Source organism: Megalops cyprinoides, chromosome 13 (genome assembly GCF_013368585.1).
Source record: "Megalops cyprinoides isolate fMegCyp1 chromosome 13, fMegCyp1.pri, whole genome shotgun sequence".
Taxonomy (NCBI): domain Eukaryota; kingdom Metazoa; phylum Chordata; class Actinopteri; order Elopiformes; family Megalopidae; genus Megalops; species Megalops cyprinoides.
This window is the reverse complement of record NC_050595.1, coordinates 2,947,677-3,019,765: the sequence shown is the minus strand read 5'-3', so window position 1 is coordinate 3,019,765 and position 72,089 is coordinate 2,947,677. Positions and strand designations below refer to the sequence as shown.

The 72,089-nt window shown below is 46.5% G+C and overlaps 1 protein-coding gene across 1 annotated transcript; it reads left to right on the top strand.

Moving 5' to 3' along the window:
• Positions 1-30,033: 30,033 nt before the first annotated feature.
• LOC118788422 (teashirt homolog 3-like) lies at positions 30,034-65,671 on the top strand. Its single transcript, XM_036544411.1, has 2 exons — positions 30,034-30,705; positions 61,798-65,671. The coding sequence occupies exons 1-2, from the start codon at positions 30,666-30,668 to the stop codon at positions 65,064-65,066; spliced, it is 3,309 nt and encodes a 1,102-aa protein (XP_036400304.1). The 5' UTR covers positions 30,034-30,665; the 3' UTR covers positions 65,067-65,671.
• The last annotated feature ends 6,418 nt before the right edge of the window (positions 65,672-72,089 follow it).

Below are 72,089 nucleotides of genomic sequence, written 5' to 3'. Positions count from 1 at the left end.
AGATAGAAGTACCAACTTCTAAGACTTCTAAGACCTTACGACCTTTCGAACACACCTCTGGTACCAGAGTATGAGTCATTATGGATAATAAATACATATTCCGTGAAATCAGTTCAGATAGGCAATGTGCTGCTTCAGGAGAGAATAATAACTGCCACAAAATGTAAGTGCACCAGCGCAGTTTGCAAAGTAGGAAGATTTAGGTGGGAAAGGTAGGAAAAAAAATTTACATCACACTTGAATTTATCTCCTCTGAACAAGGTTTTAAGCACTGTGAAGGATTAACCTTAACCTGTCCCTTAAAAACTTTAAAAATGTATTAAATGATCAGTGCCATGTCTGACATTTGAGGATAAACAGACTGTGTTCAGTAACTTGCAAATAACAGAGCTCTTTTCATGGGCTTAATTTGAAACCGCTTCATTGTAATTGTCATTGTTTAAATGCGTGTGTACGCTGATGAGTGTGTGTATGTGTGCGTGTGAGAGAGAGACAGAGAGAGAGCGAGAGAGAGAGAAAGAGATAGAAAGAAAGAGAGAAGGTCAGCTATTGGCTATTAGGCCTTTCCTGTCTAATTATCAGGGGCCTAAAACAGGTGCATTGCTGCCACATCAGTTAATGGAGCAGCTGGTTATGTCTGTGGTTTTACTAATGCTAGTTCCTGTTTTGTTGATTTTTAAATTAAAACGTTTGAGATCTTAACTGCAGCATTTTACAGCCATTGTGTGAGGAAATTATAATTTTCAGATCATTTCCTTCTAAAACAGTAATCTTTGCAAGGAAATGATCCTAATGTACCTGATAGTGAATGAATGAATGAATGAATGAATGAATGAATGAATGAATGAATGATGTGTCTGGGTCATTAAGCTTTTTGACAAAATGCACACATGCACGCACACACACACACACACACACACACACACACACACACACACACACACACAGAAGGAAAAATTGAAGAGGAGGCAGAGAGAGCTCAAACTCAGGTGCGGTGCCTACGAGGCCACTGACCGCAGACCACTCATTCCTTACGGACCCCCGGAAAGCAGCGGCCTCCGCAGGACAAACAAGAGCAAAAAATGAACAGCTGCCACGCTGTGATGTTTTAATTTTCTCACAGTCTCAGCACTCAAACCAATTAGGCATCAGAGGGCAGGGAGAGAGAGGGCCCTGCTGCAGCGGCTAATTAGGCTCCTTCAAGAATAAAGGGATGAAAGGAAAACAAGAAGGACAAGCAGGAAGGATGTCAGAGAAGCCTCATAAAACAGCCCCCCCCAAACCCCTGGCTAGAGATCTGCTTCAAGCAGAATGTTCTTTGTGTGTGTGTGTGTGTGTGTGTGTGTGTGCGCGCGCGTGCGTGTGTGTGCGCGCGCACGCGTGCGTGTGTGCATGTGTGTATCCGTTCAGAACCTTTACATAATGGGGCCCCACCTGCCCGCCCTTCAGAACGACACCCCAAGATCCTGAAAGCATGTTCTCTGAGTGCTGCTGTTCCGCTCCTGAGGCATGATAAAAGTGTTCCAGGGTTAAAGCAACACTTTGAGAGTGCTGTCTGTGATGAGTGAATAAAGTCTATGTGGTAAGAGTTTTTCTGTGAGGCCTGGATACTAAAAATGTGTTGTTTCTGTGTTATTGTAGAGTAATCACCAAGCCAGCATGAGCATTTCTCTGTTTATAAATGCATCATATAATTAGGACTTCTTTAATTGCTTTTTTTTTAGATCAAATGCACCACCCATCTCAAGAGATATCCTTGGATTGTTACTGCGCGCTTTCAATTTTATTGTTTAATTACATATTGAAATAAACAAAGGTTTATTTTAACCACTCTTTAAAGATATGCTAAAGCAGAGGTTTGAAGTGTAAAACTATTTTTATGCTTACGAAAGGCAAAGAAAAAGTAATCTGTTTGAAAAGTTAGATTGTGTTGCACTGATGTAACCCGTCAGCTCACGCTTCTGTTCTCCTCTCAGACGTGTTGTGTAGGTCTGTGTCTGTGCTGACAGTGCTGTAGATGAGTGCCTTTTAAAGCACGCCGGGGAACTGCAAGGTGATACACTGTTCTGCCTCTCGGTTAGATCATCCGTCTTGGCAGACGCAGTGAGGAACTATAAGATTTGGGCTGAAGATCATACCAGCTGGTTGTGCACAGTGCATCTAAGGTACAGGTGAACTTCATGAGGAACAGGAAGTAGTGGTGTTCATGCAAGCCCCTCTCCTTCAGGTTCACCACAGTCCAGAGTACACTGACCCAGTCTGGAATAAATAGATGTTTTTTTCTGTCTGTGGTTCCTCTCAGACTTTATTGCAGCTGCAGGTATGACTAAGGGTGAGATTTGATCCAGATCTCTGTGTTTTGTGTCACAAATGGGAGAAACAGCAGAAGCTAAAGAGGTGGGATGTCTCTAACAAGGTGAGAGGCAACGGGAGTCTGGGTAAACAGCTTCCCTGAAGGAGGCGGTCACTTTATTTGAGTGACTCGTAGCTTGACATCATTTCTGCATTAACATAAATAAATGCCAGTTTTGTCAGAGCAACATTCAAGGAACTAATAAAATTTAAAAAAGGTTGTTTTGTTTTGTGCACTTGTATCAATGCTCCAGGGTTTCCTCAAGAGGCCACGGTGTCCTAGTAACAACTGAATTTCAGCCGGAATTGAGGTTGTCACAACTGATCACAGATAAATTGTGACAATGTGCATGCGTGCTTCCCAAAACTCTTTGAGAACTGTGATCTCCACAAGAGAACATGGATTGCGTCATAAAATGTGAAAAAAAACCAAAGACATAGTTTCCTAAATCCAAAACAAACCATAATTACAAATAAGCCAAGAATGGCAAAATGCTTCAGAATGTGAAATCTCAAAAATTACATGACGCAAATCGTCTGTAAGTAAGGTTCATTCAGCTAACGCCTAAGGGATTTCTAAGGACATGAGCCATCAGAGAGGAAATTAACTGCAGTCTCGACATTTCAGTAACCATCACAAAAAGTAGAAATGATTAATTAATGATGGTTTGCCTCGTATAAATTGAATAACCAAAGAACTCAAAAACTCCCTTTTTGTGCTTTTTTGTGCTTTGTGATTTTTCATTTCTTTCAGTCTGGTCTCAGTTTCTGTAGCAGTCCTGATGTCACAGAATGGAATCCCTGACCTCATGCCAAACGCTTCTCCATTTCTGGGCCCGGGACGAAAAGAGTTCACCCATCAGTCCTCATCCTCCTTCTCGCGTCTTTCTGGCAGTGGATTAAAGCCCCATGCCATGTGAGACCAGACAAGCTTTTGGGTTGTGCACAAAACTGCCCTGGAATGTCAAAGCCCATTCAGTTCCTGCTACTGTATAAGGACAGCCAGCCAGCCAGCCGGCCAGCTTGTGCTAAGCTGGTGGGAACTGTTCACACCCAAGAGACAAAAACGGCGGAGACGTGGAGAGGAACAACAAAGGAAAAACAGAGACGGATATGAAAGAGCGCAACCTGAACAGGAAGTCCACGGACTGGAAGCAGTGGCGACCTCTTGTGGAAGCCCTGCGTGACTCGAGATACAGAGCAGATGGAGGGAGTTGTTTGTTTACTGTACTTGCTTGCTTGTTATTTGCTTAGCTGTGTTGCTGCAGTTGCCTCTCCTTGTCTGGGCTGCCGGAGTGCCACCTCTGGCACTCATCCCGTCAGAACTCGGAATCTTGGAATCTTAGAACATTGGCGCTATAGAATCATAGAAGCCATGGAACTTCACCACAAAGAAAACAGCGGGTTTGTCATGCTGAGAGTCCGGGAAGAAAAACATGGAAGAGAAAGGAGAAGTTCTCCATGGAGCAGTGGGATGCTCATGGTTTGAATTAACTGGAGGAAATAACACAAAACACAGCACCATGGATTTGATCTGATCCACCTCAATCTGAGTGCAAGAGAGAGTTCACGGGCCTCTGAGTAACTTTATGGTTCAGTGTCGTGAGATTTAAAACATTCCTGAACAAATCAAGCTTTGAAAAACAGGTATTGTATTTTTGTTTGACAGAACAACTGCTCTTTGTTTTTTTTTCTTCCCCACTGGCTAAAAGTGTGGAGACACACCCATGTGAGACATCTGCAAATCTCAGAATCTCCCCTCCGGCTTGCATTGAAACTATTAATAACCCACATATTAAACGTCTTCTGACATTTCTCTGTCAATAGTGAGTCACATCTCTAATTAGTCTCTGGGAATTAAAAAAAAAAAAATTAAGCCACACAGTCCTTCTGGAAACGTTTAATGATCAAAGCCTCATACCTTCACGTTGCCATAGAGATGGAAGCTGAGCATGTCCTCCAATTAGAAAATGACGCAGTTATGCCTAATGACTAACAAATAAAAAAAAAAATGCCAATGGGAAGAAAATGTGGGTTCCTGTGGTTATGTCAGAGTCAGAGAACACCTGCATGCCTTGCCTCGCTTCTGCACGCGGCTGTGTGCTTCTATGGGTTGAATGTGTTAGTGGTGCGAGAAGCATCATAGCTGTGCCGTAGCTAAGGCTAAACCCTGAACCTCCTTTCTTCTCAGTCCCTGGAACACAATGCACAACGGAGAGGCCGCGACACCTACAATACGAGCTCATTTTCACAGCGGATCCCATTTCTACCGCACTCTGGAATAACAGAAAAGAGGGAAAATTACATTTTCCTGCTGCAGCACAATGTCGCAGCAAACAGTGAAGCCCTGGGAGCATGTGTGTTTCTCCCTTACTCTCAATTCACTGCCTTTTTTTACTCCGGGCTTTTTTACTCTCCTTTTTCCTTGTCTCTCCCCTTTCCTCTTTTTTTACTTTTTTTTGTTACCAAGAAGCCCACTTTTTTTTTTCTTTTAGAAAAGGAGAGGGAGTGCTAATTAAGACAGCGGCAGCTGTAATTTTCTCTGGAAATTTCCGCATGACGAAAGGTTACAGGGACCTTTTCGCCGTCAGCATTTGCTACAGCTCGTGAATGTCAATGCCTCTAATGAAGACATGTTCCCGGTGTCTGAACTTAACAAAAAAATACCACTGGGGGAAGTGAGAGGGACGGAGGGGAGCAAAGAAAAAAAAAAAAAATTAACTTCATATGACAAACACATCTGGACTCGGCGCCCCATCTCAGGGCTCTGTGCTCAAAATTAGATTCGCATTTTTTTTTTCTTTCTTTCTTTCTTTCTGAGTGGAATGTAGTTGTGATTTTATAAGCCCTGGACTCCAGTAAACACTTTTATATATAGTGCAGGATCACGGCGCTGGAGCTGAGATTGTGTGCTGCATTGTTGCTCATTTGGGGATGACGTAAGATGCAAACACACAGGCAAAAACAGGCACACTAGCCCGGTTTGTTCCAGCAAAGGACCATAAAACCCAGCCGGTCACAGCACCAGATTATCAAGGGGGTAAAAACCATGGGTGTGGATTTAAAAATGAAAGAATTTGTCATGGGGGTGGTGATGGTGGGAGGGGGGGCTGGGAGGGGGTGGTGGGGGTGGCTCCCAAGATAGAGCATCTGAGGCACATAAGCTGCAGCCAAAAGGAGTACGGCTGCACTCTGCAAAAAAATAGCAGCTCTTTAAAAGTGAGCGCAGTGGAGAGGTTATGGGCACACGGCAACACTCCAGCGCTGTCCGCATCAAGGCCGAGCTGAAGAAAAGCCTGGCTGTGTTATTCATTATTCAGATCGGTTAGTTAAACAGGACCATTTAAAATGGACCGTCAAGGCCAGGGACCTCCGCAGGCTGACACCTCACAGTGTGGGCTTCCAATTAACACACCGAGTTTCAAACAATCAGAGCAGACCTGCAGCTCCAACCCACCCACCTTCATTTCAGGGCTCTGGCAGATGCCAAATTCCAATGCTCACCAAAAATCAGATTATTTCTCCTTTTTTTCCATTAGCAGTAGTCTAATTAAAGACACAATCACATTCATTTGCACTCCTGTGTGTATCCTGTATTATGGAAACAGCTTTTTCTCTTTTAAGTGTCAAGGTAACAAGGATAATGAACATGAGCTACATATATCATAAATTCTTGATTAAATGTGACATTAATTATAAAGTAAACTGGTAGTAGTAGTGTAATAAACATGTAATAGGATATCCACGTTGTTTGTTGGTAAACCGGAAAGTGACTGAAATCTCACTCATTTGAGTTATTTAAAATCAGACTGTCATTTGAGGCTTTTGTCGGGCCGAGATGACCGTAGTGACCCCAATATAAGCAAAAATTACCCCCTTCTCTCTGGGACGTGCTGAGCTCCAACAATCAGCGCTAATTGCTATGTGTCCACGACAACGATAAACAAACACCAGCCACACAAAAGCAACCCCCCAGCACACCTCCACTGGTTACTCGCTGTTTCATCGTTAGGTCAGACACCGCATGCCCCTGAGAAAATGCCACCATTCTCACAAGCCCAGGGGGGACACTTTGGACATGAAACCAGTGATATGTGACGAGGAGAAAAGGAAGAGGGGAAAGAGACAGTCTTGCCACTCCATTGAGAATCCAAAGAGATATATGCACAGTACTGAGAGCCTGCATGCTCTCTGTAATGGGTGTGTTGTAACGGGTAGTTTGCAGTGGGTTCTATGTAATGGACCCTTTGTAGCGGGCTGATGTGTAACGGGCCCTTTGTAACGGGCTCAATCTGAGGTGGTTCCCTTTCACCCTCATTCCTCTGTGAGGGGTGGGGAGGGGTTTTTTGTGCTTGTAGTCACCCGGGAAAACCTCTACAGCGATTGCCAAGGCGTCAATAAATCCGAAGTCACAGGGGACATCGTTAGTGTGTTGCAAGCCATCAGATCGAGAGGGAGGTTTGCGGATGACAATTTGTAATAATTAACCAGAGACAGTTGATTAATGCGCTTCTTTGGTCATACTCCTTAACTCTAAACAGTTAGGCAGATTGTACAGGGGCGTCATTTTCGTTATTATTTTTGATTAATATGCCTGGATTCTCTGACCGCAGAAAGTGAGGATGTATCTGCTATGCAAAGTCATAAATAGTGAATGAGGCTGTGTTCATTTAGTCTGGGTTGCGGAGAAGGGATTTCGGGGGAGAAACATGCATATTCAGCGAAATAAACGGCTGCAGGGATTAAAAAAAAACAGCAAACTGGGGGTGTGTGATGAACATCACCTCTCCAGCTCTGCCCTTCCTTGTGATTAATTAGTCTGTTTAGATACTCAATTAGCCCAGCGGAGCGGAGAGAGAGGGGGCGGGCGGGCTCGGACGCCGATAGGGCACCAGGGTCTCTTTATACCTTTCCCGCCTTCTGCCTCTCCCTCCCCCCTTTTTACTCGTACTTTCTCTGTGTCCCCCCCGAGTGTGCTTCTTGGGGGACCCCATTTTCATTTCCGGCCTGCTTCCTGGGGTGCCACCCTTCCGTCCTTTTCCTGAGACACAGAACACATGGAGTGAAGCCCAGTGGGTCACCACAACCCAGGACTCCCACAGGGAGAGACACTCTCTGCGTGCTGAGCTGTGTGCTGTCTTGCACAAGGAAAGGCTTGTTCTGGGTCCTGCCTTAAGGGGGTCTCCTGTCCCGTGTGTGTTTGAAGGAGAGCATCACATGTCTGCCTGGTGGCAGAGGGGGAGGGGCTTCAAATACCACACCCCCCCAGAGGCGGGGCAGAGGTTGATGGGGGTGGGGAAAAGGTAGGAGGAATTGCTGAGTTGGAGCAAATGTGTATAACTGGCCTCTTACAGGGTTACAGTTGTGCTTCCTGGCCGCCGGAGAAAGGCAAAGATTTAGGTGACACAGCAGTCTTCCAGTTTAAATTTCCACTAAAGCATCGGTAACCACTTTATAAAAATGTCACCGTGGTCACTGAGTCCGCAAAGAACTGAGTAGGTCTCCATAGAGGCCATTTCCTCAGAGAAGCAAGAGGTTACAGACTAGTGTGTTTCATTTTGAATACACAATAACCGCATTTTCCCGAAAGGATTAAGCCCCTAAATAATAAAAAAAAAAAACTGACAGATAACATCTGTCCCGCTAATATGCCGCATCAAATTGCCACAAAAATGACCCTCCCCCCACCCAAAACTTTTGCTCACATGCTGTGGGGTGTGATCCTGCCCGTCATCTAGTGTGATCACCAAGAGAAAAAAGAAAAAAAGGTCTAAATCAGATTATCATGTTGTATGTAATGAAAACATCGCTCAGACTCAGACCAACATCCGTTTCCTCTTTATTAGTTAAAGATGTCCAAAAACACATCACGCAAGCCTGTACTGACGCACCCCCCCACCCCCTACTCCCCATTTACCATCTGTCTTGTGTTGTCTCCAGATGTCCCCCCCCTGCCCCCCAGACCCACCCCTTTGGTATGAAAATTACACACTCGAGAGATTAAGAGCAGATACCCCGCTTTCATTTAGGGGTCCTGGAATAGGAAAGGGGTTCTTAACAATGATATCAGAGTGATAAAGGTAGATTTAAGCAAATAATATACCTGATCTCTCAGTCTATGATTACAGCATATCAAGACAGTCTGAGAAAATCACACTAACCCCCCTATTATTATTACTGTTATTATTGTTATTGTTATTAATGATAATAAATTCAGTTACTTCAGTTTGGACTTTCATTCCTTTACTGACCTCTCACACAGGAGTGAAGTATTGATGCCAGCTTCAGATGCGTAGGTTGAGGTATATCTCATAATTCCTAGGGGAGCCGTTAACTTTATTTCTTTAAAGCAGGACCAAAAAAGCCGTGTAGCTAATTTATCAGGTGTCTCTGCTTCTCCAACTGTCTGCCCCACTAAAGCAGCAAACTAAAGTTGCAAAATTGATTACCCATGTAGGTCAGTGTAATTGTGACTCCTCTTTCTTTCTAAATATACACACGTTTTCAGAACCGTAAAGGAGTCTTCCATCCAATTTATGATGTATGGATAATCTTTCGCCATTCCTTTTCATAGAAGTGGGGCTGGCCTTTGGTGTCGCCCTGTTTGAGATAAATGTAAACCAATTCTGTGCGCGACTCTCTGCTCACGGTAATTTGAATGTCTGAAAGTCACACACGGCTGACGTCTTCATATCCATGCATGGATCTGTATTATAAAAATGTTTTTGCGGCAAACGCCATCCAAAGTTGCACTTCCTTGCATGGGAACTGGAAGACTCCAGGCAAATTCTCAGTAATAATGTACATGCAATGGGCTTTTGAGCAGGTATAAATCAGCTCTCAAAGACATCAACTCTGGAAAAAAAAAATCAATCAGTTTATGTGTGCATATGTGTGTATGTGTGAAAGTATGTATGTATGTGTGAATGTATGTATGTACACATGTACTGGTAGAAAATCAAAGACAATGTGAACATACATTGATCAGCACAAACCAGACCACAAACCCACTAGCATTGCAGCAGCATTCTGAGAGCGTTCAGGGAGCATTGGGTGGCTTGTTCCCTCAGACGCGGCGCTTTGGGGGGGGGGGGGGGTGACAGGGCGGGCCCCGCCTCCCTGGGCCCTTCCTCCGCTTGATTTGTGGGGGTTGGAGGCCTAATGAAGCGGAGCGCCGCCCCCCTCCTTTCCCAGATCAATCGGGCGCACGGAGGCGTGTGTAATGAATGATGGAGGCCCCTTCAGGTCATCTGTATACCTGATAAAACGGCTCCCCGCCAGCTCCCTCGGGCCCCCGACGCAGGAACCCAGCAATCTTTCCAGCCTCCAGTCGGAGAAATACATTACAGCTCTGCCTTGGCAATACTGGGACACCGCCGCCAACTGCCAGCACACTCAAGAAATAGTTAATATCTTTGTAATCTCCCATCAAACATAACACGTAATTAATTCCCTCGACTTCATAGCAAGTGTATCAGCAGAGGGTGTGCTATTCTGTAATGCTGTTGCTTTCATTTAGACCTGTATCATAACTCAGAAAAGAAGACAATACCCCACTCTAAAATAATACTTTCTAAGTTTCAGCAGCTTAATGAATCCAAAGTGAACATTTAAGGGTCTGCAGAATACATTTTTAATGAAAATGCACTAAACTAGGGTAGGCGTTCGTTTTGTAACGATTTTTTTTTTTTAGTTTTCCATTGGGTAATGCATTCCTTTATCCGTCTGTGTAATTAGAATAGTTTACCCTGTTTAATGCGGCTTGAGGAAAATAAATTCAAAAAGTTAACGGCGCATTCCTCCCTCTGATTAACTGGCACCCAACTTTTAATGGCACTGCTAAACCTAAGTGTGAAATAATAAATGACCTTCCTCTGGCTCTTCTGAAGAATCTCTCTTCTTAATTACACCTGCTTTTGAAGGAAATGCAAAGCAGGGTGTCTAATGTCTGACGATTTGCACTTTTGGTGTGCAGAGGTGTTTTTTTAGCAGATTGCGTGTCATTAGGAAGGATGTGATACTATTTTTTTTTTTTGGTATTCAGAGATCATAGAGCGTTGCTCATCTGAAGGTTCTGTGGCACTCTGAGAGGAGAATATCATATATAAAGCCAGCAGGAGAGGAATCTCCCACTGAGAATATGAAAGAGTAAAGGGAGCAGGATGAATACTTGCCACGGTTTCTGGGAGCTATGAAATTTTAATGCCTCTTTATTTTAGGTTAGATTAAAAAAAGAGGAAGAGCCTTACCTTTTTAATCAGAACTTTTTGCCTTGATTCATCAATCCAAGCTGTCTTGTGAATTACTTGAGTCTTGACAGCTGACTTCTTCTATGATAATCTCAATGTCAAACACACACAGAATGAGAGACAGGGAGGAACACTGCTGCCAGTCACTGTGTGTGTGTGTGTGCGCGCGCGCGTGTGTGTGTGTATGTGTGTGTGTGTGTGTGTGTGTGTGTGTGTGTGTATATGTGTGTGTGTGTGTGTGTGTGTGTGTGTGTGTGTATATGTGTGTATGCGTGTGTGTGTGTGTGTGTGTGTGTGTGTGTGTGTGTGTGTGTGTATGCGTGTGTGTGTGTGTATATGTGTGTATGCGTGTGTGTGTGTGTGTGTGTGTGTATATGTGTGTATACGTGTGTGTGTGTGTGTGTTTGTGTGTGTGCGTGTGTGTATGCGTGTGTGTGTGTGTGTATATGCATGTGCGTGTGCGTGTGTTGGGGGTGCTGTTGCTGTTGTGCTGGTGGTGGGGATTTGGGGTGGCCATGGAAGGTCCACCCCATATACTGTCACCAACTGACTCCTACCATCAGATCAAAATACTTTGCCCACCATCACAAAACAACATGATTGGTTCAAATCAATGAGTCACTGATACCATGTGACCACTACAACTAGGGTTGTAGGAAGTCCTATTCCCGCCAGCCACCTCTCAGTCCCTGAAAACTAACTACCCTTCCAAATCCACCCACACCATTCATTGCACCCATACCATCCTACTCACCCCCCCCTTCACAAAAGCTCACCCCTCTTGCATCCCAGAAAACCCTGCACGTGATTGACCTTGAATGAAGTCGCCAAATGTCCAGTCTGGTCTCATCCCATGTGTTTCAGATTCAGACTTACTGTATGTATCCCTCAGGTTAAAATAATTAATTCAGGATATTGCATCAAGATGTTGGAAATGGCTCTTAACCTCTTTTCAATGTGCTTGCCATTACAGTTAGGCTGGAGGCTGGTTAAACAGTCTCTTATGTGACATTGTTAAGTCATTGTTAAGCACTTGCTCAGTATCCGTTCAGCTGACAGGACCAGGCTATCAAGTAACCTGCAGTGACCCCTGGTACAGACGTTTAGTTTTTCCCTAGTTTGCCGTGAGCTTCCTGGTTTTTTGATTCACTCTAGAAAACACACTGTATCCACAGTGACAAATGCTTTGTGACAATTCACACATACAAACATACTGAAACAAGTATATGTAGATAGATATTTTGATTACTATTTCAGAGCATCACATATCAAAGTATATTCATGAAAACTGAAGCTGTTGCACAATTGCATTTTTGTAGCAGTATTTAAGTATTTATTTGATCAAAGTATATGAATAAAGAAATTCTGTTGAATTTTACTAGAGTGCTTAAGAATGTCCATCATGCTGATATGGTCCATGTCGCTGTGACAGCCACCACTGCCTCTGTGACTCTGATGGGTGAATGACAGTGCATGGGCCTCTATCAGGAATATTACAATAACCATCTCTGACATTGTACTTGTTCACTTTGACTGGCCATAAGTCAGGTGGATAGCACCAACGTTCATTTAATAGCCTTTGCTGAAATATTTGATTAGATCATAAAGGCCCCGCCGCATTAAAAAAAAAAAATATATAGTCAATATCATAAAAAAGTATAGTCAATGTCATTAAATTTACAGTGAATAATTGCTCTAATTCCACAGCTTTCTGCTCTCTGGTATTGATAGTGCACTCCTGAGTGCCATTTTAAAGATTCCTCTCTAATTTGAGAGTGCCTTCCTGCTTTCCCTTCCAGTGCAGCCAGAAATAGATTGCACTTGTGAATAATTACAGGGTGATGGTTCAAAGAGTGTATGAAATGAAATGCCTGTCCAGCCTGAAAAACCAGCGCAATGCAAATGCATATTTTTGGTTGCATCAGGGCACCAGCTGACGTTGTGACAGTGAGAAAGGGGTAGAGAATGTCTGGATTGGTGCCACACAGGATGCTGAGGGATTCAGTCCCCGGCTCTGACCTGCCAGATTCCCAGATTCTGGGTGTGTCTGGGGTCAGAGACCTTCGGTCTCGGGGCTTTATAAATCGTGGCTATGGCCAAAAAGTCATGGAGAGGACAGGGGAAATGCTGTCACAGGAAATGATGTTGTTATGATGTAGCAGGCCCTCCACATTGACACGTGCATACATAGTTCATGCTTTATGGGTAATAATTAAGGCTAATTGCAGTCTTTATGCTCCAATCAGATAAGACATCCTCTTGGGTTTATTGATATTGAGGTTTTAGTTTTCACCTTTGAGAAAATGGATGCCCACCCCAAATGCCCACCACCGTCAGGATCACTAATCCCCACCCCAACACACACTCACGCACACACACACACACACACACACACGTATATCTACGTCAATCTGCATGCGTGCACTCACAGTTACTTAGAATGCAGGTGTGCATTTTTTCCTTCCTCCCTGGTGTTACAACAGTGCCTCACCTGCGAATCAAACAGGTGACCCTCAGGTGACGAACCCCGTTCCCTACCACTACGCCACACTGTCACTCTCCTGAGGCGACGTTCTCAGTAATGAACAATTAACACACCAGACACTCTTAAAATCATACTGAATAAAGGGAAAGAAATGGCTAGTCGTTAAAAGGGACTTAAAAGACTCGTTACACAGACCTGCATCAATCAGCCAAACTGAAGATGGTGTCACTCCTGACCATCATAAAAATGACGAAAGGAGAAAATGTAAGTGAGACTCCGCCCAGTCTCACACAGCCTGGCATCAGTGGGCACCTCTTTATACATGCGTGGCACACAGGAGATATCCATTCAACATACTCTGCTTTAGGATTTAACCAATTCACACGGCATCCAGCTGTCATACAGGACATACTCAATCAGTACCAGATATTGTACATAAATATGTTTTGTTTTATGTACAGGCCGAGGAGCATCACGTGGTGTTTTGTCTAAATGGTCATAGTTTTGAAACACCTTCTGTATCCTGGGGTCACGTATTTCACCTGAATGGCTGAAAAAAGCTATCCAAGCTATCCACTGTGTAAGCTGTTTTGGAGAGCAAAGAAATGAACTTTTGCTTGCTGCAACATAACAGTACTACAAGTACTACATGCATAGATTACAGCATACATCTGATTTTATGTATCTTGTTTGTATTTAACCCCTGAAATTAGGCAGGTGGGGTTGATCAACCAATTAACTGATTAAATACAATTACAAAGACAATGACAAGAAGCTGTTTGCAATGAAATTGACTGGATACAGGTAACATAAACAGATACATTACACAATCAGTTTTGGGGGCAGGTGAAGGTTTCTCCTTCATAGTATTTATATTGTATCTTAATATCAGTTAAAAAAAACAGGTTGTATAATTCACCCTAAATCATACCTTTAAATGTGCATAAGACTCCACTTTGTCTGTGTTCCTCCGACAGCGCTGCTATTTTTAGTGCAGGATTCTAAAAAGAACTCGGCACGACCCCAAATTACATAAAGGCTGCTCCTTCACTATAAACCTGCCATGCCTAACAATATGGTTCACAGTGGCTTCTGAGGGTTAATGGAAAATGGGATGTCACGTCTGTAATATTCGGGGATAAATGATTATTGATTAGGTAAAGGTTGAAATGATCATTACTCTCCATCTGTTTTACTGACTGAAGCTGACCTCTCGGTCTCTCACAGGGGAGAATGGATCAGAGTATTTCACCATTACATGCATGCGTGTGTGTGTGTGAGTAGCAGGGGGTATACAGAGGCAAGGGCTAGGGTTATATTATCTATAAAATCTGGGAGCTTATAGTAATGGTGTTCCCTTGCTGCCAGCTGTTGTAAAACCTTTTTTTTTTTTTACTGCCGATAGGCTTTGACCAGGAGCAGAAGGGACAGCCGTAGAGCTTTTCTTCCATACTGTTACAGGAACCCGTTTGCACTGCTCTGAGATCTGTATGCGCAGACGCAATAACGGACCGGCACGGTCAGGCCTTCCGTAGAACGACATGCCCTGCCCTCGCAAACACCTGCAGACGATACAGACCCTGCAGTGACATCACCGATCACTCCCAGCATTACATCATCTGTTAGCAATGTGAGATAGGCCGCTAATGTTGTTCTGAATAATGATACAGACTATTTGCTGACATATTGGTCATTCAACACAGGATTTCATCCAGGGTTCAGGTATTTAGCAGGAGGGCAAAACATTTTTTTTCTTAACGGCTGAAACAAAGAACCAAAAGGAGAAGAAAACTGAAACTGAAACGCAACTCACTGAACCACGCTCGATTTCACTCTACATAAACATTTAACAAATCCCCCCAAACTGCAAGCGCCACATCTGTGCGCAATTAGGAGAAGAAATCTGCTCTTTCTGTTGTATTTATTCTGAACCAAACGCTGGAATTGAAATGTTTATTTAAATGGTATCGTGCTAAGAACTACTGTGCGTTAAACAAAACAGAAGTTACACAAACGGTCAACAGTTTTTTAAAAAGTTTTTTTCTTCTTCTTCTCAAACAAGCTTCGCAAATAGTTCATTTCCGAGGCTGACCAATAATTTATCCCAGAGTACAGTCCGGAAAATTTAAAAGTAACTGGCCTTATTCTGCTATTGACTAATTTTACCTGCCACCCACTCGCCAGGGGAGCTCGTAGCTGCACCTCTTCCCTCTAAACCACATAATTCACCATCAGCCGGTGTGTAATGAGAACCCTTCAGCGTGACCACCACTGGGGCGGTGACACTGACGGAGGTCGATTTAGCTGCAGCGTTCGCGGGCCCCATTCTCGGAGCGGAGATCGTTGGCAACCGTTAAATCACATCTCCTCCCGGACCACCTCCGTGTCAGCTCCGGGCGCAGTGGGTTCCGCGTCACGGTAATGGAGGCGGCTGATCCAGGACGCTAACATTTGTTTTACACGCGGACGAGTGATGCGCGAAGCGGACGCAGGCGACAGCTTTGAACTCGCTTCCTAGTGTTTTCGGGCGAGGGAGTAGACGAGTGCTTAGAAGCGGGGGAGGGGTGGGGGAGGGTTCGAGAATAAACTCTGCGATTTCCATTCAAGGTTATTCCAACACGATTTAGTTAACTGATGCAACCAGCATCCAGCCTGAAATGGTTTGAGGCAATGGCTTATGAGTTAGTGATTATTATCAAAACTAATTATTGAACCTGTCCAGAAAAGCGATTACTTGCCATTGCGTGCTTTCCCGCGATGGCTGCCATATTCAGTGGACCTATTAAAGAAGGCGACACGCATGTTGTTTGGTCACGCATGGTGTATGAATATTTATATAGCAATAAATGCATGCATTACAATGTGCACCTGGTAACGTTCGCTGTGAAACATGAAGTCAACATATATCTGCACTCATATGAAGGGAAAAAAACTCACCCACCAACAAAATACTAACTTTTATTTTTTATTGAAATCATGGACACAGATGAAACAATGATTCCACAACAGAGAAGACATGTAGCATTCATAATAAAAATGGATTGTGAAAAACAGATTAATGATTCACCCCACCAAAGCTCGACCCCCATCTTCTCTGCTTCACTTGAGTACAAAAATAAATAATTAAAAAATTAAATCCCCAGACGTTATTTATGATGATGAAAACCATGCGCACGTCAGTTTTACAGTTTGCATAAGTGTTTGTATAACCAACAGGAATGTTTGGCGCATGCGGCTGGCTAAAAAAATAATTACGGTCAACAAACCAGCAAGTACTTCCAAACCTCTTTCATCACATGCGTAAATTTAAATTCTAGAAAAGGCACTGCCCTTTTCATAGAGCTACGGCTTACTCTGCACGCTACGAATGCGCAAAAAGACTAGTGTATGAGGCAGCTTTAAACATTTTTATTACAGTGTTCTAGCACACTTAATCTACCTCCTGACATCTTTTCAATGACGCTAATTGCTGGTGGGTAATTTGTACGTTCGTGACATTCCGCGTAACATACATTAATCAAAACACAGCGCGATGGCTACTTTCAGGTGTGTAAAATTAGAATATGAAAAATAAATATTGATACTGCAACACACACCACACACACACACACACACAGCACAGCACACGCTATTAGCAAACAATACAGAGAAGAAGGGAAACGGTATGAAAAGAGAATAGTTCAAAAGTCACAGAAATCAAACACCAAAAATAATAATAATAATAATAATAATAATAATAATAATAATAATAAATGAAAGCATTAGAGGGGGCTCCTCCAAGGGTACTTCCTGGTCATCTCAATATCTGCTTTCTCCCAACAGCCAATCAGTGACAATGTAAACCTGTGTAAGCCAATTACCTTGACCCCTCTGTTGTTTTAGCAACAGCAGCAGCAGTGTTGTGTAGTGTTAAGGAGCAGGGCTTGTAACCCATGTGTTGTCCATTCATTCACCCAGTACCCATGGGCAAGGTAATTACCCCAAACTGCCTCAGTGAATACGCAGCAGTATAAATGGATAGCGAGTAAAAACTGCAAGACATGTAAGTTGCTCTGGACTGATGTAGTATACCTGACATCAAGGTGGTGATTAAGAAAGATGGACATGTATGTTGTGCAAAAGAAAACAGAAAGACCTTTAGTATCTGCTAAACAAAGGTAATGTAATGGCTGAGAGAGGGAGGGGAGGAACTTCAGAGCCAGGTGTGAGGAGGGGTGAATGAAAGGGGGAGGTGTCTGCTCCTCGCCAAGCTACACCGACCCCCCACCCCCCCATCCCATCTGCACTCCTGCTTGATCATTGACCCTCAACTTGTGTGCTTGACCTGTGTTCTCCACACTTCCCTTTTTCAAAGGAGGTACTCTAACCAACACACTCACATTCACACACACACACACACACACACACACACACACCACACAGAAACATGTGCACACACCACACAGACACACCCGCACAGCCACTACCAAACACACACACACACACACACACACGCACACACCACACAGACACACACCCGCACAGTCATTACCAAACACACTGACACAAACACACACACATACAAATTCTCTCTCCCTCTCTCTCTCTCTCTCCCTCTCTCTCTCACACACACACACACACACACAGCTGTCCTCCACGCCCCCCCCTCCCCGCAGCCAGCTCTCTCCCCACTGATCGGCTCACTTCACTGCGGCCATCAGGGATGGATGAAGGAATCTATCCAGGGATAAAATGCAGATCCAGTCATCCACTTACACCAGCCCTACCTAATCACCAGTCCTTAAGGACTCTCCATCAGCACCGATCTGCTCAGTCTGTCAGTCAGGGCTGTACTGTATTCATTACATCCACAGATATGCAGACAGAGTGGCGAATGGTTAAACTGGAATTTTAATCTCACCAGTATTCATGACTGACAACCGTCTCCCTGGCCGCAACATGGTGTGTGCTTAAACTTACACATTTAAACAAGCATCCAATTTCCCGTCCCATACACATTTTAATGAATTAAATTTGATTCTGCATTCATCATGCTAACAACACTGTATCACAGAAAAGAAAAAGACTACAGTGCTTGCATTTTTTACAGTGTTAAATACACTGCATATGAGCCTCCTTTCATATATCAATTCATTAATCACAGTTTCACGATCATCAATAATAGCAAAAGCAAATCAATAAAGGAGGTGAACCCCAAGAAAAACATCAAAAACAAACAAAGAAAAACATATCACAAAGATTCCATGAAATCCACGTTCAGCTACATTTCGATGGCTATCACCGCGTTCTTCTCTCTGCCCTCCGAAACACATGGAAACTGATTTAAAACGCGGAGTGCCGCAGAGCTCTGGGCGTGCTCAGTGACAGAGGGAGACGGTGGAGCCCCTGTAATGCACGCAGACAGATAACATACAGGCCTCCGTGAAACAGTGTCAGCTCGCATGACATCATCCAGTGGCTGCGTTCAGTGTTTATTCGGTTGTAAAGGATACAGAGGGGCCTGCAGGCCTGCTTATGTGCCTTCACAGAGAGCTGTGCATTTGTCTAAATCTGCCAGGGGTCAAGCTAATGCCAGGCGAAGGGTCCGATCAGCGAGCCCAGCTTCGGCGGATGTTGACATTAACGCATCGTAATAGTTCGCTCGCGCACCTCGGTCAGAGGGTTCCGATTTTTCCTCCGGGGGGTAAGAACCACGCGCTGAATCTCCCCCACCCCACCCCCCCCCGATCTCTGACACTCACTGAGGGGCGGTGTGTAGGCTCAAAATCAATTACAATAGACCCTCCTCATTTGCATGAGATCCCCACAAATGCAGAAATCCGCAGAAACTGCCCTGTACCCATCACAGACTTCAGGGAGATTTGTGTGACACACAAAATTGCCCTCAGTAAAACACACTCATGCAATAAACAAGTAATTAATGCAAATATTTATGTTAAAACCCTATAAGCATGTCTAATACATGTAGGACAGTAGGGGCTGGTGCAGTATTTTGTGGTTGGGAAGAAAGAGTGAGGCGGGAAGTTGTGCCTGACATGAATATCAGAATCAAAAATCAAATGGCAGCTCTCGAACCATTTTATACCAGTGCCTGTGTAATATGGAAGGAATTGATGATGCAACAATAGCCACACGGAATGTCTTCTTGCCCCTCCCACTCTCGACTCACTCCCTTCATCTCCTCATTCTCATAAGCACGTGGAAGTCATTCCGGAACTGCGGGGCACAAAGTAACAGAACAGTCATGGTCGAGACGACCGCAGCTGAAAAAGAGCAGCTTTCCACATCTGACCAGACAGGCCAGCGCCTTACATGATTGGTGTCTGTAATTGTCAGTCTGAGGGAGTGTTTTATCCTGAGGGCAGCTTTTCATAAGTACACATCACGTGTATTTATTTGCCAGCAGATGCACTTACCCACAGTGACCTACATAACTGATGGTTTTTAATAAATTATCGATTTTATTACGGCTTCGGGTTAAGTACCTCCACTGAGGGTAAGACAGCTGCGACAATCAAGGTTAAACCCTGTGGCCTTCAAGTTACAAGGCTAGTTACCGAAGCCTGATCCACAGGCTGTACATTCCTCTCTCTCCCTTCCTTTCTTCTTCTCTCACTCTCTCCCTTACACACACACACACACACACACACACTGCCTATATCCCTCTCTCTCAGCCACTTATCCTCTCAACCGCTCTTCCTCACTCAAATCTCTCTCCCTCCTCCTCACTTAGGAAGCCCCACTGGGAGCAGCTGACCCTGAGGCTAGGTTCAGGTCTAATTGACTTCAAGTTGTGTGCTCGATGGGGTAGGAGGACCAACCGAGGAATGCCGCATCGTTAACACTTGGGGTTTAATTAATAAGGCAGGGTTATGCTAATTAAAATCCATTATTAATTCCAGCACAGCGTCAATGGAGCATACACAATGCATTTTGTTCAGAGATGCACTCCCAAATTTCCAAGGCCGACACAAACGGCCAAGGATCAAGGGAAAACTACAAGTTGTAATGATGGTGTCTCATGCAACACACCAAATCAAATGTGCCTAAAACATACGGCTACCGTATTTTCAACATCGCTTGAGGCACTAACCGTTACACTGAATTTTCACCAGTCTCTTCTCTAAGGAGCCATATGGGCAGAGAGGTATGGGTGTTTGTAACTGATGTTTATTTTTATTGTTTGGAATGATTTTTTTTTAAATCAATTCAATCAGGACTCAGACAGTATACGTGACACACTAGAAATCTGTGGAAACTGTCCGATTGTCAAAGTCTCAAATTCTTTCCCTGCCACTCTCTGGAGTGGATACACGCCTCCAATCCCTTTTAGGAAAGTCCCTCTACAATCCCGAAATGATGACAAACGCATGTAAAACTGGAACTCAATCTTTCTGTGGTTTGGCCTTCTGTTTGTACAGAATTAAAACAGGGACACATTTCAACATCACGCTTTTGTGTCTAAATTACAGCACTGCTTTTTGATGAAGAAGAACTCTCCTTCATGCCTGATCTATACATTTCCAGCAGTATTACAAGTGGATAATGCACACAAGTTATGGACGACACTCTGGAAACATGAATCCAGCTGAGCAGGTGAAGAAATTATGTACTGAAATGTGAGAGGCAATGTAGACGGAAACTGGGAGGAGCTTTCTGGAGCTTCTACCAGCTGCGTGAGAGTTACTGTGCTTCAGTTTTCAGATGTATGCCTGAAGTTTAGTCAGTGCTGTGTCGACACGAGGAACCAGGCGATGTGAGAACCACACGTGTTAGCGTGTGCTGATTCAGTCCGAGATGACATCACAAAGCACGGAACACATGAGGCAGTGTGATGCGTTTCACGCTGTTCTGATTAACACGGCAGATTCCGTGAAACACACAGCCATGTGTCAGGCGGATTTATGAGGTTGTGAGCAACCAGCACAATAAATCTTGCGAGACTGTGTTTTTGCCTCAGTTCACGTATGTTCATAAATGTACAAAAATACGTAATCCCTAATAAATGTGTTTTTCATTATTGATTTTACTGGCTTGGAACCTTGGGAAATTAAGAAAGTGTGATCACATCGATGTAAAGAGTGACTGTAAACTCATAATTCAGCTTCATACTTTGAGAAATGATCACACATATATGCACATTTAAATTGTTTTCTACAAGAGCTGTATTGTGAATACAGTGACAGACGTTTGAGAAAGTATGACATGAACGTGGGCAAGTCTTTCAAGGTAGCTGAACTCTTACTCTGAAACAGGCCTCCGGGGGTCAGGGGTCACCCTGATATGAGAGGTGTGTCATTATTGACGGTTTGTATTACATATCTGCCAAATGGCCAGCCATTTCTCCCTGCCCTGTTCCTGTTTTCCTGTTTCTCTCTGAGGTAAATATTTGCAGTGGCACTCTGAGGCTGTAACATGAATCACTGCTATAGAGCGGAAACCGTGGTGACAGCTGGTGCTCGTTAGCCACGGCATTACAGATACAACTGCCTGCCGGGGGAAGTTCCCCCAAACCAAAAGCGTTCCTCTTTACCGTACATGACCGTGAATCAGGGTGGGCGTGGGGGTGTTTACCTCCCCTCTCCGAAACAGCAGACCCGGTTCACTCCTCCATTTACAGCAGGAAAGAGTGACGAAGTGGATTTTATGGCTTATAAAATCTGTTTGCTTGGTTACGTCAGAGGGTAATGTTGAGAGAACCTTACTTCCCAGGTTGTTCAAGTGCTAAAATGTGTAACATGCGCAACTTCATACATTCTTGTTGCCTTGTTGTATTACACATGCGTGTGTGTGCATGTATTCATGCACACATTCATTCAGGCACAGTCCAGCAGGGATTAATACAGCTGTCACTATCAGCATGTGTTTAGGTACTGTATGTATGCGAATGTATGTATGGCAAGCCAATGAATGCAAGTGTTTTATAGGTGCTTGCATACATCTGCATATGTATGTACTCTATGTAATATATATGATATGATCTGTATACTGCATTTTGTGTTGATCATTCTATTTGTAAACAGTGTATCATATGTCCATACGGGCTGGGAACCATTATGTGTCTGACACTAAAATAAATTAAAAATGATCATCATCAATCATATCTCCCTCACTCTGTCTGCCTAGTACCCCCACTGTTACAACAGCTGGAAAGGGAAAAAACACCTGCAGGATAAGTATGTCTAACGGGGTGTGCTAACAGATTCACTTTGCGGTGCCTGTGATAGCGTAAGTCAGCCACAGCAAACGCCAGCCTTGTGTTTTGCCTGGTCTGATCCCTGATCCTCTTTTACCTCTGCCAATTCTTTTATCCTGTCTTTCCTCACCTCTGTGTATCACGCTTTAATTTTGAAGCAAGTATCCCACACAGTGAAGTGCTGTGCGCATCAGGGACAGCTCTGATCACACACTCCCCTGTGGAGCCGGGACATGAGGTTCGCTGCCCACTCTGCAGGAGAATGTACATGCACACACGTGTGCACACACACACAACCACTCACACACACTCCCATACATGTGCACACACACGCGCACACACAGAGCCTGTACTTGGATGCCCTGGGTTACACCCTGTGTCCTTGGCAGTCAGTGTTAGATTAGATTCCTCGAGCAGCACTTGTTGAATCTTTGAGGGAGCTCATTGTCTCTCTATCAGATTGATTGTGTAGCTGTACACATTCTGTAGCTTCACACATCCCCTTGTTAACACTGTATGTGTGTGTGCATGGTGCAATGCACAGAGCTGGCATTATAAGAATCGTATCTGTCTATCTATCTGCTATTGTTATTTGCTTAGCAGACATCCTTATCCGGTATCCAGGCCAACTTACATAGCGTACATTTTTCCATATCCACTCACACAGCTGACAATTCAGAGGCAATTCAGGTCAAGTACATGGGAACTCCAGCTGGAAATTACACCTACACTTTCAGGGATAGAAGGCCAGTTCCTAAAAAAAAAAAAAAAAAAAAAAAAAAAAAAAAAAACACACACACACACTACACCGGTGCTTTGTAAATATGTATGCTCCTCTGCTCAACAAATAGAGTACGGGCATACTGCTGCAACGCAAGCAATATGTCTAATATTTAGGCCTATTGTGTTTTTTCTGGTAGTGTCTGGTAGCAGTGGTTCAGGCGCAGGCACCTATAAAACGTCTGGCCTTGCATTGAATACATCCGGCCAATATTCACCACCTCTCTCGCTCCCGACCTTTCTTTTTTCCTGAGAAGCACAGCATCACATCTCTTACTCCAAACCGCAGAATGCGTTAGACACTTCCGTAGAAGCTGACTCCGGGTCCCAGGCTGTCGTTATCACAGGACCGGCGCGGCCCTCGCGCGGTGCGCCTGACCCCGTCGCCGGCGCTGGAGTCTATTTCAATTTTCCCCGGGGAGAGACGGCCACAGTAGCGACAGTTACTCAGTTGTTAACGTCTTTTGCACGTAAAGGTTATCTCCAGCAGCGGGAGAAATAAACTTCACGGAAGCATTTCGTGTGTTATATGCAGATACGGTATGTTATGTTGTAGCAAAGACGCCGCAGAGCTGCCTTTCTTCTCTTGCTAATATGTGACTTGCTCGCCAAGCAAGATTTGTATTGAGTGCCTTTTCTTTACAACGCGTGCAGTCGTTCTTGCTTGCAGGATGGAGGGCAAATATAAGTGCTTAATATGTATTTTAATTCCGGCAATGGTCTGAATTTCTTTACCTTGAGCAAACTGACCGATGGCAACAATATACCTGCAAGACTACTGTGTTTTGTATTATATCCTGGCATTTACACTCAATGAACAATGCAACCTAATGAGGCAGGGGTTAGGACCGTCATATATCTCTTTAAGCTACCGTTTTCAAACTGCCGTGTTTTATTAACGTGCTATGCTATTAACACGTCGCTATTGTTTGATTTCGACATTTTAAACAGACCAACACAGTAGGCTACCTAATTGCACGAAGTCGGACGACCTGCAGACTTCACTGAACACATGTTGCGCAAACTGATGACGCACTTGTCTTTTTAAATCTAGTACCTTAAAATGCACAGCAGAAGCAGGGTGCATCTTTTCGTCGAGAAAAAAAATATTCCGTTGAACTTAATTGAGCGAAGGAAATGCGGGAAAAGTAAGGCGGCCTTGAAAACGATACCGAGGGGCCACTGATCCTTTCCTGGGGAGCAGTGTGCTGTCGTCTCCTTAGACGCGCGTGAACCGTGTGCATGTTTGTGATATCGCATTGTCTGAATAACAAAAGAAGGAACCGCTGACAAAAGGGTTGTGCGTTTTTACAAAGGAAAATGAGGTAGCCGGGCAGACAGTGACATCGTGTAGCGTAATTAAGGATTGCTGCCCAGTTAATCGTCTACCGTCCGCGTTACTGTTATCCAGTTAATTAGCAATGCAGTGGCAGTTAGGGCTCCCCGCAAAACAACGTGAAACACATTTCTCGTTCTTGTCCACTTGCGCGTAAAGATTGTGCGGAGCAGGAAGATTATAAAAGACTATTCTATTCTCAACAAAAAGTATTCACGTGAAGTGTCTGTCCTGTCAGTATAAGGCTCAACCAATGAAAGCTACCAAATTATAGTCCAGTAAAATAAACGCTTGTGCATTTGTTCCCAAAAATCAGCCTCGTAAAAAAAAAGAAACTGACTTTTAGCTCTTTCCCTTTTTATTTTGAATACGTGTAGGAACTTTTTGCGCAAAGGTGTCTGAGCGCGTGTAAAGTGCTGCACCTAGACAACGCACAAAGTACTAATCTATCGATCCTGAGCAATTGATTGCATAATCTTTTTACAAAAGTGGACCTAATTATTAACGCACGTGGATGGCTCATTGGCTTTCCGTCCATTACCAGATGTAAACGTTTCATTGGATATCGAGAGTTGTTTCATTGTAAAACTCCCTCGACGGACACTTTGAGGAATTCTGGTATTATAAACGTAAAGCAACTATTGATTAACTAATATCCTACATTGTGACAATGTTCACGAAACCTCACCTAACGAGTTTTTCAAATGCCGTTTCGACATACTGAGGTCTACAGTGAAAGAAACGCTTTCTGTTGGCAAGCGTTTTATACCTAACTCTAAACCGTCACAACAGGTGTACAAGATAATTAGCACCTCTAATTGCAGCAAGACTGTTGGCAAGTTTCTAAATTGTAGCAGAAACGCCTAAAATAAATGGAAATTTTCAACCGCAGTGAATTCCAGTTAATTAAGGATCTAGGTTAAACCTTCAAGTTAATAACGTATGTGTCCTTTCATTCTGGGTCCTGTCGTTGGCAACTGCGGTTTGATTGTCAAATATGTGACTATTGGATGGACCTGTTATTGTTAAATCAAAAGCGAGTGAATTATTTTAGAATAACATTAATTATCAGCAAAGAACGTGCTAACAGAAAATTGTTGTATGAAAGAATTGTGTACAATACAACTAGAGGCTGGCAATGTGATCTAATTTCCTCTGATTTAACGCAGTGATTTTGTTAATATTTTACTGTTGCCGTCTAATCAGCGTGTTACAATTAGTGAATTACCTTCCAATTGCTTCTTGACTAATCGGTATAATACGCACGTGGCATCTGTTGTCGACTTCATTAAATACGTTTTATGCCCCGATATTAATAAGCACACAAAGGAAGACGAAATTCCTGTATGCAGTGTTTCATAAACTTGAAAAGATGAATACTATATTTTATGTTTTCCTTTCAGAACGGCGCGAGAACCGTCCAGTCTTTGTGGAAGCGTGGGACTGACTGGTTGGCTGAGTTTAGAAATTTATTTTTCTGACAATATTAATACTATTCATACATTTTGGTAAAGGTAGCCTATAAATTTACGCTGTTTCTCCCATTTTGTGCGCTGCAACCCCAGATCTATAAGAAACAACCTTACAAAACCCAAGAAGAGAAATACTGAAAAATTCTGTCCTCAGGACTTTTCGTATTGGGATGAATACCTCGCTTAATTGCATATATCATATATTGGTATTATACAGCTCTTATAACTGATAAATGAGCCAGAAATGATCAATTACAAATTTTATGCATGATATTTTCCTCTTGTTTTATTTTTCTCGAACTAAAAACGAAAAACAGAAAGTACTTCTCCATTTAAATGATTGGGTACCACTGTGGCAAGGCGGTAAATGTTCCTAGAATAGAACTATTACAATGCACCACAACAATGTAACTTTAATTTCCGGTAAATACGTAGGTTTAGGAGAGTTAGAGCCAAGTGAAAATCAGCTTCAAGAGTTGGTCGACAAACTGTAAAACTTAAAAGGGTCTTTAAGAGTTCTGCAGCTCTGAACTCACCCCATGTATAATAATAATAATAATAATAATAATAATAATAATAATAATAATAACAACAACAACTTGGTTAAGTATTATATATATCACTATAAATTCACCGGATGACTATAGATTGATGAGTGCATTATCAGAGTCATTTCTTCTGTAGTTAAAATATGGAACAGGTAGGATTGTTCGTTCTCTGAACCTACCAATGGGTTCTACTAGTGAAACTACTGACCTGTATTAACTTTTAAAACTTGGAAAAAGAAAAAAAAAACATGCTACGAGAGCTATGTCGACGACTTGTACAGCATACACCGTGCACCATTTAGCGGGCTGATCTCAATTTCTCAAAACGTGTTAAGGTCAGGAACAACACACATAACACAACACAGAAATACAATTGTATTCGTCTGTATTTCCAGGAAACACAAACTGTCTACGGCAGCTTTTCTAAATGGTCTGGCTGCTACACAGTAGCCTGCATTTATTTCAGAAAACTCATGTAGACTGAGATTGAATGTCAAATCACAAAGAAACTGTACACGGTCACTGAAGTTGCTTTGTATTATTTTACTGCTACGTGCGACCTTCTGCTGTTTTGTAGCGTCTTTGTCTTGTCCACTTAAAAGTTATAACACACCAGAACCTTTACACTTAAAAGTGCACATATTCTCTTCATCTCGGGGTCGTTGTGCATTCATACCCCTATTGCAGAATGAATATCCGAGTGTTGTATTATACTGTAGATGGTTTTGGCTGTCCTTCTCCCTCTTCTTCTTTTTGCTGTGTGATGTTACACAGATTACCCCTAGCATATTGTGCGCATGATTTTTAACCGAAATCCGAGAACCTGCGGTCACATACATTTAATGCAATGCAATCTAAAACTCGCAGAATTCCGTTTTCAGTAACCTTCGAATAAGCGTTAGAATAGTGTGTAAAAAGTAATAGTGTGGTCAAACTTTAAAGAAAAATTTACACGAACGTTTGAGTTGCTGAATCTGCACGAACGCACGCCATCTTAAAAAAAGAGAGCATTTCTTTTTTTTTTCAGTTGGTAGCTGAATGAGCCATAGTATGTTCTCATTGTGTATGATAAGCATACATATACATAAACATATATATCCAACCCTACAAACTCTGTATAAAATCAAAATGTTTTCACACGCAAGTGCAGTCGAAAGAGGAGCAATTGCTTCAGTTGTTTGAAAGCCTCGGATCAAATGTATAATTGGGAGTGTTTATAAGCAAAGTATAAAATGCTCCGATATTAAATATAAACTAAATAATTACTTTTCATACAGATTTGCAATCCATTGACATACTGATGTTCATGTTACCGGTGTCCGTTTGAAAAATGAAACACTGACAACAATTAGAACATATAGCCTAACGGCGAACAGAACACAAGTCAAATTATTTCTGATAAGTATTACTTAATTCTTTCCCATAACGTCCATGGTTAGTCACTGATTAGTGTTAGTTATGCCTTTCTAAATTGGTCTATAAAATGAAAAACAACCGTTCGAGTGTGCCATTGTATTTTATTTCAAGGCTAAACAGAGTGTACATGTTAGCAGGACTCCGAACCGTAAAAGGAACAATACTTCCGAGGGAACGGGTGGCAGGTGGTTACTCAACTTCAAAAAAGGTTCATTTATCAGGTGCAATATTATTTCCAGCTAGCAGGCTACTCTGTGCTAAGCATTTTCTGTGCCCTCTGCAATTTCCCCCCTACTTTCAGAGTGGGTGGATTTCTCCCCCAGTAAACTGCAAATAGACATGCTACTTTTGAAACGTGTATGACTTTACACAATACAACTACCTCACAAGAATAGACTACAATATTGTTAGTCTCTGCTTAGGTTTGTACAACGACAAATCGAACTGACAGAGCAAATAATAAAATAATAACCGTACAACACACGCTTTTTGTTTTCTGTTTCTAGGTATGAACTAATCCAAACGGTGAGAATTTATACGAGGAAAAAACATTTCCTTAAAATATTGACCATTACTGAGTTGTATTCATTGAATGCGATTCCGAGGAAAACAGCAAATTTAGGAAACATGTTTTACTTTCCAGATAAGCAAAGGCGGTAAAGAAATTCTGTAACTTGGTAAAGATTTGGGGTCTCATTCGATTCGTGAATGTCCACCATAACCTGTCCGTCAAGGAAACCCTTTATGTAATAATTGTGTGAAATCTGTGTCGTCTAATGCCGTTTGTTTTTATATCTTAGAAGTGAAAGTCCCTTGTCGATTGTGCGCCCCAATTCCGTTTTCTGCATCGGTCTGCCACGCTTTCAGAGAAGTTAAGGATTCGAGCAATTTCGCGCGGTGCCCCGGCTGTCTGTGATGTCGGAGGTATTCTCGCAATATGCAGCGAGTGCGACACTGATGGATTCGCCAATGATGAGACAGACAGACGTTAAGGGCGGATCTAACGGTATGCGCTGCCGTTAGGTCCGCAGCGCGAACAGAACGAGAGGCGAAACACGGCAAAACCGAAAGCGCTGAAGTGAGTTCTCTCTCGTCACCGAACAGGCTTGGCACGGATCGGACTGGCTATTCTCCGTTTTTACCCCCTGAACGGATCCGCTTCGTCATCCAGGATTTGTTTCCTTCTGTGACCGGGTATATGTTACCACCGAAGGAAAAGGCCACCGACATGGCAATGACATGGAACTGAACACATTTTGTCAGCAGAGGGGGAATATGACAACTTACCCTTTTTCCTGTTTGCGAGAAATTATTCGCGTTTTCTGTTCTTACGGTTGCATTTCCAGAAGCGAACAATAGACGGCTACTGCTTCCCACCCTGCAAAGGCGCTCTAAAACAACTTATCCGCCTTTCCTCGGAAAGTATTTATGTTTTCCTGTAACTTGATATGGAAGGGAAAAATGAAAAACAGAAGATAATTATCTGTTAGCTTTGATTAACGATCCAGATTCTTGAAGGATGGGGTGTAAGCAGAATTTTTACCTTACCATCAAAAAGTGAGGACGTTCGTTTTCCCTTCTTTTTCGAGGAAAAGGGGGGGAAATTGTTACGGAATTTGTGTCTGGCTTCCTTTGAAGCGTGGAGAGCATCTTGCTGTAGGGAGTCGCCGATGATTTGCTGCTGGTGTTTTAAATACCCACTATCAGCCCCGCTAGGAAGGGAGAACGGTGCTTTTACAGCCAAGAAAATGTTTGGCTGTTGCTATTGATCCATGTTCACACAACAGCTAGAACAGCAAGAGTCCATCCCCTTATTCTGATATTCATTATTACTACAAGGGACATCCAATCAAGCACGCATCTCATCGATTGGAGCCGCTCTTGATGGATTGTGTAGTACGTTTGGACAAAATAGCCCTGGGGGTCGACGTATGAGGGACTGTTCCGTACGTTTGCTTCAAAATTGACTGCATCTGTTCTCTGGAAATGAAAGTAATATTCGTGCTGTGCAATTTGCCTGGAAATCACTCGAATTCAGACAGTGCTTTGGTAGCTATTAGCAACGGGCAAGTCATGCCCATCTTTTAAAATTGTGTATGTTAATTCAAGGAACTAATTCTTCGTGGATGACACGGTTAACGTAGGCTTCCGATTAAGCAAGTATCATGTTGCTCATCCTGCTTTTGCGATCCTCTTCACTTTTTATGAAACTGACATGTTTTCCAGGAAAATAGTGGAAAGCTACCCATCGTCATGTTCTCCGTTTGTCTCAAACGTGGCTAGGTTTTCATAATTTCCCTTTTTAAACAAGATTCTAAACCCTTCGTCACATCAGTTATTTTTTATACGAAGGGGACCACAAGCAGTTGGAGCAATAGCAGAGATTGAACGACGGCGGTAGCCTGCAGTAGGAGGAAAAAAGCGTGATGCTCATGTGACACTGCCACCTAAACGCTCGACCTGCAAGGAGTTAATGTGACAGCGCTTGATGTTTCCCCGTTTGCAGACTTTGAGTGACGCGATCGTCTCGTTTTCCTCTAAGCTTGCCTGTTGCAGCTCCCAACGCGGAGTGCGGATCGCATTGAGGAGGGTTTTTCCGCCGTACCGCTGGTCCACTGTGATATCCAAGTCGAGAAAGGGGGAGAAATAACGCCTTTCGGAAGATCTTGCCTTTCTCTTCAGACGGACTTTTTGTTTGAAAACTGCCTATCTATGTCTGCCTTCTCAAAGCGCCCCAGGTGTCGTGTATGAAAGCGCCGCGATCAAAGGAGAGCGTATCTGCTCGGAATCTCTGAGGCAAGAAGAAACTCTTCGGAGATCCCAAAACGAACATGCCGCGGAGGAAACAGCAAGCGCCTCGGCGCTCAGCAGGTACGCAGAGATATTTCACGTCTTCCCCCTCTCTCTCTCTTTTACTTTGCGGCGAACAGCGATTCCGATATTCTTCCAGATGCTGCTTAGATGCCAGCATTTGTGTACGTTAGTGTATTTCCCGTTCAGGTGGGAATGTTATTAACTGCAGGCTATACATTCTTTCCTACGACAGTGATGCGTTAGTCTATTACCAGCTTATTTAACGTTTACTAAGCTTGTAAGTGAGGGGATCTTACGGACGTCTGATGGTTGACTTTTGTTAGCTTGCTGAGTACAGCTATCATTAGCTTCTGGTTTTATTTTTTTTAGTCTCGATTCATGGAAGTTCGGCGAAGACAACACTGAGGTCGTTTAATGCCGCTCTCACAACAATCGCGAGGGGAATGTACTTCAGAGAATTAATTGCTAGCGCATTTCTAGAGATATCCGACGCTGTAAAGTAAACTTCGGTTTCCATAATGCTCTTCCTTTTCGCTAACTACCCCCGCATCTCCCTCCTCCCCCCTTTCGGCCTGCTCTCCCCTTTTAGGTTCGTATATTAACTCGAGATCTGTGAAGAAGCGGCGGAAAATAAGGGCTCTTATGTCAGCTGACTGTCATGAAGGTCTTTGATGCCCGCCCTCGCTGTTTTAGGGCATTGTGCTTTAAAATTTGATCACAAAATACCAACTTTTCCTCGGCGCTTGGGTTCATTTTCTCTGTTTCAAGAAAGACTTAAAGATTAATTCCCGGCCGACAATGGGAGTACGTGGGCTAGGCAGGGCGTTCATGGACACTTGCCATCTTTGATTTGACGGCTGATTGATCGCCTGTCATCTGGCATGCCTTTGATCTATTCATTCCCGATAAACATCAATAAATCACTCCCCATGGCAACCCCGAGCCCCGCGTTGTCATGTCTGGCCCGGTAACTACTCATTAAAATAGCCTTAATTGCGTCTTTTCTTCTTTTTCTTTTACTTTGAATTTTTTTTTGTTTTTCCTGCTTTGCGCGTTAAAATACAGAGAAAATAGCAGCTTTGACCTCAAATGACTAAACGGTTTACTGCATAATGGCTCATAAACTACTGTTTTTCCCCCCTTTCTTCAAAAAACTATGCTTGTTGCAGATTCTGCAGAAATGCGTATGGGAAAGACTGTTGAGTTTTGGGGTTAGATAATTCAAGTTAGGCCTGGGTATCGGTATATAAGACTATAAAATGAACAGATTATAATAATAATTATACTTGCAGGGATTCTCGCTGGTTTGACGTTTTTTTCATGAAAAAGGTAAGGGAAAGCCCTGCTGCAGATAGGCGTGAATTACGCGTTTTGTATTGTAGCCACGGATTAAGCATGATTGCGTTTCCATTGCGTTACCTGCAGGAGAAACTGTAGGCCGTGATATCACATTGAGTGCTGACATCTGCCCAGATCAAGATGAGTGCCTGAGCACTGGCCAAGACCGGGGTTCTCAAGAAAAGGGGAAGAGACTCCGTCTTCCTTCCGCGTTGCGTCTCTGTGGTGGTTTGCCGGGACGGGCTCTGGGTCCCCGCTCAGTGCCTGTGTCCTCATGCTGTTGCGTTCGAGCTTTGGCGTAAGCACCAAAGTTACACTGCGGCTGACTCCACCCACAGCTCAGTTGTAAAAGGCCAGAGCCAGTGGTGGGCTGACCTGGCATGGGTCAGCACAAAAAAAAATAAATAAACACTGGAAAATCACCCAGAACCAGAACTAAGCCAACCAGCCTGGTTCCAGCTCTACAGTGGGGAAACAGGGGTGTGATGAGCCGACCTGGTTCCAGCTCCGCAGTGGGAAAGGGGTGCTAGAGATTTGAGAACTGAAGGCAAAATAGTCAAAACTGAATTCACAAAAAGAAAATGACAGGAGCCAAACAGGATTAATTTATCAAATGCTTTAAGGGCGTTCTTCTCCTTTGGACTGAAACGGTTGTTTCAGCATCTGATTTTTGGTTAGTTTTAATGTATCGGTTCAGCATGAAATCAAATTTAGCTCAGGGCTGTGTGACCAGGCCCTCTGAAGAAGATTAAAATCTTGGGTCTGTGGTGATCAGGGAGGCCTCTTGAACGTACAGATGTATTCCCCATGGGCAGAAATCTGTTTGTCTGAAATGTTTCTGAGCGCGCGGTAATGGCTGCAGCTATACTGTGGGTTATTTACTCACACAGCAACACTGAGCCCATGCTGACATGCACAGGGAGAGCTCGCATGGAAAGAAAAAAAGAACCTCTGGTCTAATCGGGAGACGGAAGAATGGTTTGCTCCATCAAAACGACCCGTCAAAACGACTTTGTCTCATATTTGATTTAATTGTCTCCCTCCTGACAGCCGCATTCATCAATAGCTTTAATGGTCAATCTGAAGTTGGCAGACTGAGTGCTTTCATTCTTTTTTTTTTTTTTTTTCCATACGTTCGCCGGGGCTTTACTTTATCAAAATGCTTTTGCCTAATGGACACTCTCGTGGCGGGGGGGGGGGGGCGTTAGGGGTGGGGGGGGTGAAGAATGACTGAAAGCCTTCTTATTGGAGAGGAGTGAAAAAGTAGAGCATTTGTTCTGCTGCTGTCTGGGCGAGGGCACGGCGGACAGAAGTCACGCAGGACGATTTTTTATGAAGAGACGGGCCAGCTTCCTGTTACTTTTTTTTTTTTTTTAGCCGCAACCCCCCCACACCCTGTTGTGCTTGCCCCCGCCCAAAACCCTCACCCCCCCCCCCCCCCCCCCCCTTAGCCTGGCCTCACAGCTGCAAGCTTTAGGGGTCATGACTACGCCGTGGAGCACAAAGAGTGACGACAAATGGATGGCTCTGTAGCGGTACAGAGAGCAACAAAATATATCAGGTGATGTGCTTTGATTAGCAACTCTGGGAAATCAAGTCTCCCGCAACCTTGAGATTTTCATGAGAAAATGTCTCTCCTTCCCTCATCCCCCTTCTCCTCCCCACCCCCTCTCTTTCTCCCTCGCTCACTCTCACTCTCTGAAAGGTCTGCTCAGCCATATAAAAAGAAAAGTTGTTTTTGCCAGCTTCATCAGCGCTCACCTAATTAGCTGTAAAGCTGACAAGCCCCTGACAGCTCTAATGATTGGAGCTGACGAGGCTCCCTGGCTGTCATCCTGCGGAATAAGGTTCGCAGCTAGCCTGATGTAGCCGAGTTCACGCTAAACCGTCCCGCCTGTCTCCGCTGACGCGTCAGCTGTGCCTGCCGTCGCAGGCGACAAATGAGTTTCGGTAGCTGGGTGATCACGGTCGCGAGAATTAGCGTGCTTTTAAAGGGTGAGGGCTTTGTTAGCCTACGACCTAAAAAAAGAAAAACGATGTCAGTGTGGGGGAGAGTGGTGCTGGGATGGGCAGGTGCTTCGAAAGAGGCCTCCTCATAGCAGAAGTAGACGGTCAAAAGCGCAGCACTTGCGGTGTCTTGATTGCAGGCTTCAGAAGTCTGCCAGGCCGCGGATATCGAACGTTTTGGGAGGAGGCCATTTGTTTATATGGAGGATTTTCAACCTCCGCTGTGTGTTTGGAAGGTGACTACCGGACACGCAGCATTCCAGCTGACACGTAACATTCTTTCCACGTTGCTGTGATGTAGTGATGAGGTGCTAACGTTTCCCGAAGGCTGCGGGAACGTTGCGGCAAGTTTTTAGCTACTCTGATTCTGTAAAATAATTGTAAATGTGCATCTGTGGTGGAGATGAGACAGATGAAGGAACTCCAGTCATTTTGACCCACTTTGATGCACTTGTCAGAGTCACAGATATTTTCACTCGGTTTAAAATTAGACAAGCTGAAGAGTCTTCAGGAGAGTGGTGCTGCTTGGGAGCTGATTCCACATTCAGCTGAACGCTTCCTGCGAAAAAAACAACAGGGAACGACAGAGAAACAGGAAGAATAGAAGAGCAGAAATACATTTTGCACCCTGGAAAGAGCAGAGAGAGAGAGAGAGAGAGAGAGAGAGAGAGAAAACTAAAGAAAGAAAGAAAAAGAAAAAGAGTGAGGAGGGAGTACGGTTAAAAAAAAATGAATGAGCTAACAGCCTGAGATCTTCCTGTGGATGCTGCAGCTGATAAACAGAATATTTTTGGGGGGCTCACATTAGCTTGACAGCTGTCAGTTAGGGCTCCCTCGGTCTCCCGGGCCACAGTTTATTGCAGGCAGCTGAGGCTGTCATTTTCTGCGCAGTTTAGCCTTGAGCGATATCATGGGCTGTGAAGGAGTCAATAGCTGATGTATCAGCAGTTATTCCTTAAAGTGACTCACAGGGCTGCATCCTCCCTTCCTTATTCCTCTCTCTCTCTCTCTCTCTCTCTCTGTCTCTCTCTTCCTCTCTCTCTCTCTCTCTCTCTCTCTCTCTGTCTCTCTCTCTCTCTCTCTCTCTCTCCCTCTCTTTCTCTCCCTCTCTCTCTCTCTCACTCTGTCTCGCACTATGTATCTCACTCTCTCTGTCTCCCTCTCTGTCTCTCTCTCTCTCTCTGTCTCTCTCTTCCTCTCTCTCTTTCTCTTTCACTCTCTTTCTCTCCTCCTTTTGCTTCCCGACTGTTGCTTCTGCAATGTCTTAAGACACTTTTATCCCCATGATATGTATGTATATGTGTGTGGGTATATAGCAGAAAGCTAACATGTGTTTTGTTGCATCTGTAGTATCTGAAAATGAGGCAAACATGCAGAAAAAAAGACGCCTTTCACTCTAGACTTCTGTCCACACAAACAAGTGATTTTTGGGGGAAATTTAGGGACTTTTTGCTGCTTTGAAGGCTTTATTGCTCAGAAGACTTGGCAACATATCCTTTCTCTGTCCCTCTCTCTCTCTCTCTCTTTCTCTCCCTCTCTCTCATGCATTCCCCCTCTATCTCTCGCTCCCTCCTTACCTAAGGGGTGTCGGTGAAGCCGTTGCAAGTACTGGCAGCTGTAGCTGGGTCAGAGACAGTGCAAGACCAGGCAAGGCGGCTCACTGGAGAAAAGCCGTCCGCGTGTCACATTACCATGGAGACATCCTTCATATTAATCTGTGACACACAGAGGATGTGTGTTTATGGTGGCACAGAGAATGTTCTGGAACACCTCCAACCCTGTGTTCTGAGTGAAATATTCAAGAGATTGTTTCAGGATGTGGGCTTCCCTGGTGTATTTCAGTGTTTTTGTAGCGCGAGTGTTAGGAAATAAGAACATTTGTCTAACCCGCTCTCTGTCTGAAGGAACTTCATGTTTTCTGGTCACTGGTAACACAGCCTTCACACGGGCCTCAGATAAATGAGGAAAAGCTCACAGCCTTTTGCCTTGTCGATCTACCTATACCGGAAGTTTTAAAGACTGGCAGTAAGGATGGTTATACTGCTGGATTTAAATTAAGAAAAAAAAGAAATAAATTGTGTTGACAGGAAACATCCGTTATTGTACAGTTTGATGGGTGGAGCACTTAGCTGTTGATTGGCTGATTGTCGTCTGTGTGCCTGGTGCTGGCAGGCTGATTGGTCGTCTGAGTCTCCTTCAGCGTATGCCGTTTCACTCCCGGATCTCGGCTGACACGAAGAACCAGCCATCGGCAATTAACACTGTACAAACGAAATGAGGCTTAATCTAGTTTTCTAATTAATGAAGCCGTCGTCTATCTGAATATGTAAATGTCGTTGACACCGCTCTTCTGAGTGCCGCCTCCGGAGAAGCAGGAACAGAAGGACTGGAAAATGTTACGAAGTTTGTGTGTACCTAACTGCCAGGTGTAACAGGTCGTGTAACGGCTACTTAAGTGTTTTCTCAGTAGCAGTTAAAACATGTTCCCGCAGTTGGTTTGAAAAGACGGAGGTGTAAAGTTGTGCAATATCGTGATTGGCCCGCTTTTGTTGTGCCGCTCGCTGGGGGGGGGGTGGCGTAATTACATAATCAATGATTGCCAGTTCTGTTCCTCAGTGATTAAGACGTCATGTCAGGCCCAGCACCGTGTTATTAATGTTCCACAACTTTCTGTGCGTTTGGGAGAGTGATGAATCAGACAGCCTGGCGCTGCCGCTGTTCAGAGCCCGGCATGGCGTGGTGTGGCGTCGCCGCGGTGAAGACTTCATCCCTCGCCGTACTGGACTCAGGACAGGCGGCGGGGTCTCTTCAGATGGTCCATGTGTCGGGGCTTAAGGACAGATTTTTTAGAAACAGGAAATTGGAAGGATTCCGTAATCCTCTTAGCTCCAGTATGCATGTGTAGATGGGTGCCTAAAACAATGTGTGGCCTCTCTCTCTCTTTCCACCCCCATCTCTGTTTCTCCCTCTCTGTATCTCTCTCTTTCTCTTTCTCTTTCACCCCTCTCTCTCTTGCTCTCCTTCTCCCCATCTCTCTGTCTCTGCCTGTCTCTCTCTTTTTCTCTCTCCCTTTCTCTCTCTCCCTCTCTTCCTCCCTCTCTCTCTCCCTCTCTCGCTCCCTCCCTCTCTCTCTCTCTCTCTCTCTCTCTCTCTCTCTCTCTCTCTCTCTCTCTCTCTCTCTCTCTCTCCCTCTCTCTGTGGGTCTCATACCTGTCAGCAGCCCCGCAGAGCGAACCCCGGGCCTCTCGAGCAGTCCCCCTGAGCGTGGCTGTGGGCTGCGGGCCGCTGGGGGCGGTTGCCAGGCGGAGACAGGCAGCCATCAGTCACCTGGGCCTGCTACAGGAGGCTGTTTATGATGGCAGCCGTGATGAAAGGCCTGGGAACTGAGAGTCCCCCTTAATCAGGCCCAGTGCTGGCATCCCTCTGAACCCTGAGCGCCTCTTCCTTTCCCTCCCTCTCGGTGTGTGTGTGTCTGTGTGTGTGTGTGTGTCTCTCTCGCTCTCTCTCTCTCTCTCTCTTTCTCTGTCTGTGGGTGTGTGTGTGTGTGTGTGTCTCTCTCTCTCTCTTTCTGTGAATTTGTAAGTGCCTGTCTCTTTCTTTCCCTTTCTCTGTGTGTATGTGTGTGTCTCTCTCTCTCTGTCTCTCTGTCCTTCTCTCTCTTTCTGTGTATTTGTATGTGCGTGTCTCTTAAAGATCTGTCTGTTAAGTTTCATGTACTTGATTGGTCTCAGATGCTCAGTGCTGCCATGTTTTTCCTGAAATAAAAAGAAAGATGAAGTCAGGCAATGAAGGGGCAGGATTGGCTGCTGTTAGCCCTCACTTGCGCTATGTGTGTGTGTGTGTCTATATGTGCGCCTGTGAGTCTCTGTATGTGTATGTGAATCCGTTTGTGTGTATGAGTCTGTGCGTGTGCTAGTTAGCAGAGGCAGGCAGGTGTGTGTCTGTGTATCTGTGTGTGTGTGTGTGCGCGTGGGTGTGTGCTAGTTAGCAGAGGCAGGCAGGTGTGTGAGAGAGCCAGCTCGTGCCCTGCAGGTCTCTGGCTAATTAACGCTCTGTCGCGCGACCCCGTCGGCGCTGATTAATGTTTTTGCTCTTTGTGTCTCCTGACCGCACGCTTAATGAGATCTCCATGTTTCTCCAGACACAAGTGCCTCTCCTAGCACTGACTGACAGCTGCCTGTCGGGAGGGGCTTCCTAAAGCCCCACTCCTGAGTGATGTCAGTCAAAGCTGCCTGGCCCATTGGCTGATGAATCAAAGGGGCGGAGCTGGAGAGAAGTTCAGTGTTCAGCTGTTACTGTGTGGGTGGGGTGTGGGAGAGGAGAGGAAGAGTGGGAAGAATGCCCTGGATCCTCCAGTCCCATGTGTACTTTTTGGAGATCATATTTCATCCCAGAGACTGTTTACTCTGTAGTACCCTGCGGTAACCTATAGTAACATTGCTGCCCGGGCAGCAGCGTTGCGTGAGGGTTTAGGATTTGTAACCAGAAGGTTGTACGTGTGATTCCCGAGCAGGGCGCTGCGGTTGTAGCCTTGAGCAAAGGCACTTAACCTGAATCGCTTTCGTAAATATCTATCTGTCTAAAACACAAAACAATATAAGACATGTTGCCCTGGAAACAGGTGTTTGTCAGAGAGAAGAGTAATGGGATCGATGAGTGTAATGATGTTGCAGGAGTAACCCAGGACTGATAGCATGCAGTAAACTGCCCAGGGTTTTGAAAAGATGATTTAGTCTTCTTTTATCGAGCGTTTCGGTTTTGGTTTTTGGCCCGCGTGGGGGACGGCGGTGGAGCTGGAGAGGAGGAGGAAGGCACCGCTGGTGGGGCGCCCCGGTTCCCCCAGCACGGGAAACGGGGGGGGTGGACTTCCCTCTGCTGAATGTGAACCCTGTGCCATGCCACTCAGCACAGCCATATATCACCCTCTCTCCCTTCCCCTCTGACACTGCGACTCCTGTCATTTATCATGGGGCCTCGGCCGGCACCGAGGGGGGGGCAGGGCAGGGGTTCACAGCTCAGGACTGAGGGCTGTCATCTTCTCTTAGTGGGGGAGGAGGGGTACACAGTTTGGGACTGGGGGCTGTCACCTACTCCTACTGAGGGAGGGTGAGAGTACACAGTTTGGGGGCGGCTGTCGTGTTCTTTTAGTGAGGAAGTTGTGCCCCACTGCTGACTGGGGGGTTGTTAACCCCCAGGGAGGGTGGATTGGAGGGATGAGTGTGTGGGGGTGGTAGGAGTGTGTGTGTGTGTGTTGTTTGGGAGGGCATGGGTAAACATGCTCTGTGAACAGGGCGGGTGTATGTGTAGTGTGTCCTGTATCCTGTAAGTGAGAGTGTGTGTGAGAGTGTGTGTGTGTGTGTGTGCGTGTGCGTGTGCGTGTGCGTGTGTGTGTGTGTGTGTGTGTGTGTGTGTGTGTGTATGCCCGCATGCGTGCCTGTGTGCATGTGTGTGTGCGTGTAGGTGTGTGTGTGTGTATGTGTGTGTGCATATGTGAGTGTGTCTGTGCGTGTGGGTGTGTGTGTGTGTGTGTGTCTGCGCATGCATGTGTGTGTGTGCGTGTGTGTGTGTGTGCACGTGTACATGCATGTGTGTGTGCATGTGTGTGCGCGTGTGTGTGTGTGCGTGTGTGTGTGTGTGTGTGCGCATGTGTGGGTGGATGGGTGTGAAGCGTTCCCCTGGTTGACAGGTGTCAGTCAAGGTCGTGGCCGCTTGCTGGAGGTTGTGTAAATGAATCCGCCTCCTCTGGGTGTCTCCCCATTCAAACGCGCATTACCCGAGATGGATGGTTCTCTTCAAAAAATGATGATGGATATCAGGCTTATGGCGTCATTTATCATGAATATTATTTTGACTGGCCGTGTGAAGCTGTAACCGGAGCGCTGGAGGAGCCAGGGTTGAGAGCGCGGCCGTGCCGTTCGCCGCGTGATGGATGGCCGGTCTTTCGACGTGTTTGTTACCAGATACCAGCAGCCTCGGCGAGGCTCTCTGCGGGCCCCACTTCCTGTTTTTTATGTAAGGGGCGAAAATAAAAGCCCAGCAGCTCAGGTAGAACCTCTGAGCTCTCCGTCACAGACGGCCTTTGGCTTTGTTTCCTGGTGATGACATGTTTTTACCCTTTAGCCCCGTGCTTTTTGCTGGGTTATGAAATCCGGCAGATCGTCCCCGGTGTTGGGACGGGCGAGGCCGCTGAAGGAAGGGTAACAGCTGGTGCTCGTTACCAGCACAGGAGCCAATTTTTTTCTTAGTTGTTTTAATTCCTTAGTACTTTGACGTCTGTTTTACTCTGGGAAATCAGTGTCTGAACGTGTGACTCTTTGCAAAGGAAGTGTCGGCCTAAGTGCCATGATGCCCGTGTGTTTTCTGAGTAAAGCTTTTGCTGCGTGCCTTTGAGCTACAGCAAACACGATGCTGTATGTTTACTGTGAAACTGTGTTTGGAACTGAGAGAGAAACCATGGATTTGCTTTACGATGGCAGCTGTGGTCAGACGCCATACAGGAGTGTTATTAATAAGCAGAAAGAGGGCACTCATGTGTTACGTCAGCTGTGTTATCATCCGTAATTTATCACGCCGTTCCTATGAAATTCATAAACACGAAAGACAGGCAGAGGAAGGTACTGCACTCACTGGGCTGGGTGTGTCAGCTGCAGGCCCTCACTGGACCCCGGCAGAACCGGAACCAGCCAAGCGGGTATCGCAGGCTACGGAGAAGCGGGTGGTTCTGACTGCACACCTTTTCAGAGGCAGTCCCAGGAAAATCAGAGCCCTCTCTCTCCTCTCTCCTTCTGTCTCTCCTCCTCTCTCCTTCCGTCTCTCTGTTTGAACCCCACACAGTCCCACAGAGGAGTACAGTAAGGGTCAGGCAGGGGTCTGCCGAGGCTCCAGGGCTCCAGAAAGGCTGTTTTGTTTTGGTGCCCCCCTCTTGGCCCCCTCGCCCCCTTCTTTTCTGCGGTTTTATTGCAGGAGACATGATTTATTGTAGCCATCCATCTTTGGAACTCATCCATCAGCTCCCGGTTGCTAGGCGATGGTGGCAGCAGCTGTTTGCTTTGAGTCAGACAGGAACGCTGTCAGTCACCCGGTGGCAGGTGAATAGCATTAGAAATGTGGCATTGTCAGATGGAATAATTAATCAAAGCGAGGGGAGATAATTGAAAAGATACGGCCCTTTCACAGGTGCTGCCCATAAGGAGCAGGGAGAGGAGAGAGAGAGAGGGAGAGAGAGAGAGAGAGAGAGAGAGAGAGAGAGAGAGAGAGAGAGAGAGAGGAGAGGGGAGAGGTGGTCTGTCTCCCCTCACCCCTTAATCAATGGGAAACGCACTCCTGCGGGGAGAACGAGTGCAACTACACACTCCTACAGAGTGAATCAGTGCAGGAACACACTCCTGTTGAGAGACCAAGTGTAAGAACTCTCTCCCACAGAGTGAACCAGAGTAAGAACTCTCTCCTACTGAGTGAACCAGAGTAAGAACTCTCTCCCACAGAGTGAACCAGAGTAAGAACTCTCTCCTACAGAGTGAACCAGAGTAAGAACTCTCTCCTACTGAGTGAACCAGAGTAAGGACTCTCTCCTACAGAGTGAACCAGAGTAAGAACTCTCTCCTACAGAGTGAACCAGAATAAGGACTCTCTCCTACAGAGTGAACCAGAGTAAGAACTCTCTCCTACAGAGTGAACCAGAATAAGGACTCTCTCCTACAGAGTGAACCAGAATAAGAACTGTCTCCTACAGAGTGAACCAGAATAAGGACTCTCTCCTACAGAGTGAACCAGAGTAAGAACTCTCTCCTACAGAGTGAACCAGAGTAAGGTCGCTGTCCTGTGGAGTGTGAGTGTAGAAACATCCCTTCTGCAGAAGCAGGCACAGATTGTAGTGCATTAAACAGAATGGAGAACAGGGAGAACAGTAAGAAGTGGTGGTGAGAGAAAGGTGAGCTACAACCACAGGTATGCTTTTTATAAGTGCGGTTCTGCAAATCAAGCTTTCGCTTTGCTGTTTGTTATGAGGATCTGTGTGTGTGTGTGTGTGTGTACACCTGAACGCTTTTTAGCTTCGAGCCAGCTCACCAACAGTGCAGTCCCTTTTCAAGTAGTAACGTCCCTGATAATTTGCCTTCTCAGCAAATTAATTGACTGTTGCTGTGTGACCCCAGGTGTGAAGGACTAAATTGGGAAAAAAGAGAGGAAGCAAATCCCGCACTGAGACGGCTGCAGGAGTGGCGTTGGATATGGATCTGTTATGTTAGACGTGGAATGTCTGCTTTCACCATGCACATGTGTCCTCTTCAAAGCGGTGTTGGATTTCTCCAAACCCAGGGCAACCCTTCTCTGTTTCTGGTGAGTGAGGGATGCACTTGTGGAAAGAGGGAGAGAGAGAGGGAGGGAGAGAGGGGAGAGCTTTCTGTCCGCATGCTCCTCGGGTTTCGCCTCGGGTTACACCTTTGACAGTGCCCCCCCCCCCCCCCCGCTGCCCCTCCCTGTCCCCGGAGGGGGTGTTCTGCTGCGGGAGCACTTGGCACTGGAGGGGGTTCCCTGGTGAGCGATGACACTGCCTGGGCAGGGTGCTGTCGTGGAATCGTGAGTGTTGAGTGGAAACGCACAGACCCCTGGGGCTCCTCCCGTGACCCTTAACCCCCGTGTGGGGGGGGGGGCTCGTGTGGAGTGGAATCAGACAGTCACTGTGTGCTGCTTGTCAGGAACCAGCCTGCAGACGCTGAAGCTCTGACACACTGTGCTCCCCCCACTGGGTATGTGTGTAACGTGCAGGTGTGTGTGTAATGAGCAGGTGTGTGTGTGTGTGTGTGTGTGGACTGGACGAGAAGGTTAGCAGGGGGTCTGTACACAGTGACACACTACGCTGTGTCAGCATTTAGTGCATTTCACAGAGTCCGTCGGTACTACACAGTGACAATCCAACCGCTTCCCAGGGGGACAGAGGATCAAAGGCAACCTCATTCATGGGGTGTACCCCCCCCACCCCCCACCTCCATTCATAGGCCTGGAGCCTGTTTGCCTGGGCCAGCCCTGCCCCCTCCCATCCTCAGGCGAGGAAAGACAGGGCCAGAGAACAGCAGGCCTTGCGTGTGTGTTCTCGGGGAGGACGAGGCGTTACTGCGCACCGTCGGAAAAGAACAACCCAGAGAAGACACTGCGCCTGTCTGAGAGTCGAGACCCTCTCCCTGACAGCCTCACCGCAGCCCCCCGTTCTGCTGTTGTGAGTTACCCCGTCTTTGCTGTTCTCAGGAGTAGGACTGTTGTGGCTGCTTTCAGCGGTAAGCCCGCAGGAGCGAGTCAGCTCGTTCCCCGATAGGCCGTCATGTTTCCTTTTCATGCCGCATCCTGCGCGTTTAGCGAACGCTTTTTTCACGTTTTTTTTTTTTTTTTATCTGATGAGCGAAGAAGCCACAGCACTTCGAGGTCTTACTGATGCAGCTGCAAGGAGCGGGTTAGTCATAACATCGCCAAAACAGCATCGCAGGGAATGCGGTCGGTGTAGCGCGGCGTTCCGCTCTGCCTGACTTAAAACGATTTCGCCTCCGGCTTCGCCGCAGGGCGAGAGGCGTCTGCCTGTTACCTCAGGCCCGCTCCTGGTAGCGCATGCTCTCGGCTGCCAAGCCTCGCAACACTCCTGCACATGAAACATTAACACGGGCATCTCATTTTTAACCGAAAAGAAAATCGCTTTCAATCTTTTACACACTTTTCCTGCGTGGTGCATCTGGGTGACCGTAAAGTTGCCTCTCTCGGTCTTTTCAGTGTTTTTAGGCAACGAGCGTGCAGTCATAGTGGCAGAGTTTGTGATCCTCAAACAAACCTGCACCGACCTGGTAGTGGGCAGATTTTAATTCAGGTGGCCAAAGCCAACAGTCATTTGGCCAGTTGTGTGGGCTGCTAACGCTAAGGGTGTGTCGGCATCGATGGTGTCCTCTCGGGCAAAGACACGATGGTCCGGCTGCAGGGTGTGCAGTGAGCACAAGAATGCGGGGGTGTGAGGTGATTGTCCGTCACCGTCCGTTGTCACAGCGATCTGTCACCCCCCCCCCCCCCAGTTAAAGCCACCCGCAGCCTGTGGCCTGTCCCTAAAGACAACCCCCCCCCCCCCCCCAAACACACACACACACCCATTCAGCCACACTGCTAATCTCACTGCCAGTGTGTGTGTGTGTGTGTGTGTGTGAGAGAGACAGAGAGAGAGAGAGAGGGAGAGGATGTAACGGACAGTTCTAACAAGGGTTGCACTGTTTATGAATTCCTGAGGCCTTGTACAGAGTTGGGAGTACTGGAAGTTTCTAGAAAGAAAAAAAGATAGAGGGAGAGAGAGAGAAGGCCAGATGGAATGAGGCGAGTGGGAGGGCGATGAGTCGCTTCACTCAGCTGCAGAACGTGTCACTGAATTCCAGGCTCACGGACACGGCCGGACGTTGGCACGCCCACCGCATGCGGTTTCGGACGCCATGGTTACGTGCGCTCACGGGAAGGGGAGGGGAAAAACGGCGTGGAACAGATCCTGTCCTGGGAAACGGTTTTATTACGCTCTTGTTAATGGAGGCACTGTAGTGTGTGGGTTTGCTCTGAGGCGCTGACGCGGGGGACAGCGGAGTGTCAGCCTGCAGGAGCCGAGTGATGTGGAATCCGGCACAGCTGAGGGGGCGGGACTCTCAGCCTGCCTTCCTCTTCCTCTTAAAGGGACCGCACAGCTATTCTCAGTAAAACAGACAGCGGTTATAATAATAAGTGTTTAAATATTCAGTTGTCTTTTAATACGTATTTCTAAGGAGGAGATTTGACAGAAGGGTCTCTGGAAAATGTCAGTAAGGGTTTGAAAATGAATCTGGGGAAAGTGTTAGGTCGGATGTAACAGACACTCATCGGGCAAGTTGTTCTTAATAGGCTCATTTATAACTGACCAGTGCGTCCAAGCAAACACTTGCCCCGGGTTTTCCATCCTCACTCAGAAACACTAAGTGCCTTTTAACCACTCAGCGCTTCCTGTGACCCACCCCCTCACTCGCTATGTTTTGTCTCTTTTTTTCCTCCTCTGAATCGTTTGCTAATGGATGGGCAGCTTTTTAAGTGGGCGTGTTCGTTGCGGCTTCGGCGTGCCGCGGCGCGGGACGGAAACATCGCCCGCGGTCAGCGAGAGGCGGCGTTATCGACTGACCGTCCTGGGGAAAGCCTGCGGCGCGGTAATGTATGCGGAAGCGCGTACGAACAGCGCGCTGCTCCGCGCAGCTGCAGATAACTTCCCGCTCGGATAGCGGGACGCGGATTATCTCCCCCTGTCTCTCACGCGGCCGTTTATTCCTTATTTATTGTTTAGAGATTGCGTGAGGGGGCCGCGGAGCTCGGAGGCGCGGAGTGAGAACAGGGAAATTTCCGCTGCGGAAAAGTGAGATCATTTTAAACGTGAAGGGAATTGTTCCCGTTTTTTTTGTCTTTTCTTTTTTAATTCGGAGTGCAAGGAAAATGGGGGGGGGGGGGGGTGGGAGAAGTGACACAGCTGGGGTGCAGGCTGCAGTGATTTGTGGGCTTCCTGCAGTTCCCTGTTTAACGGGGCTTTTCCTGTCTGTAACAGCACCCCGCTGCGTGGCTCAGCGGCTTTATGGGCGTGAGGCTGATTTAAAACATACATGTCAGAACCTGGAAACGCAGGCAATAATAGCAGGCTTCAGCGAGGCCTACACCCTCTGCCTGTCACTTCCTGTCAAAGGAGGTGAATCATCCTCCACTCTACTGCAGAGTCCAGGGATGGAAATAGCACCCGGAATGTAGAGCGGTTTGAGCTGGGCCAGGTCGTACTAGAAGCACGTTCGGGGCATTGAGTGGAAGTCAATTCATCTAACATTGCTACAATGTGTACCTAGCCAACCCACCCAACTTCCACTGAATGTTGTGGCCACATGGTGTAGTAGCCTCAACAAATCTTTACAGGAATGTGAAGGTTGCGGCAGCATGATGTCATATTACTGCCACATCTTTACAGGAATGCTGCAGGAACAGGATGCTTTGGCTGGACATATAACCAGCTGATGTGCTTGTGCTGCTCAGGGGGAATAGGGCTGTTTGACAATGGCAATAGGCGCTTCATGGCCTGGAGATAGCGTGTACACATACACATACACACACACGCGCGCGCACACGCACATAGGTTTTGGAGGGGTTACTCATCTCCCTGGCCTCCGAGCCTGTGGAGTTTCTGGGGAAATCGGACCGTGGGGACATGTGCAGAACCTGCACACAGTCTTTTCTCCATGAGCGCTTTGATGTGGCCCTTAAGCACACAGACGTGGTTTTCTCACCTTCTGCTGCAGAACCCTGGCAAGAGACTGCTCAGCTTGCGCATGGTCTCAGGAACTAATTACATCATCAGAGCCAGCCTCAGAAACCCACACTGTGTTCCTGTCCCAAATCAGCCCCAGAGACCTTAATAAATCCAAAACAACAGCGAGACGTGTTCCTCCTGTGTCCTGATGGTTTTGGACAGAAGTGTGTTTGATCTGAGAGAAAAAGACTCAGATTGTTCAGCATGCAGAATGTGGGATGTCTGTCATCAGATGTGTGTGTGTGTGTGTGTGTGTGTGTGTGGTGTGAATGCGTGTGTAATGAGAATAACGGTTGGTGGAAAAAAAACAATGGAATGCGGTTCTGTTTTTTTGTTCCTGACCTAATTTAACATGGTTTCTCATTGCCGTTTTTAACGTCAGTCCTGTGATTCTAGACCTTTGAGTAATAAATCAGACACGCTAAAAACGAGCTACACGCTACACTACAACAGAAACGAACACACATTCGTAGGAAACTGAGACACCTGAGGCCATGCGGTTTTCATATACAGCACCTCCACATGGCAGTCAAAGTTAATCCCAAACCTTCAAACACAAATGCTGTAGTCTGATGGTTTCCAGCTAAATCAGGAAAACGCACTGCCATTTAACCTATCACGCACCTCGTCCCGCGTCCCTCGTGTTAAAATAGCAAACTGTATAAAAACACGGTGAGGACTGCAGCCAATGCGCACCTGCGATATTTCACCCCCTGTCCTGGAGGCCGTGTGCCCTCCATCCGAACAGGACCAAAGCGCCAGATTGGGAATTCGGACACATCGCGGGTGTTCCGCCCGTCTGATCGACCCGCCCGGTTAGGGGCGAGCGGTACGCTGCCTCGGTTTCGCCGTGAGCGACGGTAAACGGTAAACAGGCTGCGGCGAAGTAGGGCGCACCTACTGCCAAAACGCATTTTAACCCCTCCTCGCAAAGCTGACCGTTAGAGCGATTTTCTCACATTTCCCTGTGAGATTCACGCTGGTTACTGCCGTTTTGACGGTCATTCGGTCTCGTCCCTTTGAAGTGATCTTCCAGCAGAACAGAGGAAAACAGCTTCGCACTGCAGTCTAAGTGGTTGTTCTTTTTAGCGCCGCGTCTCGACTGCCAATGTCAATATTATGCGAAGGGAAGCCCTTATTTCTGTTTGGCAGCGCTCGGGATCTTTGTTATATCAGTGCCTTGTGCCACGCCCGTATTTATAGAGAGGAGCTCAGAATAAAACAATAGCTGATTGTTATACTTTATGATTCTTCAGAGGCTGTTTTGACAGTTTTTTTTTTGTTGTTGTATAGGAAGCCTCCTCAAGTTTATTTTAATCACATTAATACAGAAAGCCTCAAATATTTCAACAGTTTTGCTTCCAAAATGGTTATATTTAATCCTAGCCTTTTCTACGTTTGAAAAAGAAAAACCTTTGAAGGGCTTGGAATATTTTAATAACTTGAATCCAGCTGTCTTGTTAAAGAAACCTTTTTTTTTAACAAGCCGTTACAGGTTACATGAATTATTTAAAAACGATTTGCTGATATTTGTGATATGCCCTTTTTTATAACAATGTAAAACAGTATCAACCTGCAGCATACACCATTCAGTGCAGACAACATTGCGGGCAGGCCCCATCCAGTCAGGGCAGAGTGTATCCTCTGCAGAAATAAAATGCTGTTGAGCACAGGAATCACAAAGCAGGAAGCTGGCAGAAAGACTCGTGGTCTTCAGAAGCTGAGATACCAAAAAAGATTAAATTTGTATCATTCAGAAATGAGAATATAGAGTGTCTGGACATTGAATTTTATACCGTTATAGCTGCGTATTATTCACTCTAAAAATGATAAAAAGAGGGGAATTCAAGGTGCTGATCTGGTGGCGCTCCTTGACCCTCTCGCTGGATGTGACCCATGTCGCTTTGCACTTTGGGTAGTGGACCCTGCAGCCAATCGGAAGGGCGTCTCCACTCAGGGCCTTCTCTCTCTCTCTCACGCGTATCAGTGTGAGAGAGAGAGGGCCACGCGGTAGAGCCTCTTTTCTGCCTCCACTCCATGTTTCTCTCCTCTCTCTTCCTCAGTCCCTTTTTCGGCTCCACCCCCCACCCTCCCCACACCCCCCCCAGCTCCTTCCAGGCGGTGCACATGTCATGCTCTAGCTGTGATGTCTGTCTCAGCCGTGTCTTAATTACACATCCTGTTTACATCCTATTGTTCCATTTCGGCACGTAGCACACAGTCCCTCGGCTCACACCCCCCCCCCCCCCCACACGCCCCCCTGGCTGCTAGGGGGTGGGGGAGGTGTGGTCGGGGACAGGGTCCTGATCATGAGGAAACCACAGGTTCCCGTTGCCCACTCCCTCCTGGCCACGCCCGTCTCAGAGATCCATCACCTTACACGTTCAGATCACCACCTTGTGTTTCTCTAACTCTAATTCATAGGGTCCCCCTCTCACTCACTGATTGTGCAGCTCCCCCAGAGTAGCTGCAGTACCTCCTTTAACAACTAGATGGCAAAAAAGGTACTAAGTAGAGGATCCACTTAAGTTATCGCAGCCCTTTTCCTTGGTATTGTTTTTACGCATCCCTCTTCCTCTTGCTGTGGAAGCAGGTGCCACGTGACATCAGCTGTAGTACCATCAAGGTTTAGAGGGGAAAGAGAGAGAGAGGGAGAAGAGGACGCGCTGTGTGAAATGGCGTTTGAGCATCAGCTCACTGACCGTTTCCTGCAGATAATTAACTCCAGTCATCAGTGTGCTTTAGGAACATCACTCTGCCGTGCTCTCTGGTAATGAGGCTGTTGTGGGTGAGTTTCATGCGTAATGCACTTCACTTCGTTTGCAAGCTGACACTTTAGCAGCGGTTCTTTTGCCGTATTCTTCCTGAATAGCAAGAGTTTAAAAGCTGTAAAAAAACAAGCTAACGCTGTCAGTCTCTCTGTCCCGCACACACATAAACAAACGCATACACACAGACAAGCGATAGGAATAGGTGGTGTTTTACCTCCAGGATGCAGTGTGTGTGTGTGTGTGTGTGTGTGTGTGTGTGTGTGTGTGTGTGTGTCTGTGTCTGTGTGTGTGTGTGTGTGTGTGTGTGTGTGTGTGTGTGTGTGTGTGTGTGTGTTTGTGCGTCTTCGTATTTTTCATGTCAGTCAGACTGAGATAACAGTCAATCAAGTGTGGCTTAGATATCCAGCATGGAAGAAAAGGTGTGTGTCACACTGTGATCGCTGTTCCTTCCCAAATCAGGAAGCGATTCGTGTGAACACTTGATAAATACTGATAAAAACTTTTGTAGATTCAGAGCAGGACATCTGTTCAATTCTGTGGGCTGAAGCCTCATTAACTAGGCGTAAATGTTTGCTTCTGTAAACAGATTAATATTTCTTAATGTCGCCCCATGAAATGTATTAATAAGGGATTGAACTTGGCACCCCTGCTTTCTGGATTGCATTAATATCAAGTGATTGAGTGGAACGTCAAGGGATGCAGTACTAGGTCAGGTGACGTATAGGCCGCGCGGCGGAGAGCGGAATCAAAACGTAATTTAATCTCTCACCGTTGGGCGCTGTCAGAGTCAGATGACGTTTTAATGTTTGGCCATTTTGGCACATTTTTCCTACACAATCCATGCAGGAAATCATTCAGCGATTGTTCAGGTGTCCCTCCCTTTGCGGCACTGCCCAGCAGATTTAATTTGCACCCAGGAAGTGTCATAAACGTTGCTGTTGTAAAAAAGGGGCGGATGTCTCTTTAAGATCTCCATGCAGTCGTAGAGCAAGCGTGGCACATATCACTTTTTATGAGCTTAATAAATCACCTTTGTTGTCAATCAAGCCCCGAGAATAATTGGATGTGGCTGAGGCCGTGTGTGACGGATTATGAATCATTCCAGATTGAATTAAAAGATAATGCACAAAGTTAATGGTTTGTGTTTTGCAGTATAAATTGCCTCGGAGGTCTGCTGTTTTCCGCGTTTTTTATTACGGGCTGTTTTTCTTTCCTTTAAACCCTGCAGATTGCAGAGAGTTTATTGCGGCTTACCCCAACTAAACTTTCTCGCCATTTTTGCGTGTTTAGTGTTACATTTACAGAAGGCCTTAGGTGTATAGGGCGAACTCCTTTCCCTTATAGAGGGTACGCTCTTTGGCCTTGTAGAGGGTAACATACTCGCTCTTGTAGAGAGTAAATTACTCACCCTTATAGAGGGTAAGCTCACCGTTATAGCGGGTAAAATGCTCACACTTACAGAGGGTACAGTACTTGTAACAGAGTGTAGGCAGCAGTGTGGTGCTGCAGGAAGGAGCAGGGTTTCTAACCCAGATGCGGCCGGTGTGATTCCATTGTTTTCCCTCTGCAGTTGTACCCTTGGGCAGGGTGCTTAACCTAGATTTCCCCAGTAAATATCCGGCCGCATAAATGAATAACATGTAAAAATTGTAGGTTGTGTACATGGCTCTGGATGAGAGCATCTGCTAGGCAAGTAAAGGGTAAAGGGCTTGTCTTATTGGTTGCTCACATACAGGGTGGTGCATTCAGCCTACAGTTATGCTTCCCTTTACCCTGCTGGATGTTTCCTGATGCAGCGTAGATGAGGTACAGCAGCAGTCATTTAAAATATCGATGCTGCAAAATTCCACAGTGCACAGACACCAGTGCTCATTTCAACATTCATATCTAAATGTGAGCAGTACAGAAGGCAATCAGGCGTGTACAGTCACATCAGAAGTGTCATCCGCCAATTAGACTGATATGCAAAGGAGACAGAAATAAACAGCATCACTGGGGTCTAACGAGCTCAGCCCGCCTCTTTTACAAAAAAACAAAAACACAAACAAAAACACCTGCGGTTTGGAAGCAGGTGGGCCGGGCACAAAGACATTAGCAGGTTCATTTCAGCTTTATTTCTCCTTCAAGAGCGGAATAAGGGAAGAATAACTGATCCAAAACAAGAAAAGACAAGAGCGGGATGGGAAGACGGTGAGGGAGAGAGAGATCTCCCGCGCGTTCGCCGACAAACTTCTAATTTGCTTTTCTGTCCGAGACAGACCCCGCGCATTATCATAATTGTCTCTTTGACATGATAGGACGGCGGAATAAGCATGTCCTTTTATTTATAGCCAGGTCGGCCGCTCTCGGGAGTCGGACGCGGCTCTCCGCCGCGCGCAGGGAGGATCAGGTGACACACTCTGATCAGACCTGTCCAAAGAGATCAGGGGAGACTGGCAGGTAATGGATGTCCCCTGACAGGCCGATCCCGCGCTTGAAATAAGACAGGCAGCGTCTGCCACCGAGCCATTAGGGCTCCGCGTCTGCGGGGCTGGCTGACTGACACCGCCGCTGACCGCCTCGGTCAGACGCGCGGCGGGCTCTTAGGATCGCGTGTTATCGCTGGAAGCAGCTATTATTTGCCCCTCTTAATGTCACTGTTATGGCTGCTCGGATGTGAGGACAGCTGACAGCCAGAGGAGGGGATTCCTGCTCCCTCCAGATTAGTCATGAGGGCCTGAGGATGGTGTCGAGTGGGACCCCCGGCGTCTCTGTGACCTTTAACACGCTTGCATTTTCACTGGGTTGTATACAGATTATAATGAACCTTAATATAGCGCTGTACACACTTAGCACAGTGTCTGACTGGCTTTGGCTAGTCCTCCACTGTATGACTTTTTTGGGCGTGTGTGCAGGTACACAGGTAGCCAAGCTGAAGAGTGTGCAGGGGTGAAGTGCGCATGGATGCAGTGTAAAGGACACTCCGCCCTCAGTGCGGTATGGTTGTGATGCTCATGTATGGGATTTGTTTGTAAAGTTTTAGAAGTCTGTGCAGCCTGTTTAAGTTGTGGGTGGGGCAGCTTCCTCCCATGATGCCTCCTGTTCTCGCCCTGCTCTCTCCTCCTCTCTGAAGGCCGAGGGGAAGGCGGCCGTCACGGCCAGCCCTGCACGCATCCCTAACGTGACCGCCTCAGCTTCCTGTCCCGTCTGCTGTCGGGGCGCTGACCTCAGGCCCCCCTCACGCGACCCAGCAAGTGAAACCCCACCCCGCGCCCCCCCCCGCCCCCTCCGCCCCCACGCCCCCACCACAGCGAGAGGAAGAGGCTGTGTCCTGCGCTCTCAGACTCCCGCTGGCTGCTGGCTGCTGTCTGCTCCACACAGGCAGTGTGTTTATGCAGACAGGATGCACCTGTTAAAAACACAGGGAGGCTGCATGCCTTTCACCCTCCATCAGCGTTCAGGGGAGGGGGCCACGAGATGAGCCGGGGATGGGGGGGTGATGGGATTGAGGAATCCGACATGGCCGCTGACACAGTGTTGCATTAATTATAAGAGCAACATCAGGAAGGAAGTTAGATTCTGTTCTGTGTGTGTGTGTGTGTGTGCGTGTGTGTGTTTGTGTATACACTTGCACTCTTCTTGGCTTGTTAAAGGTTCGAGCCAGCTCACCAGCAGTGCAGTTCCCTTAAGTAGTAACATCCCTGATAATTTGCCTTCTCAGCAAAAGCTTAATTAATTGACTGTTGCTGTGTGACCCCAGGACTGAAGGACTGAATAAAATGAAGAAATTGGGAAACAGAGAGAAAGCAAATCCAGTATTGAGACTGTGGTGACGGACAGAGGCCCTGTACCAATGCTGCCGGTCAAGGAGGCGGAGTCACCGCTACAATACGCACTCAGATCCCTAATCTGTTACCCCAGGTCATTTTTCCCTGCTTCTGCTGAATCGTAAAACCCAGATACATGCCAGTTAATCCATATTTTTACATGTAAATCCAAGAAATCCTGTCAGCCAATGAGCTCTGTCGGCAGAATCTGCTCATGAATGACAGATTTGCCGTTTTTTTTTTTTTCCTTTTTTCTGCAGGGGTGTTAAGATGATTGCTCGTTGAGCTCCGTTATTGAATAACTGATCGTACTAAAAGAGAAGTCAGTTCCATTGTCACAGTGGCTGATGTTACATGTCAGAAAGTTAGCTTTTAAGATTTGTGCATTTTGAAATAAATTGCAATAATTATCTGGAAATGGAAACTTTCCTTACCTTTCAAAAAGAAAAAAGCCTCTCCCATCAATCTATGTTTTTAGATGTTTTGAGCTTCATTTTGTTAAAACCAGGTGTTGATTTTGTGACCATTTCATATCAAGTTTTTTTTTTTTTGAGAGAGAGAGAGAAGATGAGCGTTCGCCTAGAAAAGCACAAGGGCGTTTAGCGTTTGCGGAGTTTAGCGGTAGAAGATAAAGGTGCATTCATTTGACAGGGAGAATAACATTGTTCACTTCTTTATGTTATTCTGCAGCTGTTAAAATGTGGTGAGGGACACCGGCGATAGGCGTCCTCTCTTAGGGAGCGTTTTCATTTAGATGTGATGGACAATGACAGTGACAGAGACCGGCAGTGGAGCCTCCGCATTCTCCGACTGCTTGCCAGAGCCATTAGCTTTTCAGACCCTCGTCTTTGTACCACAGGGGCACACAAATTAGAGGGGGTGACTGAATATCCATTTTAAAAGACCTTTTTAATTATATGCCTTTCGCTGACATCCACGTCTGCTAAGTGGACATTTGACAAGTTAAATTGCATTAAATTTAGGAAACAAATTGTGCTAGATTATTTATTCCATTATGTATTTGCATAGTAGACAACCTTACTCCGAGCGAGCTGAATTCATCTGCATTACACGCGTTTTTAAATTTCCACAGCTGGATATTTACGGATGCAAATTCAGGTTAAGCACCATGTTTGAAAGCACATCAGCAGCGGCTTCCCTGGGTTTCAAACTTACTGCTTACTGCTAACCAACTGCTTACAGTTTCAGAGTAGGATAGTTGAGGTGTAGCGGTGGAACACTGCTGGCTTTGTTGGGGTACAGTGGGTGCTAACGGCCAGGGTCCACTTTGCTAATGACTGTAGCGCTCTCTAGCACCTTCTGGGGTGGCTGCAGGTCACCCTGATGATGTCAGTGGATATGCAGCTTTCAGCCAATCTGCATTAGCCTCAGTGTGCTGCCCTGTCAGACCCGCAGTGTGAAAAATAAACAGAAACACAGAGAGTTGTGAAGAGAAGAGCCCTACTGTAGAACAACTGGCTGTTTGAGGGGGTGAATCCAATAAAAAACGTAAATCCAATAAAAAAAGTCGTCTGTCCGTGAATGAGCACGATGACGAAGTGCAGAACACGGGGTCCAGTTCCTGCTGTGATCAGTGTGAATGTGAGGCCCCGAGTGTCCTCAGCCAAGGGCCAGTATTCACTCAGCACACTGCAGGCGATCTACACACATGTAAGCGTGCGAGTGCACGCACACACACACACACACACACAGACACAGACACACATGCACACAGACACACACAGACACACACACACACACAGGGACACACACACACACACACACATGCACGTATGCACACAAACACACGGTACACACCGTAGCCTCTGGAGTGAATGAAAGAGAGGCTTTGAGGGCCATCACTGGCCAGCAGCAAGTGTCCAGTATTGTTGTCTCACTTATTTGTCAGCTTTCTCAGCGCAGTGCGGTATATAAACCCAAAGAGAGCTGGTGTTGCTTCGACTCCGAGGGTGCGGTAGAGAGCGGTGGGAGCGTGCTCGGCTCGGAGGCGGCCGCTGTAAACGGGCTGTCAGATCTCGGCGTGAGCGGCACGAGCAGGTGATTAGCACCCAGGCCCCGTCTGACAGGCATCCACGCTGCTGCCTGTCTTTATCGACACTTTCTCAAAAGCTGTTCTGCTCCCTCATCCAGAGACAGTCATTAAGCCATCACGGATTTCTCAAACGGTCAGCTGTCAGGACAAACACCCAGCGCACAGCGCCCTCCATGTTCTCATCCCTGAGTGAGCAGCAATGCAAAAGTATGATACAACACCAAACAAATGTACACGTTCGATGGTTTTCCCGCTTAAAAAAGTAAAATATTTTACTTAAAGGTAGCACAGCCGAGGGTCAGTCTACAGTACATCAGAGTCACTTACATCTACAACTACATCGGGTAGTTTTCACACATTATTCCTAGATATTTTCCAGCCACGTTAACTACTCTGAGGCGAGCTTCAGCTGTGGTCCACCTGGGAAGTGAACCTGCAACCTTCTGGTTACAAACACATTTCCTTAACCACATCATCAAGCCTTATCGTTGCGCTTTCTCCCCTCCTCCTCCCCTCTCTCTCTCTGCAGCAGCGACCTGTTCTAATCCATCCCGATGCGTTTTGGTGGTCCTCGGCTGAACCGGCGCGGTTAGCGACAGCGGTTAGGGCAGTCTCACGGAACGCACGCGTGTGTAGCCTCGGAGAGCGGGCCCCATTAATCAGGCGTCCTGGTCGATACCGTCTCCCCGAGATCGATGGGGGGACCTGTGCTGATCTGTTTTGCACCACCCCCCCCCAAAAGCTACGCGTCGCAGGCCCTCCCGGACTCCGGTCCAACCATCCGCGTGTGTCAAATGCAGAATAATTAACCGCCATTGATCTGAGACGCAGTTGGCTCGAGCCACGCCGCTGCCGCTGCTGGTGGCGGGAGAGGGGGGGGCGGGGGGAGGACACGAGGAGGGAGCCGAGAGACTCGTTTTTCTAAACCTCTCGCCTCACCTCTCGCTCCTCGTTCCTTTTTCTCAGTTCTAGCGCTACGTACATTTCCGACTCGTGCAGCTTACAAACACTGCGGCCGTTCGTACAATGGTTCTTTTGCCACTGCAGTTTTTTTAGGAATAATAGCGATGAGACTCTGTAGGTTGACAGTATTGCTAATCTTGTGATGTTAATTTTGGCTAACATATTAACCTTTCTGGAAGCACAGGTATTGACAGTTATTTAAGTGATTGTTATGCTTACTGTTTTTAATACCACCCAAGCTTGTTGGACAGGGTTTCTTTGTGTTCTTCAGACTGTTGTCAATCATCAGGAACTACTCGCGTGATGTCATGCATTCAATATTCAGCATCAAATTTAAGGACTTCTATTTAATCCTGTCGAGTCTAATTCTAAAACACTTACTTAAAATTTATGTTTTTATGGCAGCATTTAAACCAGGCAAATCACAGGCATTGTGAAGTGAATAGCAATTTAAGGGCAGAGATGAAGGAGGTGCCCAGAGCAGCACTTACCCTCCTCTGTGTAACTCTCTCTCTGTCTCTCTCTCTCTCTCTCTCTCTCTCTCCCTGTCTCTCTCTCTCTCTCTCTCTCCCCCGTCTCTCTCTGTCTCTCTCCCTCCCTGTCTCTCTCTCTCTCTCTCTCTCCCTGTCTCTCTCTCTCTCTCTCTCTCTCTCTCTCTCCCCCGTCTCTCTCTGTCTCTCTCCCTCCCTGTCTCTCCCTCTCTGTCTCTCTCTGCTGAATCAGAGTGCAGGCCCCGATCCCTCTCTCACACCAGGCATTTAAGCTGTGATCACACACTTCATGCTTACGCAGGTCAATTCAGGCCTAACAGCCCTATAACCGATATGGCTAACACGCAAAGCTACCTCTACCCTCACGCAGACATTACCGACCACTAGCCCTGGCTTTAAACCTGGTCGGACTCTGGAACACTTGCGTAGCAACTGATTTGTAAGATACCGAGCAGGGTGAAACACCCAGAAACAGACGGGCTCTTCTGCGTGTGGAAAACCCTCCACACAGAGGCCCTGATTGTAGCTCTGTGCTACATGGCTGCGCCGTCTCAGCTCCACTGTTGATAGCTACCCTCTTGCGTCTGTTACCACAGCCAGCGCCCTGCATTAGATTTATTAGTGGAGCGGAACGAGAGGCTGTCATCGGCAGCTCATCGATGGCATTTGAAATCCCCCTCTGCTATCCAGCTTCTTTCTGGCTTTCATTCCTCCGTTTCGGAGCGCAAATGCGATACCTGAATAAAATGTTGTTTTTTTGCCAGAGCACGTCTGGGTGCTGCAATGCAGATTATGATTACGGTCTTTATTCCGTGTTCGGCTAACGTCCTCTTCCTGCTGAATTAAATACCTCTTCACGTTCATTACTTTCAAAACCACCCCATTCTCCATTTATTTCACATTTAAACTCACGTGTTATACCAACATAAATACACAGAAAATATCATATGGTACATTATATAACTATAACAACCTAAATATATGAGCAGAAAAAATATGCATGTGTGTACAGCTGTTGACAGGACTACCTGATCATTTTTATTACGGTATACTTGAAACATCCAGCCCATATGTCCAGCCCATGTGAACAGCTGTGTACTATGATGTATGAAATGAAGCAATACTCTGACTCTGGGCGTGCCATTACTTAGTTTCATTGATTACAGTTTTTGATTTAATGACATGAAACTGTTTGAAGTGATGCACACCATGTATTGTGATGCAATAGTGAAATCCTCAGGGTTTTCTGGAAGCTTGATTCCTGGAAGCACAGATCTTTCCCTGACAGAAAGCAGTGCGGATTTCAGAATACCTGCTGAACAGATTTGCTGGGGTTGCGCTCTACAGGAAATGACTTAAGATCCCACCCCATATGTTGTGATGCCAGTTAATTCAGGGGGAAAATTATTCGGTTTGCCCTGCCCTCCTTAATGAATGAAGAAATGTATTAATGAATGCCTGCACCTGCGTGACAGATTTAACCTGACTTTGTCCTGCTGTTCTGAGGAAGCTCAAGATCTTTCCCAGGTGGGACGTCGTGTCTTTGGTCAGTTTAAGGCCGGGTGGCCCAGCTCAGGCCAAGTGCCTGACATCAAGTGTCCCGGGATTCTGGGATCCTTTCCAAACACACCCCTCCTTCTCCCTCTCTTTCTCTCTCTTCCCCTCTCTCCCTCTCCCTCTCTCCCTCCCTTTCCTTCTGTCCCTCTCTCTCTTCCCCTCTCTCCCTCTCCCTCTCTCCCTCCCTTTCCTTCTGTCCCTCTCTCTCTCTCCCCCTCTCTCCTTCTCTCTCTCTCCCCCTCTCTCCCTCTATCTCCCTGTCTCCCCCTCTCTCTCGCTCTCGCCATGTGTCCCCCTCCCGAATCGAGAGTATCGTCCCGTTCCACTCTGCCTGCCGGGATGTGGGCCAAGGGCCAGATTTCGGGGTCGCTCTGATTCACGCCTTTCTTTTGTTTCGCTCCAAAACTGAACATGAAAACTCGCCCTCCGTGGCGACCGGCCTGTCCCATCAAGTTCAGGTTAAGGTCAGTCTCCAGCTGCCCTGAACAGGCAGGGTGGGAGCAGAGACAGCCTCTGTTAACATGCCTTATCGTACCTCTGTTCTGTGGTCTTAGAGATGATATTTACACTGTGCCACCTCTGCCTTTAAATGAACCTAATGGGTTCCATTAATGTTGATACGACAAAGCGTGGCCTGCATTTTTTGGAGGAGATGCATGCATGTGGGCAGTGTGGCTGTGTATGTGTGGCTTGTTGTTATTTATCAGGCACTTGATTACACCACACTTGCTAATTTGCTATTTGCTCTCTGCACTTGTTGCCCAAATAAAAAGAAAATAAGGAAAGTGTTTGCTGTTGAAGTGACTCAGTACTCCCCCTCTCCTGGTCATGTTGAGATTCCTCCCTTTACTTCCCTGGTTGGGTTTTAATTGTTCGATGTGATGAAGAAGGGATCATATTTCACGGAGCATTATCACTGGCAGCTGAAATTGATGTGAAATTTCCTGGTTCTGCTGTTGACCCCTTTCCACCCCCACCTCCTTTCCCCAGCATGTGAATAGCTTTAAGTGAGGATTGTGTTTTGGACGCTGATGTGGTCAGAGAGCATTGTTCTCTTGAACAGCTGTTGTGGTTCAGAACTCTGCATCTGTGTGTGTGTGTGTGTGTGTGTGTGTGTGTGTGTGTGCGCGCGCGTGCGTGTGCGTGTGCACATGCGTGTGCGTGTGTGTGCGAAACCCCGTCTGATCAGAGCAGGCTTTGAAGCGTCATCTGTAGTGCGTCATGCATTTCATAAATATCCAGATTCTTCCCATTACAACATGAAAGCTTGTCTTTATTCGTGGGAGCGCAGATATGCTAACAGCATTGTCGGCGTTGCGGGTTCAGTTCCTAGGTTGGGCACTGCCATTGAACTCTCAAGCAAGACACTTAACCTGAAGGACTTCAGGAACCTTTCAGCTGTGTAATGGGCATTATGTAAAAATGTCAGTCACCCTGGATAAGGACATACCCTTAGCAAGTAAATAACGTAGTGTTTAATTTTCTCAATCTCTCTTTACTTTCTAAGGTTACTGTGCCTGTAGCTTTCACTTTATAGGGGGGCTTTTTGTTTTTGCAGAAGGGAGTCCAGATGGCTGTCTGTATTTAGGCACTTTATAGATACAGTCACGGAACGAATTCTTGTCACAACATAAACATCTATCATCCAGGGGAATAAAATAAATAAAGCTCCAAAAATGATTAATGCAAGTTTTCTTAGAGCAATATGGCTATTATGTTGACAGTTGGTGAACGGCCCCCCCACTCAGTAATCAATTTACACAAGTGGCTTTTAGCTTTCTGCTGGTCAGAGGAGGCTTTTCCAGTGGTTACAAATGTGAGAGAGTGCAGGAGAGCCAACCCAGAACCACTGCAGTTCACCGCGTGGATAAAACAGAGGAGGAGTGTGTGGAAGACCCTGCGATGATCCTAAAGGCATGCGGTGTTGCTGAAGGCATGCGGTGTTGCTGAAGGCATGCGGTGTTGCTGAAGGCATGCGATGTGTGCTGAAGGCATGCGATGTGTGCTGAAGGCATGCGATGTTGCTGAAAGCATGCGGTGTTGCTGAAGGCATGCGATGTTGCTGAAGGCATGCGATGTTGCTGAAGGCATGCGGTGTGTGCTGAAAGCATGCGGTGTTGCTGAAGGCATGCGATGTGTGCTGAAGGCATGCGATGTTGCTGAAGGCATGCGATGCACTGCCGCAGTGCTGCAACGTGTGCATTTGCATCAGGCCATATGTCAGCTCGCACCCGTGCCAAATGAGCAACCCCATGATGATCATTACCTGTGCCACTGCTAGAGAAACTGACACAGTAACGCTGAGCAGAAAGGCGTTTGTTGGTAGAGAAATGCAGGAGATGCAGGAAATCTGATCAGAAAGCTGGTCTGTAAAAACGGGCGCAGGTAAGATGATCAGAAAGGTGGTTGCTGATAGAGAAACGGATGAAACAAAGGTGATCAGACAGGTGGTCCATGGTGCGTTCTTCAAAAGAAACCGATTACACTCTTAGCTGCAGTGGCATATCCCCTGTACTAAAAAAGGCAGCCCTCATGAGGCTGTACCCTCTTATACAGTCCTGCTCGGTTTTACTGTATACTCCAGCTCTTTAAAAAGGTCATCTGTGTGAGTTTATTCACCTTCTGTGTATATTCATAAAAAAAGGAGTGAAGTGAAGGGAAAATTTCAGCTGAAGTCTACTGAGTTTCGTGCCTGTGGTCGTGTGGTTACTCCAAGCTGGTGTTGTGCATCAGAATGGCTGTCTGGCCTGTTTTCCCCAGGGCTGAACGGTGAGGGAAGGATGCAGGTTTCCCTGCTGTTGTAGTGAATGTGATGATTGACACATGGTGGGGTATAGAATGTCGATGGGACGCACTCTTGGAAAAGGTGTGCTCGGTGCCCTCCTTGAAGCTTATGACATGAATAACAACTAGGCTATGCCAACTAGGCTCTGCCTGTCTACTCAACATGCTGTGTTTTTTTTTAATTCTGTCAACTAAACAATTCCTTGTCATTTATGCAAGAATATGTATGTATATTATAAATCAAATACATTATAACAACAACTACTCTCATGTGGAGAGTAAGGAACATAGCATATGGAGCAAACATTTTTCACATTTTTTTCCATTCCTGCTGCCTAGTGCAGTTTTTAAATTCTCAAGTGAAAATGGATCAATCATCAATTAAAAGCACATCCCCCTAGCGAAGCACTCAGCTGCTCCTACAGCAGAAAAGTGAAGTGGAAAAATTAGCAGCGATATTTTATTGATGACGCACAGGCATGTCAGTGGTGGAGATTTGTTTTCGAAAGTTCTGTGTGTTTATTTGATTTACAGACAGAATCATCCAGGATCTGTAATGAGGGAAAAGGAATGCTTAATTCAAATTGTGAATGCGTCTACTAGGAAATGCATTAGAGGCAGGAGAAGCAGAAGACATTAACTGACAGACAGGAACTCCTGTCCCAGAGGTTGATTAAACTAATTTATTTCTGCAAAAATGAAGGCTGCCTCCTAAAACATGCTTCATTAATTTCAAATTTAGTTTTATTTTAAAGACACTGCCGCTTTAGAAGAAGGGGGGGCTTTTCTTTTCGATTTCGGTAAGAAAAAGGGAAGAAAGGAGCAAAGCAAAAAGTTTAAATTGACTGTGCAACACGAGTATAAGGTGCAGTGGTTGAGAGAATCACATGGCATTGATTGTTCTGTCAGACAGAATTTAGAAAGAGCACAACTGTGTGATCTCTCAATCCAGGTCTGTTGTACCAGACAGCATAGAATGCTGAGGGCAGATCAGGGTAATCTGTTGAGTATACCATTTCTCCAGTCTCTAACTGGCCCCTGTCTCCCTCTCTTTCAGCCTATGTCCCAGAAGAGCTGAAGGAGGCAGCCATGATGGATGAAGGTGTGGAGGGGGCGGAGTCTGTGACGGGGGAGGAGCCTCCAGTCAAGCACAGACGCTCAGTGAAGGACTTCCTGGCCAAAGACCTGCCGGGCTTCCATGACTCCCCGGCCGGGGAGCTGTCCAGCCGCGAGATGGACAGCGAGTCGCACCTGAGCGAGTGCAGCGACCGCATGTCTGACTTCGAGAGTGCCTCCGTCAAAAACGAGGAGGAGGAGGCAGTCAAAAGCGCCCTCCCGGCAACGGCGGCAGCGGCGACGCCCGGCGAAGATGGCCCCGCCGCTCCGGACACCTTGGACCGGATGAAGGCCATCTACTCCAGCTTCCTGACCAACTCGTACTGGTCGACCCTCGGCCTGAACCTTGCCCAGCCAGGGCTGGAGAAATCCCAGAGAAGCAGCAGCAGCAGCAGCAGCAGCACCAGCAGCAGCGGCAGCTACGACTGGCACCAGTCTGCCATGGCCAAGACCCTACAGCAGGCCTCCCAGAACCAGAACCGGCACCAGCCCGAGCCCAGTCTCTTCAGCACCGTGCAGCTGTACCGCCAGAGCGCCAAGCTGTACGGCTCCATCTTCAGCGGAGCCAGCAAGTTCCGCTGCAAAGACTGCAGCGCCGCCTACGACACGCTGGTGGAGCTGACCGTGCACATGAACGAGACTGGCCACTACCGCGACGACAACCACGACACGGATGGCGCCGGCGCCAAGCGCTGGTCCAAACCCCGTAAGCGCTCCCTCCTGGAGATGGAGGGCAAGGAGGACGCTCAGAAGGTCCTGAAGTGCATGTACTGCGGCCATTCCTTTGAGTCGCTGCAGGACCTGAGCGTCCACATGATCAAGACCAAACACTACCAGAAAGTGCCTCTGAAGGAGCCTATGAACCCCATGGCTACCAAAATAATGTCCTCCGGCCGAAAGAGGGCCCCTGAGTTAGACCTCCCCAATGCCTCAGCTTCCCCCGCGGGTACCCCCAAACCCCACTCCATGGAACCTGGCGAGGTCCTGCAGAAGGCCACCCACCAGTACATCACCTCCAAAAGCCGTCACGGGCACCAGAACGGCAGCAGTTATGCCTGGCAGTTTGAGTCGCGGAAGTCGCAGATCCTGAAGTGTATGGAGTGTGGCAACTCCTACAACAACCTGCAGGAGCTGACCGCGCACATGATGGTGACCGGACACTTTATCAAAGTCACCAGCTCCGCCATTAAGAAAGGGAAACCCCTGGTGGAGTCCCCATTGGGGGTCTCTCCCACCACACCGTCTGAAGAAAACGTTCAGTCCGTGCCACTGGCTGCCACCACGTTTCCCCCCACCCCTGTAGCACCGCCCTCCAGCATCTCCCCCAAGCTCCGCACGGAGATCAAGGAGGAGGAGAAGGAGAGGGCGTGCACCCAAGAGGCCGTGGGCAAGGACAAGCAGGTACCTGAGGAGGAGGAGGAGGAGAAACCAGACGTCTCCAAGTATCACTACCTGACCGAGGAAGACCTGGAGGGCAGCCCGAAAGAGGGGGTTGACATTCTCAAATCCCTGGAAAACACCGTAACGTCAGCCATCAACAAAGCACAGAACGGAGCCCCTGCCTGGGGTGGCTATCCCAGCATCCACGCTGCCTATCAGCTGCCCAACATCATGAAGCTGTCCTTAGCCTCCTCGGGAAAAAGCTCTCCGCTGAAGTACGTGTTCACAGGAGGAGAGATTCTGTCCCCAGCTAAAAGCCAACCCCTTCTGTCACCTTCCAGCAGCCAGACCTCCCCACTGCCCCAAAACAACTTCCAGGCCATGGAGGAGCTGGTCAAGAAGGTCACGGAGAAAGTGGCCAAGGTGGAGGAGAAGATGAAGAACCACAGGGCAAACGCCTCCCCGCACAGACGGGCAACCCCCTCTCCCTGCAGCAGCGATGCGGGGGGATCCTCCAGAGGGGCCTCCCCGAAAAACCGGAGGGCCCAGACCCCCCAGACTAACGGCACTGACCACAAAGACTGTAACGGTGACAGCCGGGAGAAGGAGTCCCTGGAGAACGGGACCAGCCATGCAAATTTCCCCTCCTCGGCTCTGTGCGGGAGCACTGCCATTATAACTGACCATCCACCTGAGCAGCCTTTCATCAACCCCCTGAGCGCGCTACAGTCGGTGATGAACGTCCACCTGGGCAAAGCCGCCAAACCTGCCCTGCCGGCCTTGGACCCCATGAGCATGCTCTTCAAAATGAGCAACAGCCTTGGGGAGAAGGCGGCAGTAGCCACCCCGTCGGTCCAGACCAAAAAAAGAGAGCCCTCGGACCAGTATTTTTACCAGGTCAGCGAGGACCAGCCGATAGATCTGACCAAAGGCAAGAGCAGCAAGAGCTGCTCTTCAGGTTCGGCTCTCCTGTCACCCACGGCGACGTCATCATCGTCCTCGTCCTTCTCCTCCTCATCCGCCGCGACTTCAGTGAAGACGTCTGCAGTGGCCACGTTCATGTCGGACTCCCCGCTGCGAGAGAATGCCCTGTCGGACATCTCGGACATGCTGCGGAACCTGACAGAGGGCCACGCCTCAAAGTCTCCCACGCCCACCGGCCAATCAGACGCGGAGGGCGCAACCCCCGACGACCTGGAGGAGGTCTCCCCGGCCCAGAAACGAAAGGGCCGCCAGTCCAACTGGAACCCGCAGCACCTGCTGATCCTACAGGCGCAGTTCGCGGCCAGCTTGCGGCAGGCGCCAGACGGGAAGTACGTCCTCTCGGACCTCACCCCCCAGGAGAGGATGTACATCTCCCGGTTCACGGGCCTCTCCATGACGACCATCAGCCACTGGCTGGCCAACGTCAAGTACCAGCTGAGAAGGACAGGAGGGACCAAGTTCCTGAAAAACCTGGACTCGGGAAGCCCTGTGTTCTTCTGCAGCGACTGTGCCTCTCAGATCCGGACGCCCTCCACCTATGTCACCCACCTGGAGACTCACCTGGGCTTCCGGCTGAGGGACCTGGCCAAGCTCTCCAATGAGCAGCTCGGCAGCCGAGTCTCACGGCACCCCAAGGCACCGTCGGAAAAAACCTTCTTCGTCCCGTCCCCCTCCCCCTCCCCCTCGCCCACCCCCGAGGACGAGAGCGGCAGCACTTCGTACAGATGCAAGCTCTGCAACCGGACTTTTGGGAGCAAGCACGCCGTCAAGCTGCACCTGAGTAAGACTCACGGGAAGTCTCCCGAGGACCACCTCCTCTTCGTTTGTGAGCTGGAGAAGCAGTAGCATCGGCCTCGACGTACACGCTCCCTCTGGCCCGTCAAATGTTGTCCGTTGTAAAAAGGAAAACGATGAATTCACGAAATAATGGGAAAAAAAACTGCACAAAGATACTGTAGATCTACTGTTTAGAATTGGCACATGGTCTCGATCTATTTCCACAGGAGACTTACCCTGGCCCAAAACCTTTTTCTTTCCTTTTTTTTTAATCATTTTTAAAGATTTATTTTCTCACTGTACAGTGTTGAATATAGAGGTGCTGCATAATTGGCTGTTGTTAACTGCTAAAAGTATGAAGGTAAAAAAAAGACCATTTAAAATTAAGTGGTGTGTGTTTGGAATTTGTGTAAATTGCATTTAGTTTCTTTGCGTCCTTGGGATAAGCCGCATGCATTTATGGACAATTTAGTTAAGCATTTTATAACTGAATCTGGTGCACTTTTTTCTGTTTCTAAATGTGACCCCAGTGTGCTGGTATCAGCATCTGTCATTTAACCCTCTGAGTACAGCTAAGCCCGCGTTAAACCCCAAAACCAATACTAAGGAGAAATGTATGACAAGTATGGTCAAATGGCTCAATATAAAAGATTTGAAAAATAACTATGATATATCCAACAAATTTTTATTGAATAGGTGTATGTATTTCAAAATGTATAAATCCAAATCTGCAGTCTTTTTTCATTACATCAGGGACCTTTATGAATTCAGGTCTATGTAATAAAATGCGTAAATATATGAAGATATATATAAAAACATATATATACATACCAGTTCCTGTCTAAATTATGCATCATTTTTATATTTTTAATTTAAGAGGACTGTGACTATGTATTGGTGCACAATATATGAAGACATTAATGAAATTGTTTTGCACAATAGTTTTATAAATGTTATTTAATCACATTGCAGGAATAGAAGAAGAAAAACAAACATTTTGTTTCCACCTTGTGCTCAAAGGGTTAAACCTCTGGTACAAATCTGTACTGTATTTCTCAAAAACACTAAAGTTTGTACAAAAGATACTTTAAAAGTTAAGGTGTTCCGTAATGCAACGTCTTATTTATGAGCACTCTTGGTTGTCATTTCATGTCGTGGAATGCCTTTTTGATCGGTAACTCTTTTTTAGTTGTTGTTCTGTTTAATTATTCTCCTGTAATTCCATGCTGCAGCCGTATCTTTTAGGTATATGAAAGGTTGCCATGGTTACTAGCACACTGATTGACAGTTCTGTGATGTTTTTGGCAGTTAATTTGCAGAAGTAACTGACAGCTGACAGCATATGAAAATATCTGTGTAAAATATCAGCATGTAAACAGCACGGGCACTGTCAAAGCCCTGAGTACCCTTTTTTCTGTTGATGACAGTGAAAACACTCATTATATGACTTCATATAACCTTTTTTCTACTGAAGCATTAAAACTTCTTTTTTTTTTTTTTGCTATGATTTTGTGTGTCGGCCTCACGATTATGTCCGCGATCCAGCGTGGCTAGTAAGCGCGTTAAAGGGAAATTGCGTTTGGTGTCAGAGAGGGACAGGAGCTTGATGAGCGGGGTCGGTCGAGCTCGGTACGCCAGAACATCAGCGGATGCTTCAGACAAACGGGCTACAGCAGGAAGTCCACACATACACCGTAGGGGCTGGGCTTCGAGGCAGAAGCATAGTGAAAAACAGCATGGATGCACAGTGTGGAACTAGTCACTCATTACATTATTATCATTCAGGAGACGCTCTTATCAAGAGTGACAGAGGAAACATTTTTGACGTGTTATCCATTTATACAGCTGCATATTCTACTGAGGCAATTGTAGTTTAAGTACCTTGGGTAAGGCTACACCAGTAGTGTCCCAGCAGGGAACCAGCAACTTTTTGGTTACAAGTCTTGCTCCTACCACTATGCTACACTGCTGCCCACTCGTCTTATATTAGTGACCCTTGAGACAACCCAAGAAGGTATGCTTTAAAAGATTGCACTGTATGGCTAATCAGGGTGAGATGTAGTGGCCTTACCTGCACATTGTGTGCTGAACCCTCAGCAGAATCTTGGTGGTTGTCAGAAGTCAGCTGACAAGGGGGTTTTTCCTGTAGGCTTATTCTGATGAGCTTTTGACAAATAGCAATTTGCCATTTTTCCCTGTTACAAAACGTATGTCATGTGTATAAACTCGTTCTCCCATTTCTGAAATGAGGTATTACCTTAGGTATGAAACCAGTACCTCATTATACAGCATGCTAACCAGGGATTAGAGTGACGCTAAGCTTGATGACAAGCTTTGCAAGGTATGGTTTGTGAAGCCTCTGATTGAGTAGCTGGAACAATAACAAAAGCATTCCCCGATACTCTGCACACGATTTGGGCTGGTGGGAATCAGCTGCACATTGGGAATGTAGTTCTTTTAGGAAAAATAATGTCTGCAGTATCGTACCACATGGTGACTATATGTGTACACTACAGTAAAGGGAAAACCCAGTCATAAATCAGTAGCGTTCTGCCATTATTTGAAACAGTAGACTTCCTCCAAATAAGCGTGAGGATGACCTCAGCATGACGACACCGTGTAGGTGCCACAGTTCCCATAAACCCTTTGCAGGTGTCTTCTCACCTTTACCCCCCCCGAGTCCCCTCCTCCCTTACCCCTGATCCAGGGTCTCCTTCTCACCTTTACCCCCCCGAGTCCCCTCCTCCCTTACCCCTGATCCAGGGTCTCCTTCTCACCTTTACCCCCCCGAGTCCCCTCCTCCCTTACCCCTGATCCAGGGTCTCCTTCTCACCTTTACCCCCCGAGTCCCCTCCTCCCTTACCCCTGATCCAGGATCTCCTTCTCACCTTTACCCCCCGAGTCCCCTCCTCCCTTACCCCTGATCCAGGGTCTCCTTCTCACCTTTACCCCCCGAGTCCCCTCCTCCCTTACCCCTGATCCAGGGTCTCCTTCTCACCTTTACCCCCCCGAGTCCCCTCCTCCCTTACCCCTGATCCAGGGTCTCCTGAAGCTCAGTGCATGCTCAGTAATGGGCATTATAATGGTTACTTGCCCTGTGAACATATTACCTGCAGAGTATTACTACCTGCCGAAGCTCAGGTGCAGAGGTATTGCATCACTGTATTTACTAAGCAGGTGCCCCGAGCAAGAGCCACTTGCATACTGTAGCTTGTGATTTCCCTAGAGCCCCTTCTTACAGCTTTATGGGCCTTGCTGAAAGGGACACCTGCAATGTTGCCCCCAAGCTTTGAACCTAGAGCAAGCCCAGTTCGGCAACCACCACTCCATAAGAGCATTACTGATGCTAGTGGGTTTGGATACTGTAACCGTCCTGTTCAGGAGGGTCCACCTCTCAGCACCATCATTCAGGTTAGCCCGTGTTGCGGAAGCTCTCACTCTCGCCTCATCAGGCAGTGATTGACTAGCTGATTGTGGCAGTGATGAGAAAGATGATTTCTCATCAGAGGAGGGGAATGGCTGCAATTTAACAGGGAACGAGCTGATTACATGGCTCTGGAATCTTCTCGTATTCCTGCCTGTCTCTGAGCAAGCTGACATTTTCAGGCAAGATTGCCCAAACACCACTCAATCCTGTCCTTGTGGAGCGCCGAACATATAAGTAAAAATACACAAATAAATAACTAAATGAGTAAATATGTAAATTCATCCAAGTATATTTTTTTATTTGTGAATTGATTGATTACTAATTTTTTGGTGTCTTACTCACATGCCATTGAGGCGAGGGTGAATAGATGGTGAATAGAATCCGTGTTTGTGAATTTGACGAAATGCAGAACACGGGAAGGTGCTTCGCAGATATTTATAGCTACTTTATTAAAAGTAGGTTAAGGTGATGCATTGATGAAATAATTTTATTCCTTTCACTTTATTGCTTTATCTATAGGCATGTATATGCGCTTACTCTGATAAGTTTGGTCCAGCATACATCTTCACAGTAAATGATTTCATTTATGCACATATACCCGATTTACATAGCCATAATGAATCCATTTCGGGTTTATAAACCTTTTGCCTGGGCCTCATTGAAGATGCCAGCAATATCAGTGTCTATTTGGCTAAATAGAATGTAAAGAAGTAAAATGATATCAGAGTACTCGTTAGGGGAATGTGAGAGAGGCTGGAGGGAGTGTTTTTTACTGTGTTCTTTCAGTAGATACATTCCTCCACAGCCTGGCTTGGCTGCTCTGGCAGTTTCATGTGAACAGGCAAGGTGCTGTTGTGTCTGAACCTCCTCCCTGGGCCCCAGCACCTAGTTTTATGCTCTCATTAATCAGGCAGAAAATATGCATGAAATTGAAGTTTGAGAAAGCCATTTTCCCTACCCTCCTCGTCCGGGAGACGAGGGCAGGCGCTGCTTATTAAGGCTGGGAACAGCCATGCAGGAGACAGTGCTAAGGCATTAGCTGTAATTCCCCCTATTCTTCAGCTCCCCGCAATCACAGACTAGAAACAATGCATTTTGACAAGGAGATGCTTCTATTAATGAATGTTTTAAAGATGGCATTTGTTGCCACGGAGCCTCGGCTGTGTGTTCATCTTTAAAAGGTCACACTCGGCTAGCGTAACAGTACGCGCATTTTTATTCGGAAGAAGCGTTGATTTCTGTGTAAATAACATCTATGCACGTAGCCTCAAAAGCACCTTCACCTGAACAAACAGCAAAAGCCTCAAAAACTCCTGTGAATATGAATATAAGCAGGTATATAAACACAATGCAGTTTGTATGGATCCATTTATACCAAGATAAACCAGGTCGGGAAACTTCACCGGGCAAAATGCTCTCGCATAGGCCTCTTATTGATTTCCACCACTGCTGCTGCTGGTGCAGACACTCTTTCTATTTATACGCCTTGATGCCTGGGCCGTAGAAGCCTTCCCATTACACATGCTAATTGAGGGAGACCCGTAAATTCATCACCGGGCTAATGTGAGGGGCGCCGGCGTGCGCCGGCACCGCAGGTGTGTCCTGGTGACCCGGGCGGGTGGCCCGGGGCATTGTCGAGCGGCGCCGTAGATCTTCCCCCTGCCGTCGTGTTCGCGCACCGTCTCAGAATAGCCCGGATAATAAATGTGCAGCTTCCCTAATTTATGGGGCCTTTGTGTGCTCAGGGATACATGCGAGATGAGAATCTTAAACGGGGATTTGAGCAGGGCACTCCACAAAAATCAATATGTATACAGATTAGAGGGCTATCTGCCCTGGGAAAGTGTCCTGGCTATAATTTCCTCTAAACACTACAAGCTCAGTCTGACCATATTCCCTGCACAGTTATTAAATACTCCAGTGCAAAACAAATGATCTGTACATAGATTGTGTGTGTGTGTGTACGTGTGTGCGTGTGTGCACGTGTACCTGAGAGACAGAGAGATAGAGATAAGCGTGGGTGTTTATGTGCATTTGTGGATTAAGCGTTAGTCTGTTTGGTTTCACTCATGCTCCGGTTTGCATTCCATGTTTTCTTCTCTGAAACAGGAGCCGACTTACATGAGGAGGAGCTTAGCAAAGCACAGGGTTTATGAAAATGAATCCACTAAGAGAGGCAGAGGAGGATGGAGAGTCACTGAGACTATATCATTTATTTAAAAAAAGTATATGACATCCATGCCATCTTGAGGTTTCTTTTCTGTAGCTGAAGTCTTACACACACACACACACACACACACACACACACACACACACACACAAAGCTCTTATTTATCTTGTTTTGCCTTCATAACTACATCATTTTAACTTGTCTTTGAAACACACTGAAGGAGACCTCAGAGACAAACTGAAGTTACGTAATTCAAATATGTCCCAGAATGCAATTTTCCCAACACTGCTCATGTTTGGCAGTAAATATTTTCTTACCCTTCTGTGCACTGGTGGTGGGTGTGCTAATTCAAGAAAATAAACAAACCATGAGTTTAGGATAGAAATCCAAACCAGAGTAAGATTACTCTTAGATGGGGAAAGAGCTTGGCCATAATGTAAGAGTTACAAAAAATTCTGCTTGGCTGACTGTGATTCTGACCCTGTTGTTAAGCAATGCCAGGTGTAGATTCAGAACTGAACTAATTTACATTTGACATGGTCGTACTGGAAATTTCCATATCTTATGTTTCAGTGACACTCTCGATGATGAGTACTGTGTCCAGAGCCAATTTCAAAAAACCAATGTACTGTAAATTCTTAATCACAGAGAAAATGGTAAAATTCATGGAAATGTAGAAAATGAATGTAGATGAACCAAACCCCCATTTAAATGCTGTTATGCCTATTTTGACAGCAGAGCGGATTCTCCCTCTCAATAACCGTCCCCGTGAAGTCTGTGTCCCTAATGTAGGCAGTTCACTGCCAGCCCCTCGTTTCTCTGTTTTATGGGGACGCCACACTATGACCGATAAAGCTCTGAGATGTTCGGTCCCGGAGGTATCATTAATGCATTAAAATAATCTCTCCTGATGAAAAACAAGCTGTCGTCTCCAGGGAGGTGATGTCGTCTCCAGGGAGGTGACGTCGTCATCTGTCCTTGTTGCCACGGCTCTGACATGGGGAGAGAGGAGTAGACAGATGCCCACCCCCTGAGTTTCATCTCTCTTTGTTGGTGTGAAGGGGGTGTGCGGTGCAGTGCCTTTGTGTCCATCTAATTCCTTAAGCACTCTTCACTTGCGGCCGACGTCACCACAGTGCCCCTGTCATTCACCTCTGTGACCCGGAAGCGAAAGGCGTCGAGGGCTGCGGACTGCCATCACCACAGCGTTTTACTGTCAGCAAAGGTTTGTGCACAATGACACACACAAACAAGCAAATGTGTTATTGTACATGCGCAACTGCAAATCAGACACACACACACACACACACACACACCTTTGAGTGTATGAGGTAGTTCGCATTGGAAACACTGAAAGTGAATACTTTCCTCTGACTTCCCACTCTAGTTTCTATTGGAAGAGGTGACTCTGTGGTGTAAGAAGCTGTAGATAATAATTGGAAGTGTCTACTGCAAATAGAACTGAGGTCTGAATTTTTCTTCCAAGAGGCAAACA

Bases quoted from the DNA above. Each gene is read 5' to 3' on its own strand.
- LOC118788422 (XM_036544411.1), top strand. From the start codon at position 30,666: ATGCCGCGGAGGAAACAGCAAGCGCCTCGGCGCTCAGCAG. The intron at 30,706-61,797 runs GTACGCAGAGAT...CCTCTCTTTCAG, and splicing joins AGCGCCTCGGCGCTCAGCAG to CCTATGTCCCAGAAGAGCTG.